We start from the raw sequence: 72,089 nt of genomic DNA on the forward strand, positions 1-72,089 counted from the left end.
AATTTGTCCAAGGTGGTGCACACAGCAAACATGTTGCGGCCCTTGGAAATTATTTTCAGCCGGCCACCAACCATTTAAGAAAAAGAAAGTGTCCCATTAACATTCAATTTTTGGAGGAAAAGGGCTGGACACGTCACGGCAAAGGGGCCCTGAGAATTAGGAGGTCACACAACCCTAGGTTGATATATTCCCTCCAGCCGCCACCTAGAGAAAACGACCACACATTATTCCTTTGATAAAAAGCACACATGAACTAAGATGGAGGGCTACGGTTGAAGGTTATTTCCAAAGAGTGAACACGTTGCTACAAAAAATTGCTTGAGAATGAAGGTGGTGTCACGGCTTGGGTGGAGAGCACACGTCTTGAAGCAGCTCACGGGATTTCATTCACCTTAGCACGTTTTCAACTTTTTATTTTTCCAGCAATGTTACGTTATCAATTAGAGAGGGGCACATGCTATGATTGATTTTTCTTTCTTTTATATAAGGCAATTTATATTTAATATATGCACACGGTGACATTCACTTTCAAAAGGGAAATGCTAATTAATTTGGAGCATGTTAGTCTAGCAGCATTGATGCATTTAGTTATTTACTTCTTGCATCTTAATTTGTCACGCACATCGATTATTTAATTTTACTTCCAAGTTGCATTGTGCATTTTACTTTTTAGCTAAGCATTGCATTGTTAATAGCTTTAATTATGTTTGGATATTTGTCTATTGGTGTGTTAGGATTAGCCTTTTCATTTATTTTAATGTTGTCTAGTATTTTTAATAGTGTTAGTTTGATTACCATGTTAGCTTTAAATTAGTTTGCATTGTAGGATTAGTTGTTTTTAATTTCTTTAATTTAGTTTTGTATTTAATTTAATTTAACTGTGTTTAGATATTTGTTTAGTCTAGTATTTGGTTTAGCATTTTCACTCTCTGGACTCGATTTTAAAAAAATAGCTGCAACCAGACCAGAGCTCCAAATGCTACATTTTATATATCAAATGAAAGATAATTGAGTCTACTTTCCAGGAAAAAAAACCTCATCTCATTTAGAGCTCTGTAGAAAAAGTTATGGTTAAAACATTGAGCAAAGGTCAGAGCTGCCTAGTTCCAGCGTGAATTTTCGTTTTTACTGTTTTAATTTCATTTTAATTTTTTCGCATCCACAAACAACATTTCAAACCCCCCAACTGTGTTAGACCTGATTCTGAACCGCAATTTGGTCCTTGAGAGACGACCTAGGGTCATTCCCTAGCTATACTGCATTTCCTATATGCTCATTAAAATTTGATGGGCCTTCTCTCTTTTTTATATATGTGCTGCACGTGATTTTTAAGATGTAGCCCATGTACCATTTTTTTAATTTTGAAATGCTTTCTCCAAGCTAGATCAGCTGCCGTGTTCATCCCATATTTTCCACATGAAGCATTTTTTAATAAGTCCAAAATAATTCAACTCATGTTCAATATTTTTGCTGCAATAAAATCAGTGTACAAGGCGAATAAATAACAAGTAGGTGGTGATAGCACCGCACTTAATCTCCAAATGTCCCAAATTACAATTCCAAAATTTTCCCTACAATTAAAAATGCAAATAATTAGCTCAGAAAATTCAAATTAATTAGAATTAGAATTTCCGATCAAATTAAGCATAATTAGGAAAAACGGGAAAATACCGGACAATTAAGCACAATTCCCTGATTAATTCTAGCACAATAAACTAAGTGATATCAATAAAATATTAACTCATCAGAAGGTGTTTTCTATCCCTTACTCATTTCATTATCTTGTAATTTGTACAACTATATTTTTAGTGAAAATAGTTAATCACTTTTTATAGTGATTAACAACTGGACCTAGAATCTTTTGATTCGAACCAGTATAAAAATCATTTGTGTGATTTTTCTCTTCCCTACACTCCTTAATCTTTTAGCACTCCAACTGTTCGATAAAAGTTTTACAAGAAATTTAAAACTGATAAAGGAACTATTTTTGTGACTGAACACGCTTTACGCTCTCTGTGTTTTAATTCCGCTGTGTTATACTCTTCGAAAATTACCCCCTCCAATATCGACAAAAACTTCTTTCGAACAGAAAAAAAATTGAGTGCAGGTTTGCTAAGCTTCAACTTCTTACCAAAAGAAAAAATGGACTCAATTTATTCAAATAAATACGAAAACACATAACCTAATTCCAACTTAGTCAATTTGTTCACCAAACATCAAAGGTTTGTTCCCTGCACTACCCCAAGTCCCTACACCTCTTTATTAATTTTTTTTATTCCAGAAATACTCTACACTTCTCCATGTTGCAACTCTAGGTTTTGAAAGCTGATAAAAGAACAATCTATGTTCACCAACCAAATGGCTTTGCTATTCCACGCAGCGAAAACAAAGTCTACAATCTTAAGAAAGTCCTTTATGGAATGAAACACTTTCCAAGGGTTTGGTATAGTAGGATTGACAATTATCTACTGCATAAAAGATTTCAATGAAGTGAAACTGAATGTAAAAAGGTCATGAAATGAAATACAACTCATTGTGCCGTTGTATTTTGATGATTTGTTGGTCATTGCAAATAGTTCAGATTCATTGAGAAAATTCAAACATGACATGGAAACTCAATTTGAAATGACTAATTTGGGAAAAATGAATTACTTTCTTCGAATGGAGATACACCAATGTGATGCGTGAAATTTTATAACAAAAAAAAAACCAGGGTTGCAACACGGGGAAGTATAAGGTATTTCTGGAATAAAAAAAAATTAATGAAGAGATGTAGGAGCTTAGGATGGTGGAGGGAGCAACACCCAACATCAAATACAAGTTCATGAACTAGCCTTGTCAAAATTTGTGACCATACAAATATATAGTTATATATTCACAAGTTTTGGTTTAATCAAGAATCTCACACCAATAATAAAATGAGTGATCTACTTTTAGAAACAATGTCTCTCAAGATCCAATGAGATGAATAAATTTAACAATTAGTTCACTACAGAAAAAACAAATCTTAAAATTCACATATTCTACAATTATTGTCTTCTTTAATTTTTTTTTAAGTTCAATATTTGAGATGAACATATTTTAAGTAAAAAAAATCATATAATCAAGACTTGGTTCACATTACATCTCATTTAACAACATACAACTATTAAAAGAATATGTTATACTCAATATTTAAGAACAAATAATTCAAAATATTTAACGCTATTATAATTTTCCAAAATACAACAACTATAATACCAAAAATATAGACATCATTTCTATACAACTAAGAGATACCACACCAAAGTAAAGAGAACCATAAAGGTCTTAGAGTAAGACCTTCTACTCTTCTCACCACTTATTTGGCCAAACCTCCAATAGTTCAACAACTATCACAAATGCCAAAACATACCAAATTTTAAATTACACTACTCTCACTAATTCAAACAATATTATCTGTGATACCAATCAAACATCATTCCCAATTTCATCATACAATTCAAGTAAACCAATTCAAAACCTAATTTTAATTCAACACCTCACACTCAATCATATAGCTCAATCATACAAGCATACAATTAACATTTACAAGGTATCAATCACATAAAAATCGTGCAATTAACTTCTCTTACTTGAAATATATAATTAATAATGACAAGTATCAATCATACAAAAATTGTTCAAGTTCCCTCACTTGAAAGACCAATGAAATTGTTATAAGGGATCCAAAATCCCTTCAAGCTCACATAATGTCCTATTTATACCTAGTAACAACATAAAAATGATCAAAGCACATCATTAGAATAATTGATCAGTAAATACTTGTATAGAAGACTCAAACACTATATGCAAATAAAAATTATTCACATACACAAGAAAAACATACATACCAAGAAAATGGACAGAAAAACTAATCAAACAAAAATGAAGAGCTCACTCCAAGAATCACTCAAACAATTCAAACATATTAACTAAAGATAAAAAAATCTAAAAAGAAGAAAAAGAACTATAAAAGAAATTTTTTAAAACAGAATGTGTCTTTTTATGTATTAAAATTCATTTATAAAAAAAATTTATTTACATTAAAAATTTTAATACTAAGTCATACACTATTTTAATCACACTATCAATTATTCATTATTTTAATCATATTATCAATTCTAAAACACAACTTTTTATACTCTTATACACAGATTTTTTTTTTCTTTTACATAATAAATAAAAATACCTATGCTTTTTAAAAAAAAGAATGTTATGTAAAAAAAAAAAAAAAAAAAAGGAAAAAGACTACTGTATATAATGCGATACCATATACAGTTATAAACAAACTATCTTACAATTTGAAAAATAATAAACACAAGTTTCATTATTTACAAAAAAAATAATCTTTAAAAGATTAAATAAAAAAATTAATCACATCAATTAAGAATAAATATATTGAAAATGTTAAAAAAATTTAGAAAAATCCGAATTTAAAATTTTCAAAGAAAAATAAAGGAAAATTTGAGAATGAAAGGAACTGTTCGTTATGCAATTAACTTTAATATTTTTAAACATAATTACCCAATAAAATTTGAAAAAATACTTTCTAAAACAACCTTGGTAAAAAAAAACGGTTTGGTACGAGAAAATGGAAAAAAAAGAAGCCATTTAGCATATTTGACTGAGCAAACTCAACAATTTAGTAAGCATTTGATAACAAATGCAAATAACAAGAAACTGTTTAATACTTTTGGGTGAAACAACCATTTCTACTGGTTAGAAGTGTAAACACATGAATGGAAATATTATACTAATTTTTCATTTTATTTTTACTTTATTTTGCATCTATTTTTTTTCTCTATTTTCTTAAATAAACATGAATGAAAATCTTTTAGAAACTAAGATTGGTTAAATTTATATTAAAGAATTAAATTGAAAATTCGAAAAAAGTTTAATAAAAAGTTATTAACCTAACTTATTTCTGTGTTTTTTTTTTTAATTCAGACCATGTTGTTATAAAAAACTTACTTATAATCATACAGATATTTTAGAAAAACTCCAAAATCCAGGAAGAGCTAAATCATCACAGACATTTTGAAAAATAAAACTTTTAGAATCACAAAATTTGCCCTGTTCTCGTGTTCCTGTTTCCTTGAGAACCTACTGAAGTCCCTCTTTCTGAAATTTTATTCCATACATGATTGACGACAAGTATCCTTCTCAGGTCAGGGTTTCAATTTTTCCCATCTCTTCAATTATTCTTTAACTTTGTTCCATGGCAATAAAGCTTCCGTCTTCGGCATGTCCTACTCGATTCCTCAGATGGGTTTATTTCTCTTCAAGCTGTATTGCAGATATTTCAGAAACCCCTGAGATTGTTAAACTCAAGGATTCATCTGAATTTGAACAAGATCTCAACTTTTTGAGAAATAAGCTAGCCCCTGACAACTTAATCCGGATCTTGGACCGTACAAATGATTTGAACTCAGCGGTTAGGATATTCAAATGGGCTTCAAGGCAAAAGAGTTTTCATCACACTTCGAACACATATTATAGGATAATTTTGAAACTGGGTATGGCTGGGAAAGTTGTGGAAATGAAGGATTTTTGTGAAAACATGGCCAAGGATAGGTGCCCTGGTACTGAAGAGGCCCTTGTGACATTGGTTCACACATTTGTGGAGCATTGTAGGATTGGAGAAGCTATTACAGTCTTAGTGAACATGAATTTGGGTGGGTATAGACTGCCCATTGGAGCTTTTAATGCTTTATTGGGTGCTCTTGTGAGTGGAAAGGATACAGAATTTCAAAAGGCGTTGTTTGTTTATAAAGAGATGGTGAAGGCATGTGTGTTACCCACAGTTGAAACTTTGAATTGTTTGATGAAGGCATTGTCTGCCACCAATCAGATTGACTTAGCTTTGGATCAATTTAGGAGAATGAAAAATAAAGGGTGCAATCCAAATAGGAAGACTTTTGAGATTCTTGTGAAGGCTCTCATTGAGAATGGTCGAGTGGATGAAGCCGCTATTATTTTAGAACAAATGTTCAAAGTTCAATGTCAACCAGATTTGAGTTTTCATACCTGCATAATACCTCTGTTTTGCAGGGAAAATAAAATAGAGGAGGCTGTGAAGTTGTTTAAAATAATGAAAGATTCTGATTTTGAGCCAGATTCTTTCATTTATGAGGTTCTAGTAAGGTGTTTTTGCAACAACTTGCAGTTGGATTCTGCTGTTGCCCTCATAAATGAGATGATGGAAAGTGGTATGCCACCAAAGCATTATGTTCTTGTTGATATAATGAATTGCTTCTGTGAATTAGGGAAAATTAAGGAGGCTATAGTGTTTTTAGAAAGTAGACAAGTTCATGAAACTGCTCCTTTCAATACATTGCTTGAAGGTTGCTGTAATGCTGGTGAAATTCTGGCAGCAAATGTTCTGCTGGAGACAATGTCTGAGAGACACATTGCAGATTGTCAATCTTGGAACATTCTCATTAGATGGTTTTGTGAGAATGAAGACATCAAGAAGGCACATATACTTCTTGGCAGGATGATCAAATCATTTGTTATTCTTGACTGTGCAACGTATTCTGCTCTTGTAGTTGGCAACTGTAGATTGGGCAAGTATGAAGAAGCAATGAAACTATTTCATCAAATTTGCGCCAGATGCTGGATTTTAGATTTTGCCTCATATTCTGAACTAGTTGGTGGTCTCTGCGACATCAAACATTCTGAAGATGCCATTGAAGTGTTTCACTATATGTCAATGAAGAGATGCTCTCTTCACTCCTTGGCCTTCTACAAATTGATAAAATGTGTATGTGACTCTGGACAGGTCAAAGAAGCCATAAGACTATGGCAATTAGCTTGCTTTTGTGCTATTTCTTGCTGTATTGCCACACACACTGCTATCATGCAGTTGTTGTTAAGATCAAGGAGGGCAGAAGATATGTTAGCATTCCTCTCACAAATGTTGATGGTGGGCAGTAATCTTGACCTGGAAGCATATTGTATTCTTATTCAAAGTATGAGTAAACAAAACAAAATAAAGGAATGTGTTTTATTTTTCAATACAATGATCAATGAAGGTCTAATACCTGATCCAGACCAACTATTTGATCAACTGTCATTCATGGCCAATCATTCTCAGTTATCTATGATTTCTAGTGCAATTGATAGAATTTCATGTGGTGACATTTTGAATTCAGCAATGTATGGCTTACTGATAACTGGCCTGTTGAAAGAGGGTAGGGAACACGAGGCCCGTCGGTTACTGGACTCAATGTTAGAAAAAGGTTGGGTTCCTGATGCAACCACTCATAATCTATTGATTGGATCTGATGTTAGAAAAGGAATGACTCAAGCAATGTTCTTTGACGATTCTGCCTCACTAGATTCTGTTAGCAATATTCTTGCAGAAGGCCTCGGGGATACATGATACTTCAGCATTGTGTAAAAAGAATCTTAATCCTGGTCAATTTCAACAGTTCAGACCACAAACTTTTGCACCACAGCAGCTAGTGAAAAGAGACATCCATAGAAGCTACCGTTCAAGACTTGAAGACACAGATTGGTCAGCTAGCTACTGCTGTGAGTGAGTTGGTGCAGCAAAAATATGGACCAATTCCTGCTCAGCCAGTGAGAAATCCAAGGATATGACAGAACCAGCAGTGGAAGACTAGTGCACTTCAGCTTCAGAGTTTTCATTCCGGTTTTACTTTTTCTTTTTCATTACCTCAGAACAATTTTCTTTCTGTATTTTATGCTTAATTCTGTACTCCCTTTGATGTTTCCAGATTGCTCCCCTTGCACATTGAGGACAATGTGTGATTTAAGTTTGGGGGGAATGGTTTCTTTTTTGCACATTGACCTGCTGCCAAAGGTCACTTAAGAGTGGGAGCTGGAAAAGACAGCAGTAACCTACACCTGCCTGGAAAAGCTGAAAATGGAACCTGGACAAGACTGTCAACGTCACTTAAGAGCTGATTGGTTGGGAGCTGAACCTGTCAAGTGAAGAAGGGCTGTACCTGGACGTGTAACCTGTCTGACCAGTGAGGGCTACTTGCTGCAGCCAGTTGGAAGTGTAGTGGGCAGATTACCTTCAACTAAAGCAACCTAGTTGAGTTTGTATTAAAGTAGAAATGAATTGCTTTATTCAAACATGAAAACTAAAATATAAGATATTTCAATTACTCTATTCAAACAAGAGAAATTAAAGGAACTTGGAAATAATTCAAATACTATGGATTTTAATTTCTTGGAATTGATGAAATCTCTCATCCAAATACAAGATTAGGATTTTGTTTATGTTGTGTTTGGAGAAGGAAAATTTATTTATTTGAAGAATTTTAAGTTATTTACACTAAAATGACTTGTTTGAATAAAGAAATTAGAAAAAAAATTCAAATTTAAGAAATTTTAGAAGGTATTTCAATTCAATAAAATAGAGAATTTTAAATACCTTAAAAATGTAAGAAATTTGAAATTTTACTTTTTTTTATTCCACTTACAAAGTCAAGTCGAGTCACTTGATGAAGGTTTAGTAAAAAATGTTGAAGGTTCACTAAAGTCAACATAGGAAGAAGGTTCAGTTCAGTCAATCCAAGATGAAAGCTTAGTCCAGTCAATCCAGGGTGAAGGTTTAGTTAAGTCATCCAGGCTAAAGGTTTAGTCAAGTTGGTTAGGACTAAAGGTCGAGTTGAGTCAACCCAAACCAAAGGTTAAGTTGGGTCGTCATGGGCCAAATGTTGACTTAGGTTGAGGTCAAACCGGATTAGCTTAGTCACGGGTCTAGTTGAGTCAGCCCAGACTACAGGTTGAGCTGAGTTGGTTCAGATCAAAAGTCAAACTAGATTTACTTGGACCGAAGATTGAACCGATTCGAGTCAGGTCAAAGATGGAGCTAGATTGAATCTCTTGGAGTAAATTCGAATTGAAAGTCAATACAAATCGTTATATATTGAAGATCAAACTAATTCAACCAGACTAAAGTATAAAGTTGAATTTGCATTAACATAAAAATTAAATTACTTTAATACAAACAAAGAAATTGAAATCTAAGATATTTTAATTAATTCATCCAAACAAATTATTATAAAAAATAAAAAAATATTAATTGTAAGTAATTTAAATCTATTTATTTTAATTTCTTGGAATTATTGATATATGTGGAAACATAAGGTTAATATCTATGCGATTAGTAGGGTTAACAATTAACATGTAAGTTCCATCCTGAGTGGTACTCCATCCATCAAGGATTGTTCATTCAGCACCTAGTCTTGCAGCAATGGAACACTGACAATTCTTTCAAGAGAAGAGAAGCATATGGATATGTAAGACGTGGAATGACTTTTGATTTTTATGACTTAAAATATTTACTATAGTTTTACAATGTGTACATGTCATGCTTTATCCATGAAGTTATTTTATGCTTCTTGCTGCAATCAAATGGTCTCAAAATGCAAGTATAGCAAATTACTAGCTAGTGACAACCTTGAGGATTAGCTTCTTTTAATTGACAGTAAAACCATGACCTTCTAATATTTATGGGGAAGCTAACCTCTCTAATTTATATGATACAGATGACTTTATGTTCCACATCCATGATAATTTGACAATGCTAGCTACCAACTGATTTATAGAAGAGGAATAATCTTCGTAGCTTGACTTTCTACTCATAGAGTAGTGTTTTCAAATTTTGAAATCCAGATTATATTTGTGATAAGTCAAATTGATTTATCAATTTACTTCATTTTTTTAATAATTTTTTTTTGTTGGATTAGTCATTTTACAAAATATCAAAAAGTAGTGTTATCAAATTTTGAACCTGATCCACTAATAATTAAACTCACCCAGATTATATTTGTGATAAGTCAAATTGATTCATCAATTTATTTAATTTTTTTAATAAATATTTGTTGTTGGATTAATCATTTTATAAAATATTGAAAAAACACTTTCATAAAATTATTTTTATATGTAATAATTAAACAACATGAAAAATTTAAAAATCTATACAAAAGATTGTGATATATGTGTAAATGAAATTTTATGTTTAATTTATCATAAATCTAATTAAAACCTTTCTTTTTATTTATATTTAGATTAAAAAATTTATTATTATTTTTAAGTTTAAATATATGTTTTAGTCCTCATATTTGTTTCCCATCCTCAATTAGGTCCTCATGTTTTTTTATGTCCCAATTGCATCCTAATATTTGTAAATTTGAGACAATTAAACCCTCTCCGTTAACTGGAACTAACGTCGTAGACCAATTGAGAGGGCTTAATTGTCTCAAATTTACAAATATTAGGATGCAATTGGAACAAAAAGGAAAGGACTTAATTGCCTCAAATTACAAATATTAGGATGCAATTGGAACAAAAAAAACATGAGGACCAAACGAAATTTTTAATTAATATAAGCTTATAATTAAGTAAATCATTAAATCAACTCTTTTAATCTCTGGTCTAAGGTGAACCAAACGAAATTTGAATATTTATCAATTCATTAATAAACAAGTCTAGTCTAGTATATGGTGAACCAAACCAAATTCATTATCCGCTTTGATGACACTATTTCATAGAATTGTTTTGCACTATGGAATAAGAAGATTGTTGAAAAGCTACTCAGTGTTCATGGCTGATTTAATAAATCTGACAATGCAATCATGTAATGTTAGAGTTTATTTTGAGTATAAAAACTTTTAAAAGAAAAAACTAAAAAAAAAAATCAAAACTAACTTTTTAGTTTAAATTAAACTTTATTTTTTTATTAACTAGAATTTAGCTTATGCATAAATTAATTCGAAATAAAAATCTATGATATATCTTATCAAAATTTCTCTCCATTTTAAATTATATATAAGCTGATTTAAAATTATCCCTATGGAAAAACAGTTTGTATTCAAAAGTTTATTAGGCATATGACCTAATCCCAGCATAATCAATATCAGGCTACAGGCTACAGGCTACGCATAAACATTAACCTGACATAAGTTGAAATACATTAAAAAATTTAAATTCCTTCTAATGCAAACATCAAGTCTAGGAAATCTCTATCCAGTTCTGAAATCTGTATAACTCACCTTGATCGAATTTGAAATTTGCTATGGCCAAATTACAAACAAAAATCTTCCACTGAAAAAGAATTCCTAAATCCAAAATTGATAGTTAATGAATCCAAGGTATCCAAAGTCATTATGAAGCAGTCAACCAATCAGCCACTAAAGAAAATAAAAAGAAAAAGAATGAAGATCAGTCTAAAGTCTGATCTTAAAGAGAGAATCATGTGCTTGAAGTAATTACAGCTTATAGCACTTAAATTGCATAATCACATTACTAAGGAAGCTTTACAAGGGTATATATATCCAATGAAAAATGAACCAATTGCTCATAATTCCACCACAACTGAAAATCAGAACACAGTCGCTAGCTTCTTCTACCTGCATTCAAACAATTCAAGCAAGGTGTTCGTATCTTATTCTACAAAACCAGCATTATTCACTGAATTAAACATAAGGGAAAAAAAAGTTATCCTCAAACTAAAAAACTCATCATTTAAGAATATAAGCCCTAGACTAAAAACACAAATTTCTGAAAAAATAATACCTTGGATAAATCTGAATGTTTTTCCAGTGCCACTTACAAAATATTGGTAGAGGCAACATCAACTATCCTAGCCTATCAACTCCTCTATCGAGTCAATAATTTGCCTTCATTATTCCCACTTTTAATGACAGGACGAGGCAAGAGCGGCACCTCAGAAGGTCCCTTAACATTAACCTTACTCTGTCCTGTGAAACTATTTAACTCCTCTTTTTTACACACAACATTATTATGATGTGTTCCCAAATTCCTGGCATTAGAAACCTCAAGAGTGCCCTCAAGGCCCAGCCGCTTAATCTTGTCAAGAATGGAGCAATGGTCCAAAGAGTCCCGTGCCCTCTTTCTCGCCAGGGCAGCCTCGCGGACAGTTCGCTCAACTCTAGTCCGGGCAAGGGCGAGAGACTTGGAAGCGGCGGCGGAGGCAACCTTACAGGCACAGAGGAGGATGAGGGCATGGCGTTTGTCCAGGGAGGAGATGGAATCGGGGAAAAAAGAGAAGTTTGGTTGAGAGCAAGGTGGACAGAGGAAAGGGGAGGAAGGCAGAGGCGAAGGGAGACAATCGAGGTGAGTGAGTGAGGAGCATTTGGTGCAGGACAGGAAGCGGTGAGCAGGGGCGGAGGTATTAGAGAGAGGGTGGTCAAAAAATTGGAAGCAATAGGGGCAGAAGGAAGACGGGTGGAGGAGGAGGACGCAGGAAGTGCAGACGCGGCGGCTCATGCCCCGAATCCAGAGGCGGTGGAAGAGACGGCTGTCCTTAGAGGCACAGTGGGCACATTCCGGATTGAGGGCAGTGTCCAGCGGCAGAAGACTTGGTTTAGTCGGAGGAAGATTCATGACAATGGCGATTGGTTTCGAAACTGGGTTTTAGGGTTTTGGACAGAGAGGATGGGAGAGAAGAAGATGAGGAAAGAGGAAAACTAATTTCATTTGATATTTTATTATCTAGGCTATGGTAACTGAACCTTTTTATTTTTTAAGAAAATGATATTTTTTACATCATTTGATTTAAGAATAAAATAGTTATTAAAAAAAATAAACTTTTATCTATCTCTTCATAATCATTTGATACATCTCAATATCAAATTTATTCTTATTACTCTATAAATATTGTATCTATTCTTTGTAATAAACTATTAAAAAAATATTTTTTTACAAATTTAATAACATTTATATTTAATAATAACTAAAATAATTTTTTTTATAATCATGTACATACATGTGCAAAAATGTACGCATTTCTATTAATATTTATAAAAACAAATAAATTAAAAAATAAAGTAATTAATTTTAAAAAGGTGTAACAAATTTTTGATGTAAAAATAATAAAAGATATACCATATTATTCTTTTCATTATATTTCTATTCTTATCCGTATTAAACTCTAATATTAACATGATATAGTTCTATAATAATAAAGACAAAATTTATATATTCCATGTTATTATTTAAACAAATTTAGACTTTTGTTTTGAAAATTTACATTTTATTAAGATTTAAACTATTTAAACGTTTTTATTTTTGTTAAGTATTTTTAATTTAGTGTACTTCTTTTAAAATTTCTCACCAATTGAGTCTCTATAATCAAATTTCATTAATATGGACTGACGTGTATAAATGCTTTCAAGAGTGTCCCACGCCATTCCCATGCCATTTTATTGCTCCTTTCATTTTTCTCTCTTTCAACCCCTTTCAACCTTCTTAAAGAAAAATTAAGATCTACATAATTAACTGACTCAAATATTAACAAATCAAGAACATATGGATAGGGAATTTCATAGCGAAAGTCAAGCTTAAGTTTGCAGTACTCTAGATATTCTGCCACAAAATTACACATATGAAGAGGGAATTTTACGGCGAAAGCTTCAAACATTAACAGATCAAGAGATAAAACCAAAATTTCAGAGAAGCCATAATCTGAAAACACCAACAGATAAAAAACATGGACACCAAAGAAATTCTCATCTCATGGTATACTTCATAACAACTACTTCAACAAAAGAGAAAAAATTGTTCATCCCCCAAACCAAAAAAAGAAAAAACAAAAAAACACGATAAACACAAACCATGATATTTTTAACAAAACAGATTTACATCTTCTGGATTGGAACCCAACCTCGCTGGCAGAGAAACTCCAAAATCCACTGCTCCACAAAATTCCCCACACTCCTCATCCAGAACAAAGACAAACAGACAAAAAACTGAATCTCTCAAATGGGCCAGAGCATAGAAATTTCAGAAACAAGAGATCCCACGCTCCCCCACAACAGGAACCTCCTTTCCTCTGCATTGATATCTGATTACTTTTTACCATCCCGTGTTCTCCTTCCTTCAAGGTAAGGCTGTTACTGGTGTCGCCGTGGATTCTTGTCTCTCGCCAACCATCAAAACTTCCTTGCAACTCCATATCACTGGTCCGTGACTAAGAAAGTTTTGGTTCTGTGTTTGGCTTTCCTTGAAGGTTTTGGTTCGAGACGAAGGTCATGGTGCGATCGCGATTTGGTGCTTTCGCAATGGAGGGGTTTCTGCGTTTTCTGATGCAGCTTCTTCACCATTGCGATTTGGAATTGGATTCTTGGTGGAGGAGAAAACAATCCTGATATTGTGATTTCTGGTTTCCTTCTGCAGGCTTGATGGATAGGGAACAAGATGAAACTTACGATTGAGAATGAAATTTGCGATTGGTGTTTTAGAGTTCTTCGTAACGAGGTTTCGTAGTTTGGGTGTTAAGTGTGAACTGGGACGATTTGAAGGTGAGGATATTGGAGGCCTAGGGAAGAAGATGAACTCGCAGCGGTGATTTGGGTTGCGCCTTCGCGAAGATGCTTCACGATGGTGGATGACGGTTCTGCGGTGGTCTCAGAGGCGTTGAAAGTGGCCAGGGACACGTTTCACTTCTAAATATGCCACGTTTCACTTTTAAATATGCGACGTTTAAGTCATTAGACACGTCAGTCCACCACTTGTGCAGCAGCTGTTAACGAAATTTGACGGCAGAGGTTCAATTAATTGAAATTAACACTTATAACGACTCAATTGGAAAAAAGAAGATAAATTGAGAATACCTAACAGAGATGCCTAAATGATTTAAACCTTTTATTAAATATATTGTATATTTCTCAAATAAAAGTTAATGAATTTGAAAATTATAAAATAGTAATAGTAATAACAAGAATAATAATTACAATATAATTATAATAATAATATCAGTTGATTTTTTTTTTCTCTAAATGTATATATATATATATATATATATATCTTTTTAATATTCTCTTTGATTCAAGCTTGGAATATTATTTTTTTTAATTCTTATTGAGATATTTTCAATTATTGATTCAATGTAACTTTTTAACTGCAAAAGATATTTATTTTTATTAGGTAAAGTTAATTACAATTTGTTTTTTTGTGTCAATATCTACTAAATAAAACTATTTTTCAAGTAATATAAGTCAAAATCATTTACCCAACATGATATCAACTATTTTCTAATTAACATTAATGTTTATGCTGTAATATAGATAGGAACTAACTTTTGTCCACTGATACCATGAGTTTTTTTTTTTTTTCTGAATATCAACCATATCATATAAATTAAAACTCGTGTGTTTTTTTCTTCTATATCTACTTGATTGCAAGATTGAAGGTTGAGTTTTGTATTTGACATTTTTATATTCATTAATCATTTAAATACTTTATAAAAAATTAAAATTATCTTATCTAAATAAAACTTTTAAAAATAATTCAAAACAAAATAACCCAAATTCAATAAATTTAAATTTCTCTAAATGTTAAATCCCTTATTTATTACTCTTAAAACTTTCACCCTTAATAGCTCACTCAACAATTCACATTGTTCATGTTTCAATAAGGGATTGAAACTAATTTAAACATTTATTTAAATTACATTCAATGATTTTAAATTAATCCAATTTTACTAAACCTAAGAACAATCATGCACTGAATTCCCCAATATACTCTTTATTGACGTTGTATTTACAATCAGTGCAATTGGATGCAGAATCTATTGGTACTAACCAGTAAATGAGCCCTTTATATTTGGCTTTCCCTAATTTTATGTCTTTCACACTTATCTCATCTATCCAGACTAAGAAGAACAAGGAGAATCTGGCCTAGATTACATCATGAATTTAAACCAGTAAACCATGAGCCAAAGAATTATACATATCATGGAACTACCATGCTTATTGTACACCTAAAACTACAGTAAATCTAGTGTCTTTTTTCAGTCCTTTCAGAAGATCAGTTAGATGCAATGTACATACCCTTGTGCTACCGATCCTTGGCTGAAACTCTGTTGATAAAATCAAAAAGAGGAAATAGATTAGTTCATTTTCAATCCAATACTGTTATTTTAAGACTAGCAAATTTAGAATTCAGCATTACAATAAATGTATTGAAGGAAGCACTTACATATGATGGTATCCAGTGCTATAGTTACTCCTTGCAAGTAGACTTGTTATGTCCAAGTCCCTTGCATCGGCTGCAATGTAGATGGCGCTTGACTACTTCATGAGGTCCAAATCGCTTTGTAGCTGGTCGACCAGGAGGTCTTTTGGTGGGAGGAGGTGTTACTGTTACCACAAGCTGAGAATCTTTTGAAGCAGACATTTCCGCATCTGAAATTGGATGCACAATCTCCGAGTATGTCAACCTGTAGCTCTCCGTTGTACAGTATCTGGAGCAATAATCATAAACACTTTGGCCAATGCCAACAATTACGGCAATGGCATGACAACATGGCACACCAGTCAGTTGCCAGGCTTTACAACTACATTCCCATCTGTCAATATCAACCACCTCAGTTGTGTCGCCACATACCTCATAGGTGCTACATGTTGATTGCAGAACTGAAAGTGAATGATTTTTTTGACTTTCTTTTTTAAGCTTATCTTCCATGGATGGACTCAACCTAGTTTCCCATTGTTCTGATGCAGTCTTTCTGGCAACTATCAACTCCATAATCTTACCCCTAATTACATCGACCATCTGCGTTATCGGCAATTCATCTGCATCAGATACCCAACTATAGAAGAGCTCCCCAAAGTTGGATGTCATGTGATTATATCTAGTACCCTGAAAAAATGAATTTGCCCAGTTCTGAGGTTCACTTTGAATAATCCAATTGTAAGCTTCTTCAGAAATCTTTTTAATGCTCTCCATTGAGTTGTGAAAACCTTCTGGTTTGGTGGCATACGCAGCAGCATATAAATCCTCAATCATGAGTCGCTTTACCTCATGAGAAAACTGCCCTTTCAAGTCTCTAAAAAGTTGCTCAGTCAAATATCGCAGGCAGTATGCATGAAATGAACCTTCAAATATCTCTGCAATTGAAGTTTTCAGCCCCTTCTCTCTGTCTGCTACAAATGTTATGGGACAAGATGTTGAAAGCACCGATTTGAGTTGAAGTAAGAACCAATGCCAGCTATCATCACATTCTGCATCATCAACAATAGCAAAGGCAACAGGATACACACCATCATCAGCATCTGCAGAAGTTGCTGCTAACAGTGTTCCTTGGTATTTTGACCTCAATGGAATGCTATCAAGGAAAATTAGTGGTCGGCAACCTTGTTGGAAGCCATGCAACAAAGCATGAAGTGATACGAAGAGACGATCGAAGCTTGAGTCTTCCTTTGTTGTGCACATGGCAAGACTACCAGGATTAGCCTCCATTAACTTTTCACAGAAGAAAGGTAACTGACTGTATGCCTCTTTATAAGAACCCTGAAGCTGCTCTTTAGCAATCTCTTTCCCACGCCATGCTTGAAAATAGTTCAGTTGAATTCCATATTCCTGTTTGATGTCATTGACAATGTCCTTAGGTTTGTAATCCGGAAAATCTTTCAACTTCTCCTTTATAATACTGGCCACCCAACTCCTAGTTGCTTGATGCCCTGTTGTTGCAAAAGCCCCATCACAGGTATGAGTTGAATTCATTTTCTTTATACATATCAACTGAGTGGTTGACAACCTTGATGCATGAATTCTCCAAGGACAACCATCTGCTTTGCATTTAACAGTTACTCGATGACTATCATTTTTCTTATATTTGAAAGCAAATTGATGGGCAATGGCATATTTACGCAAGGATTCTCGAAACTCATGTACACTACTGAACCTTTGACCCACCCCTGTTATAGTATTTTGCCACTGCTGTGCTCCCTTGGCATACTTCTCTTCGATTGAGGATTGAAGAGGAAGAGAGGGAGAAATTTCCGGCAGCATGTCCATATCCATATTTGTATCAATTTGATTGGTATCATGATCAAGCACAGTATCAACAATATGACTGTGACAAGCATTGAGTGGTGCCGGTGCTACTGTTTCAGACAATGTTGTTCTGCTTGACCTAAAAGTCCAAGAATTCCAAAATTAAGCCCTAGAATGTTCTACAAAATAACATAGATAGAGATATTATTAGCATAGAAAGAAAGATAACTACCTACTGCCAGGCATGTTTGATACCTCAAGGGCAACTACCTCTTCAAAAAGGATATAAATATCAACAGTAGAAGAACTCCCATGAAATTTAATCATCCGCTTCAGATCCTTGTCATTAGATACAGTAATGAGAGTCTTCTTATTCCCAGGAAGGAAATACTTGATAGACATGCTATCAGTTCTAATGTTAAACATTTCGGCCACTTCCACCTTGAACTCGTCAAACTTCATTTCATCATCAATGTCTATAGCATGAGCATCACCACCTTTATATGACAAACAACCGTCTTTCTCAGTCAAAAACTTGCCTCCGGACTGACATATTGCAATTAGCTTCATGGCAGCCATAACCTAACACTGAAATAGATAATTTTTATCATCAAGATGACACATATAAAGAATGTTCCAGTAACAACAGCAACACAAAATGAAAAGTGTAAAGAACTAATTAGTTCTATCTTTTTACTGATGATAGAAAAAAAAAATAACATAAAATTCAATACTTTTAGGATTGTGAATGGCTAATTCAAATATCTATAGTACTAAGATGACATCCCATTCCTTCAAGAATAAAAATATCGCATTGAGACATAGCATAGTTTCATTACCCCTAATTGGAGACCCTTAACCTGAAGAAGAACCTGCTGTTTTTCCATTTAAATTCAGAATAGGTATGATGATCAGTCAAAGTGTAACCCTAAGATCAGAGGAAACACAAATGAAGAATATTACAAATATACCTGTCTGATTACTAGAGAAGGTGAATTAGGGTTTCTAATACCAAAGGCGATGAATTACACACGGACGCTTCTCTCAAGGTCGGTGCTTGCAGCATCAGCGAGAGTGCTGTCACATTTGATTTCTCTTTGACAGTGAATGGGAAAAGAAGAAAAAAGAAAATCAAAATATGAATTTGTTGTTGTTTATTGAAAGCAATGTCATGTCCTACTCCTGCTCCCAAACAAATCTTGTGATTCAAAAAGCTTTTAGGGCTGGGCGAAACTGGGCTTGCACAGAGGTGTCCATCTATAGTATAATCTCTCATCCTTCTTTCATATCATATCATGTACTCTCTCCTTTTTACCCTTTTAGATGCATGAATGAGATGGCGTCATCCTAGATTTTTTGGTAAATTAAAAAAAAAAAAAACTTCTGACAGGTTTTACTATCTTTCCAAAACATTATATATTCAACATGTATTTTTCATACTCCGATTTAGGTCATTTATTGTATATTATTAAAAAATTATGTACTCATAATCTTATCCTATACTCTTCTACACAATTTCTAAATCTTATACAAGAGACAGGAAAAATATGTTTAGAAAGACAACTAATTTGATAAGTATCATTTATCCCACACCATAAACTATAACTATCATTATATATTCAACATGTCAACTTAACATTAAGTGTATGTAAATTTGAATTCATGATATTCTATTTAACCTATTGATTAAGTAAAATAGAATTAGAATTAAATTAAAATAAGACATTTGCAAATACAAATTTGTTTTATTCAATTGATTTAATTACAAATTATAAGGGTTGAGACTCCTGAATTGAAGAAATGTTAGGTCCAATAACTCAGTTTGTATAATTCTATGCACAATACTGAAAAAATAGTTAGAAGACAAACAGAACATATAAGAATAATTAACTCTTGAAATAGTATTAGAATATCATATTTAAGAATAATTTTTTTCATATTTAAAATCATTGAAGTAATTTATAAAATTGACATGATGAGATGAGTTATATATTATGTTTTAATTATACTAAGGTTTACAAGTAATTTTAGTATATACTTTTTTATTGATGTAAAAATCTTTTACCCTTATCTTAATAGATCAATCAGTTGCTTTTTTAGTGTTGAATTTACATTATTGAACCACAACTTGGTCATCTTTTCACTAATCTGAGATTTAGCTCGGTTGGAATGTCTGAAGAATGACTGTCATCTTTTATATTAAATTGTTCATTTCAGCATATAAGTGATATACCTTCTTTATAACATGTGATTCTTGATCCTTATAACATGTGATTCTTTTATAGTATATAACATTTCCATAATGAAAATAAATCAATTATTTCAATTTGTTATTTCAAACTCATTTATTTAGTGCTTTAAATTGACTTATATAAGATAATTTCTTATTCATTTAGAACTGACAAGGTGACTCAACATGTAGTAACTTAGTTCTATAAGTGAGTTTAATTCACAATCACATCTCTTCTTCAATCTTTTAATTTTGTAGATTATAATTTGTATAGATTTATATGAAAAATTATTATTATTAATATTTTATTAATAATTGTATTGTTATTATTAATTTATATCTGCATAAAAGTTTGTTCAGATTCTCTATAAATTTTATGTATAAACTATCAACGAATAGTATCAAAAGTAATACATAAACATATGATGCATGGCCACATCAAGACTAAGGTTCCTGATTTGGAAAACTCCATGAAGACTCAAAGGAATCTATCTTTCTCTTGTTTAATATTGACCAAGGTAATCGATGTTAGATGATTGGGTCAGCTGGTGGCAAACTAAGATCCAACTCTTGATAGGATGGTTGTGAAACAATTCACTAAATTGACTGGTAAAACAGGAAACCAAGCCAAAGCTTTCCCCTTCAAAGTGGTGGAGAAAATTATACACCATATGACATCATTCATCATAAATAATGCCATCATATTCATAAAAATTCTAATATGCTTGTCTCGGTCAATAGACCCATCATACTTGTCAAATACAGACATCCTCTAGTTGTCGAGCAAAAGAGTCTTCGTGATCCCCACAATGAATGGGAGTAGATTGGTCGTATCAACTGTCATTATGGACGGGTTATGGTCTTTGCTTACCTTGAAGTTGTTCGCTTGAATCATTCGGTTTGTCTCATCTCAGAATTGCTTTGTTGGTCCCTAAAGGGTTGGGGTGCATGACATGAGATCTTTACCATCCATCTTTTATCGAATGATTGCATTCTCAGCTCGCAGCGCCTTTATCTCTTCCTCATACTTCTTGTGCATCACATCCATGTCTTTGCATCCTCTACATAATCTCCTTGGATCCATTTGATCGTCCAAAACTTTCTTTAACACAACATTACTTTGCATGTTCCCTAGTAATTATCATGTGAGCTTAAGTAGTTTCTACTCGACCTCACAATTAACATTCATTTAAAACAATTTTTGGTTGCACACTTCAATGTGGTTCTTTCCGTGTTAGGATAATTTGTTCAGCAAGTAATCATGGAGTACCTGTTAAAAGTGTTATGATGCTAAAGATAACTCTGATTCAATCTATTAAAACAATTAATGCTATAATAAATATATATCAAAAAGTCTCAATAATAGTTTCTTTAACTTATGAACTTTTGATTATGATTAATTTGATTATGGTCAAATTTCTTTTAAACATAAATATTGATTTATTTATATTAATGAGATGTTTAACTTATTTTAATTGTAACTGATTAGTTTTTTCCATATCAAAACAATTAGTCATTATTGCTGTCCATATGTATCGATAAATACATATAATACAATTTCATTAATAATTCATTCACAAAAACAATAGCATAAAAAGACGCAAAATAATAATAAAAAAATACATCCAATTTTACCACTAAAATATTGTTGTGTGCACCAATGTATAAAACCCTGTTAATTAATAATGTTATAGATTGGTTTAAGAGATTTTAATTACATCCTTCCCAAATGTAAAGACATACATTTATAGATTAAATTGTAGGTAATGGTTGGTAAATTCAAGCGTGATTGCAGCCATAAGATATAAGCGTGATGTGATTGATCAACATGTGTTTCTTCATTCTCTTTTAACAAAGTTTGAGACCTTATCACAACAAACAAGACAAATGGCATCAATGCAATTCTTGGTGAGTTAGCCAACAATGAATTATATTGCCTATGCGGACTAAGAATTAAAAGATTCACCTCACTTCATTCTCCATCTAATTGAAAATAAAATATCATGTGAAAATGCGTCAAATACTATAACATTACATTATGGTTTCCATGTACAAAATGCAACTTCGAGTTTTGAACAAGGTCACCAAAGAGAGAAGACAGAGCAAGTATAGGCAGAAAATAAAATGGTGAGGTCAAAACAGGGTAAATGGTGAACAAGTGTTAAAATGACGAAAACAAAGAATTCAAATGATAAATCCACAGAGACTGAGATAAAATGGAAATTGGTCCTTAAATTTTGCAAATTTCCAATGAAACATGGAAAACAGAGGGAATCTGCTAAGAGAGTTTATTAACATTGCAGAAAAGAGTATTTGCACAAGGGCAAAATAAGCAGATACGCAAACTCAATATTTGCAGATATTATTATTATTCTGTGTAGAAAACTGATGTATCTGTTACTATTTGTGAGTTAATTAAAGCAAAGAGAGGATGAGAAAAAGTTCAATCGGAAAGAAGAGCACAGGTGAAGCCATCGGTGACAAGTTGATTAATTGCATCCTTAAACTTAACATAGTCCTCAAGTTTGTTGTAAACCTGGCGAGAAATTCGGGCATAGGCAGTAACAGTGGCGTCTTCTTCTCCTCCAGCGAAATAAATGGGAACTTCAACTCCAAACTCATCTCTCAAACGAGTCCTAAGTTTGAGAGCATGAGAATCACTCATAATCCCCAAACATGGAGGCAAACCTACCATCACCATGCTAGCACTCATGTCAGGAGGAGTTCCGAGATGGGTTCCCCAAGCCTCCACCAACATCTTCCCCATCTCAACCACAACATCATGATTCCTTTTTCTGATCCCTTCGATTCCTCCTTCGAACCTCTTCACGAAATCCATAACCGCAGGAACCACCAACTGTGCACTGTAGTCCCGGTTCCCGGTCCAAGAACTCTCCACCGCTAACCCATTCCCGTACTCGTGAGACACAACGGGATGGTGTAGGTCACGTGACTTCGGCGACGCACGTGCGTAGAGGAACGCCACGGAAGGGGGGCAGAAGAACCACTTATGCAAATTGCTCGTGTAGAAATCCGCGCCAATCTCTTGCATATCCACGCGCGTGCACCCAATCGCGTGCGCCGCGTCAACGAAAACCTGCTCCACCCCCTCCTCCCTGCAGAGCGTAACTAACTCCTTAACGGGAATGACCACGCTGGGCATGGAAGTCACGTGGTCGATAACCGCCAAGCGGATTCTGTTACCTCGGGACTTTCCTTTCTCGATGGCCTTGCGAAACTCCCGGACGATTTCGTCGTTGGAGGTTACCGGGAAGCGGAGGGGGACCACGACGACGGAGCCGCCGGCACGTACCACGTAGGCCTCGATGGCTTTCTTTACGGCTCCGTAGGCGTAGTGCAGCATGAGGACGACGTCGCCCTTCTGGAAGGTTCCGTCGTGGAAGGCCCAGGCGGCCTGCTGGAGGACGATGGCGGTGGCGGTGGAGGCGTTGTCGACGAGGGAGATCTCGTCCACGTGACGGGCGTTGACCAGGTCCTTGATGATGGTGCGGGAGCGGAGGAGGCCGCTCTTGAGGTGGTTGAAGTAGAATTGGTCCGGCTGGCGGAGGTTCTTGAGCTGCCAGTCGCGCTGCACGGCGAGGACGGAGGCCGGGCAGCAGCCGAAGGCGCCGTTGTTGAGGCGCGCCACGGCGGGGTCGTGGTGGGAGAATTCAGATTGGATCTCGGCGTCGGTGATGAAATTGGTGGGCTTTAACTTCTTGTGGGGATGGGAAACCGCGTCGCCGTTTTGGTGTTCGGTGGAAGCCATTGGAGACTGAGAGAGGAGAGTGGATCTAGGGAAGGAGGGGAAGAGAATGAAGACAAAGTGTGGTGATATTATCTTTCATTCGCATTAGAGTCTACTCAGCAATCCATATAGTGACATGGGAAATTTGGAATATAAAATGAGGGAGGAACAAAACCAGCCAACCAGCATAAAGGTACCCTTTTTATGGATGCTGCTGTTTTCTTATTCATATAATGCAATGCAATGTAATGCTCCAGGAAGTGCTGGTATCATTGCAATCCGTTTCCCATCTTTTCCTTTTTATGCTTGGAATTTGGTTTTCTATTGCACACCCCACTAGCACACAACTATAGGATTTGACCACTGAGTGACCTTGTTATGCTTGCTTATTTATATTCATTACTTGGAATGCTTTTCAAAGTAAAGGATGAATGAGTGTGCTTGATTCAATGAGTTTGAAACCAATGCAAAGGGGTTTTTTCTTATACTTTTTTACTTAATAAAGGGGTATGTTTACTACTCTGTTTCCTGCTTCTGCTCCCAACACAGAATTAATGTTTGTTGTCATTTGCCAAAAATTTACTGGCGATGATGAAGTGAATCCATAAAAGGTATACAACCATGGATTTCCTTTGAGTAAAAGTTTTGTTGATTTCGTGTTCCATCTAAATATTTGTGGAGAGGGGGCAATGAATTATATCATGTAAAATACCAATTTCTTGTATACATCTCAATATTGGGACAACTTCAAAGCTCTTTATATTATAACCCTCCACTTGTTATTGAAAATTATAATCAAAAGCCTTTGAAGATACCATACAACAATAGGAATTATATTCATATAATTGTTAACGACTTTTTCTTTTGGATAATACAATGTTTCAAAGTCTGTATCATCAGGTAAATATTGCATAAACCCACAGATTTCAAGTTGTTGAATGTTTACTTCCTTTTTAGAAGTATTTCATTATATCCCACTGAATCAAGAAATTTAAATCAGTAAAGCAAAGAAAAAAACAATTTTCCAATTGAAAAATATGTATTATAGGATAAGAAAAAAATATACATTAGAATTTTTTAAAAATGAATAGCTAAAGGTTGAACAACATATGTTTTTATCGGAGCATATGGAAACCAACGACACCATATTATTTAGGACTTTATATGATGATTTATATGCTTGTCGATTTTTCCACTTGATGATATTCATTTTTATTTTATAGAGTAATATGAAACAAATACACTTCGATGCAGGCTTATTTTTCTTTTTAAAAAAATAATATTTTTGTAATATGTTTTGCCACTTGACTTTGTTATTAATTAGCTTTGTTGTTTCACTTTGTTTAACTTGCACTGATTGGGTCAATAACTTGATGCTAAAACTTCAACATGTTACTTGAAGTATTCGAACTAAGTTTTGTCTTTTCTGTCCTTCAGTGGACCTTTGTCCTATCTTCTTGTTATGTTAATGTGATATGCAGGGGTTCATTATATTCTTGTTCATGGAAAAATTATTTTCTTCGTGTTAACAGTATAATTCATCTTTGATGCAATTACAATTTAATGAAGATTTAAAGATAGATGCTAAAAGTTATCAGAAATAAATAGTTATTATATTTTGTTTGTGATTATTAGGAGTGTTGTTTATGAATTCTATTCCATACATTAGAAATAAATATTAGAATTTAGTAATATATATATATATATATATATATATATATTTTTTTTTTTTTTTCCTCTTAGAGAGGGTGCTTTTTTAGTTGGTACACTTTAACATAGTATATCAAATTTTAGTTAACAAAAATATCATCATATATTATGGATTCTAAGTTTTAAGGTTAATGGTATTTGAATAATTTCAATTTTTAAAACTAAAAAAAATAAGAAACTCTCAAATCCTTACTCACCTATCTCTCTCTGATTCCTTATTCCTCTCAAACTTTTCTCTTTTATCCATCTCACTCCCACATTCCTTCTGTCATCCCTACACTAGTCCTAACTCGTCGATTGTCGTCTCTTAGCCAACAACAGCCTTACCGTTGGTTAGACAACCAACCCAACGCCTAACAACAACCAACAATCACGACAATAGTCGCGACTCGCTAGCAGCTCGCTCACCAGCATCCTAACAACGACCTGCCACCATGACCCACGAGCACCCCACCAACGTTCCGGTGACAACCAACGAGCAACCCACCATGACAGCATTAGGCAACCACCATCTTACCAATCAATCCCATCATTGATAGTAAGCACAAAAGGTGTTTGTGAAAATGCTTGTGAGAAAAAACCAATTGCATGTTTTTTTTTTTTTTAATTTTGTTATGTCTTTTATGATGTCAATTGTCTTTGTTGTATTAGTTCAATTTTCTCTTGCCAATATTGCTTGCTCCTTTGCTGATATTTCTAATATTGATTGAACGTTTGATGATGCTTTTTTTAAGGGATGTTTCCTCGTATGGTTCAGCTTCAAAGAAGTTAAAGCTACTGAAGAAAAAATAGAGGAAGAAAATTGAAATTAGACTTGTTATCTAGTATATACAATCCCATTTAGAATGCAAATTGAAATTATTGAAATTTGTTGTCCATTTAGTTTATTGAAATTATTGTGGGCTTATTGATTCACTTAAGTATGGGTAATTCTTGACAAAAAATACATGTGATTCAAGTATATATCATCTAATACTTTCACAATTTTGGGCTTGTTGTTAATTTTTCCCATGTAAAGAGGGAGTGTAATAAAGCAGCGACTACAAATTTGGCTTTTAGCGGTAAAAGATTAGTAGGAAACAATCATAAAAAAAATGAGTGTCTTCTAAAATTTTTTACATTTTTAGCAAATCATTTAACATTTATGTACTTTAATTTTACTTGAGAGTGGATGATTAATAACAAAATAAATGTTATCAATAATGTATTGATAACAACATCCATAGGTAATGCCTCATCCATTTCCTCAATAATCATTATACCTTAGAGTAATGTTTGCTAAAGTTTCCAAATTCTAAAAGAAAAAAAAAATCTTCCAACCAATACATGTCACTTTGAACCAATCACCTACATATTACAAATTAATGAAACTTTAAATACAACAAAATCATGCATTACTTATGAGGAGATGATTGAGATGTTAATAATAAGTCTTTCTTTCTTTTGATTGGACAATTTCGTGAGTCATGTCATGATTGATTCCACCACAATTAGGATAATGAAAACAACGCGACTTCTTTGCAACTTCAACTCCTCCTTTTGCCCTTGATCCTCTTGATCGACCTTTTGTTTTAGAAGTGGTAGGATTTTCAACATCACACTCACCAATATTTAGAACACCATGTTCTAGATCAATTGAACTTTCTTGAACTTTAGGCATGCCTTTTAAATAGTGAATGACTTTCTTTAACTCTTTAGTAGCTACTTCAACTCGATCTTTGGTCTTTAAAGATTCAACCTCTAAACATTGCACAAGTGATCGAAACTCAACAGAGGAGTTATCATTAGAGTTGATTATGTGTCTTGATTGTGGGATCAATGAGCCTTCTCTTCTTCATCAAGAAAGAATATATTCTTCTGGAATGCTAAAATAGTCGTTTTTCAACAACACTCGAATAACATGTCCACATAGTATCTGTCGCAACCGGAATCGCGACGGTTGACGCTCCAAAAAAAAAACAAGTTTTGAAAAATGTTTTGGGGTCGCCACCATAGTTTATTCTGGAAAACTACGGAAAAACCATAAAATGATAAAACACGGTCCACGAAAACCAAAGAATGAGTTCGGGAGTCGGTTACGTGTAGGAAAGGTATCAGCACCCCACAACGCCTGCCCGAAGGCAGTACCTATAATTAAATATGCGACTTTGATGTGGTTTTAAAAATGTTTAATTATCCCCAAAAAAGACGTTATAAAGAAACAAAATATATTTTTTAGTTTTTTAGGAAATTGCTCAGAGAATTTGTATGGAAAAGATTTGGATTTTTTGGAAGTGAACCTGACAAGGACTGGCCTTGCTCTTACATATCTCCACTTTGGATGGAGAATCAAGGATCACGTAGTTCTGGCCAAGATTGTTTGTTGTTTGGAAAAGGTTCTTAGCACGAGGACGATGCGTGCGATCACGCACATGGTTAAACCTTTAAAACATATCTGATAATTTTATGAAAGGGGAAAAGGTCTTAGTACGAGGACGATGCGTGCGATCACACACGTGCTTAAACCTTTAAAACATACCTGATAATTTTNCTGATAATTTTATGAAAGGGGAAAAGGTCTTAGTACGAGGACGATGCGTGCGATCACACACGTGCTTAAACCTTTAAAACATACCTGATAATTTTATGAAAGGGGAAAAGGTCTTAGTACGAGGACGATGCGTGCGATCACACACGTGCTTAAACCTTTAAAACATATTTTTTTAATTTTTTCAAGATAGAAAAGGTCTTAGCACGAGGACGATGCGTGCGATCACACACCTGCTTAAACCCTTAAAACGTTTTTGATAGTTTATTAAAGGGAAGAAAGGTCTTAGTACGAGGACGATGCGTGCGATCACACATGTGCTTAAACCTTTAAAACATATTTTTTAATTTTTATAAAAGAAGAAAAGGTATTAGCACGAGGACGATGCGTGCGATCACACACGTGTTTAAACCTTTAAAATATATTTTTTAATTTTATAAAGAGAGAAAAGGTCTTAGCACGAGGACGATGCGTGCAATCATACACGTGCTTAAACCCTTAAAGCATTTTTGATAATTTATTAAAAGGAGAAAGGGTCTTTGCACGAGGACGATGCGTGCGATGGCACACCTGCTTAAACCTTTAAAACATATTTATTATTTTTATAAAAAAGGAGAAAAGGTTTTCTAGCACAAGGACGATGTGTGCGATCACACATGTGCTAGAAACCTTAAAATATATTTTTTTTTAATTTTGTGAAAAATAAAAGGGTTTTCTAACACAAGGACGATGCGTGCGATCACACATGTGCTTAAACCCTTAAAACATTTTTAATTATTTTTATGAAAAGGAAGGAAGGGTTTTTTAGCACAAGGACTATGCGTGCGATCACACATGTGCTTAAACCCTTAAAACATTTTTAATTATTTTTATGAAAAGGAAGGAAGGGTTTTTTAGCACAAGGACNATGCGTGCGATCACACATGTGCTTAAACCCTTAAAACATTTTTTATTATTTTTATACATTTACCTTTTTGGTTTTTTATTTTTTTATTTTATATTTTATCTTTTTATGTAATTTTATTATACGAAAATGATATTTAAAACTGTATTATTGAAATAAACAACAAAATTATTTATGTAACCATTTTTTAGAAAAGTTAACAAATAAATTAAAGCAGTATTTACTAAATGTTAAAAGCACGCTAAGGTTATTTTTACCATTTACAATTTATTTATTTTACTTAAAAACCAATATTTAAAAAGAGAGATGCTAAACGTTATAACAATTTTTGTGGTTTTAATATTTTATATGTTTTTTATTTTTGCTTTTTCATTTTTGTTTATTTACTTTCTATGATTCTTATATTTTGTATTTTTATATAAAATCGAGTACAGCAAACCATCAATAATAAAACAATATACCAAAACTAAAGAAATAAAGGCAAATAAAATAAAATGAAAACAAAAAAGTTCAATAAGAATGGGAAAGGAAATGTAACCAGGAAATTGATCTCCACCCTTCTGAAGTTGCCTTAAAGGTCCTCCACTGCACCATAAAAAGCTTCCACAGAAAGTTGTTCATTCATCTGTGCACATGCCTCTTTGTCCCACTTCTTTTTTTTTTGTTCCCTTATGTTGTCTTCTCAAAATTGGATTTTTCTCCTCCCCTCCTTTTCTCTTCAAAGTGCGTATTTATATACACAGATTGTAATATTATTGTGATCTTGCCTTAATGATGAATTAATTGACAATTAACATAACAGGGAAAAAATGGTCTAATAAATCAAATTATAATAATTGTCAAAAAATTATCCATTAAAAGGAAATCATATTTTTTCTTTTTAGGAAGAAACTCAATGCAGCAATCAATATATTATTTTTAATTATTGCTTAGAATTATTGGCATAATGTTGATTCAAATTATTACCAAATAAAACAAAATTCCAAAAAAAAATTCTAAAGTGATCTATCATGCATTAATATTAATTGCTTATGGGCATTTTTCCAAGGAAATCAAATCCAATTCATCAGGTGCAACACCTCTCCCATTCTATTCACATGCACCCCCTTTTTTTTCTTTTTTTTTCTTCTTCCTTTTGTTTTTCTTTTTCGTTTTTTTTTCTTCTTCTTTTCCTTTTTTTTTCTTTTTTTTTAAAAGACTAAACAAAATAGTAAAATAAAATAAAATAAGATAAAAGTAAAAAAACAAGTTCTATTATTTAGCCACCCGGACGAAATTGGGTGTTGACAGTATCCCAGAAAATTCAAATTCTTTACAAGAATTGGACTTTTTTCCTTTACCCAAGTTACAAAACGACCTCCATCAAGTTTGGTATGATGTCGCACTAGTCATTGTCAATCACAGTTGTTGTATATTTTGTAGATAACTCAATCTCATGTTGAAGCAACTCAAAGGCATATGGTGTGAGTATAGATGCAACATGTTCCTCGATTGGAAAACTCATTTTCATTAGAGGATTATGATACTTTTGATGCATTCTCGCCTCTTCTCCAGCTTGATTTCTAATGTTCACTGCATCTCCAACCTTAAAAAAAGGAAATATGAAAAACTTATATAAAAAAGGAAGAAAAAAAAACTTGTAGCACCAAACAATAATATATATTCTTACTTCATTCACAAAGTCCATCAAACTCGTTTTAACATCCAAGAATCTTTTAATATATGAATTTATAGATTTTGAACCTCTAGTCGTCGTCATCCCAATGAAAAAGAATTCTTTCAAATTGGCTAAGGCCCAAAATTGACGATGAGAATACAATGCTTGAAAGGGGGTGTGTTATTACTTACATGAAAGCATCCAACCATCAAATCCCATTGTTGTTCAAAATCACTTGCACATTCTAAATGATATAGCCTGTAAAACTCAGTTTTGAAGTCGTCATATTTTGTACCTAAAAGGAAAGAAAACCAAGTTGGCAACTTTGTCGCAATATGCCATATGCAAAAAGCATGCTTTGTATTTGGCTATTCCATTGAAACATCTTCTTTAAATGCATGGTCTTGATCAGTTATAATTATTTGTGGACACTTCCCTTTGACAAAATGTACAAAACTCTAAAAATATAACAAATAATAAAAATGAAGAAAATACAAAAGTTAATATTTAAGAAACAAAAATAACAACAAATAATTATAACTCACCTTTAAAGCTCGTGTGAAGGAAGGTATCTTCTCATCCCTTAATAGAACACAGCCAAAAAAAAATGGAATTTCCATGATTATCAACTTCAACCCATAGTCCAAGAGGGATATCATAATGATTAATCCCATACGTAGTATCAAAGACAACCACATCCCCAAAAGCTTCATCGTATCGAATCACCAAATACCCAAATAATATGTTCCAAATTGTTACTTTCATCCAATGTAAAATCATATTGGAAAACATCATCTCTGTCTTTCAAACTTTTGCATAATTTGAGAACATCTGAAGTGTCGTCAACATTTTCGCCTTCAGGAAAAAAGTTCATTCAAGATCTTTTCAATTTCATCATCATCCTCACAAACCTCTCTAATTTCATAATCTTCGAATGTTGAATCATCATCTTTAAAAAGCACTCCAAGCCAATTACCAATTCCTTCGGATGTCATTATACTTATGAGAATTTAGAGAAAAGTCCATCAATAATTATTTTTCACATCAGTAATGATTCCTCACCTTACAAATCAAGATGATTTTAACTCAAAGCATATTAATTATTTCGTTATTCAAATGTTAAGCAAAATAAATAAAGGAAGCCACCAAACAAGGAGGTCACATAATACTCAAAAGTATGTGCCTCTAAAATTTAAAAACAAAATTTAATAACAATCAAAAGGAAAAGATATAACATAACCCTTCAATAAAAAATCAGCATCAACATTATCAATTATTTTGTTATTAAAGTGGCAAACAAATAAACTAATAGAACAAGAGTGGGTTGTTGAGTGTGGATCATAGAGAGGATGAACATGAGAGAGAAACAAATTAGATAAGTGAGAAAGATGGGTTACGGTTAGGTAGGTAGGTTATTAGGTGAACGTTTCTGATTTTTATTTTTTTTATGAATATATCTTTCTTTTACAATGTCTTTTTTTTATGAATGATGATTTTTTTTTAGGTTAAATACCTTTTTTGGTCCCAGTTTTGGTTGGTAACATTCAAAATGGTCCCTGTTTGTTTTTTCTGTTCAATTTAGTCCTAAAAAACGTAATTTGTGTTCAATTTAGTCCTTTTTACAAACTACGTTTAAATGGTTAACGACGAGATGTCCAAATGTGCAAGTCCATTATGAAATGTCATTTATTGGCTGACGTGGAGTCCTTTGTGGCATTGTCAGTTGGAATTATTATTTTTGAAATTGTATTTATGTTATTAGGGTTATTATTTTGGGAATAAATTAAAGGTAATCATTTGTGAACTTTTTATCGTGGTTTGGGAGGGAAACTTGCGAGATTGACAAGAACAACTTTGAGAGGAAACACCAGTGACGTGCTGTTCCAATTAGAAGCATTCATATTTGGGAAATAAGGTTTGTGTTCGTAATCCTTGCTTTGTGGCATTAGTATCTAGCATTTTTGTTGAACACTATAAAACCTGAAAAATTTTTCGTTTATGAGTGTTAGATTTTGGAAAAGTAACAAATTTTGTAACAATTGTTGAAATTTATTTAGGGCATTGTTGTGTGACGTATTATAATTGGTTTTGTGAAGGTCATTGTGGGTTTTTTGACTTTGATTTTGGTTTCCCATACCTGTTAGCACGTACTTTTAGTGTTTATATAGTGGTTTACATGCCCATAAAGTTTATTTTATAGGCTTACATTTGGGATGTCTGAGGAGAGGTTTAATATTGTGGTCCACCATGGTGGGACCCTAGTACATGATTTTCCTTTTAAATATGTTGGTGGGATAACGACATATTGGAGTGTGGACCCTGACAAATGGAGTTATTTTGAAGTGGTAGATGTTGTTAAGGAATTGGGGTATATTAAAGTGACTGACATATTTTATTGCATTGAAAATATTCTACATAAGTTGGTTGATGACAGAGGTGCAATGAACATGGTAGACGTTGCCAAGTATTTAGGGGAAGTTCACCTGTTTGTGGTTCACGGTGTGGATGATGAGCTAGAGTTGGTTGAAAATGAAGCAAGTGAAGAAGAACAAGAACAAGCTCTTTTGCTCTGTCATGGAAATTAGAGAGTAGAGGAGACAACCATGTAGGTGGGGAGGGTTTGAATGAAGTGAGGTTGCATGGTTTGGATGATGAAGGGGAGGAGGAGGAGGAAGTAGAGTTGGAGGGTGAACAACAGGTGCAGGTGGATGTGGATGAACAACATGTGCATGTGGAGGAAGAAGTACACGTTGAAGATTGTACTTCAAGTGTGTCTGATCATGCACAACGGGATGTTGATGAAGGACAAGGGGATGAAAGACTAGTGGATGTTGATGTAAATGTTGATGAAGTACTTTTGGACAATATAGAAGGGGCTGTATCAGTGGAAGTTATTGAAACTAAAGAAAGTGGAAGTGAGGATTCATATGATATTGCACATAGCCAGAAGAACCCATATGACAGAGGGTTGTCTGATGATGAGCGAGAGTCACAATCTTTGGCAGTCCAGATGAAAGTGGAAGTGAGGATAGTGGTCATGAAAAGCAAAGTTGTGGTCCATTTGGGACATTTGTTATGCAAAAGAGTATGTCTGAATACAAGTGGGAAGTGGGAACAAAATTTAGGGATAAAAATGAGTTTATGGATGCTGTTAGAAGTTATGCAGCCCACGATGGGAGAAATTTGAAGTTTATTAAGAATGATAACAGAAGGGTAAGAGTGATATGTTTGGGTGCCCAAAAAAGTTGTCCATGGATGACTTATTGTGGCTAAATGGAAGGATGTAGGACATGACAATTGAGAAAAATATTGGATAATCATACTTGCAGTAGGCAATTCAACATTAAAATGATGAATGCTAAGTGGTTGAGTGAGACATTAGATAATTCACTACAAGAAAATCTGAATTTGAAGATAAATGACATGCGCTTAAAATCTTTGAGGAAATGGAATACCAATGTCACTTTCTAAAGCTCGTAGGGCAAAGATAATTGCATCTTCAAAACTTGAAGATATTTTTAAAAATCAGTTCAAAAGAATACATGACTATGCACATGAATTATTGAAATGTAACCCTGGATCAACTGTAAAAGTTAAAGTGGATAGTGACAGTGGTGAGTCAATTTTTCTGAGGTTCTATGTTTGTTTGAAAGCTTGCAAAGTTAGTTTCGTCTCTTGTAGGCCATTTATTGGTTTAAATGGATGTTTTCTGAAAGGACTGTATAAGGGAGAGTTATTAATAGTTATTGGGAGAGATCCTAATGACCAGATGTTACCTCTGGCATATGCAATTGTGGAAGTAGAGAACAAAGATAGTTGGACATGGTTTTGGAGTTGTTGATAGAAGATTTTGGGGGTGCTAAAGTATGCAATGCATGCACTTTTATGTCTGATCAACAAAAGGTAAATGCACTTCTCTAATTTGTTTTGTAAGAATAATTGTATTAGTCATATTATAGTTGGTCACCAATTTCGTTTAAAATGTTCAAATTGGTCGCAATTTTTTTTTTAAAATGTTCCATTTGGTCCCTTTTCCAAACAGGGTTTGGTGCCAGCTATTGAAGAACTTTTACCTAAGGCAGAGCATAGATTTTGCATGCGACACTTGTATGCAAATTTTAGGAAAAAGTTTTCTGGGCAAAAGTTGAAGAATCTAATGTGGAAAGCTGCTTCAAGTACTTATCCCCAAGCTTGGGAAAAAGAGATGTTAAAATAAAGGAAGTGAATGAAGAGGCTTACAAATATCTAATTGTTATCCCGCCAAGGTATTCTTTGTTCCTTAACAATACATTGATGACATGTATAGTGGATATAAAATTCATTTTTATTTCTTGTAACAGGTATTGGTCTAGATCTAGATTTACAGGTCGAGCAGTTTGTGATACACTAACAGATAACATGAGTGAAGCTTTTAATAATGTGATTGTTCAGGCACGAGGAAAGCCCATTATAACCATGCTCGAAGAAATTAGAGTTTACCTCAAGAAAAGATGGGTAACCAATAGATTAAAAATGTGTAATATGGACTTTGATATTTGCCCCAAGATTAGAAACAGACTTACAAAAGAGTCCAATTTATCCAAAAATTGGATCCCAAGGTATGCATTTCCTTTCCCATTATTAGTTGATGGTAGTTGGATTGTGATTAAAATAGCGTTATTGATCACTTAATTCTTAACTTGTGTTCATTTATGGCTTCATGGCAGTTGGTTTGCAGAAAAAATCTTTCAACTTAGGCATTTTGCACACATTACAAACAAGTTTGTAGTTAACCTGAACAATCAAGATTGTACGTGCAGGAAATGGCTTATTACTGGGATCCTTTGCTGCCATGCAATTGCAGCCAGGAAGTTCTTAAATTTAGATCCAGAAGATTATCTACCCATTTGGTTTAGACGGTCAACGTATGATGAAGCATATGCCTCTATCATATTTCCAGTCAATGGGCACCTGTTATGGGAAAGAACACCCTACCTAGACGTCCTCCCACCATTGAGGAGAAAATTACCTGGCAGACCAAAGAAAAAAAGAAGGTTGGAGCAATGGGAGCTAAAGAGGGATGAGACCCAGATGACCAAAGGTGGCCACTGCAAAAAAATGTAGTATTTGTCGTCAACTAGGACATAAGAGAAATAATTGTCATTTATGTCCTTAAGATGAAGCAGACCTACCAAAAGCATTTTAATCACCACCCCCAACAACCAACTGAGGAAATGACACAACAATCTGAGGCACCACCACAACCATATCAGGAATCTAGAGAAGAACCAATCAGAAGGAACAAGTTACCAATTAGAAGACCACATGCTTTATAATGTTATAATGTTGTTGTACTTTTGTTTTGTTGGAATTGGTCACTTGTGTGGTAAATATTAGGCATTGGATATGTTTCGGATATACTTTAAATTTGTTTTGCTGGAATTGGTCACTTGTGTGGTAAACATTAGGCACTGGATATGTTTTGGATGTACTTTAAGCGACCAATATCATGTTTTGTTTATGCATGTAATCATTACCTTGGTTCTGTTTATGCAAAATTATCATTTTAATATTTTACACAATTGGAAAGATATTGTGCCTTATTACTTTATGAACACATCAGTCATCAACATAGGGACCACATTTACAAATAATTAACAAAAATTGGGAATAAATTGAACAATTACTTACTAATTAATCAAATTCATTCCTTCATTTAGTACAAAAGACATAGGCACAACTTTAACATCACAGCAGTTCAACTCCATTGACCTTAAATCACTACGCTCAACCACATTTGGACCACCTCAAAAAACATCATCACTTCAACGAAAATACACAAAACATAACTATGTTAACTACACTAAGAAAACCAGCCACTGCTACTAATAATTGGATCTTTTTCTTCAAAGCTTTGACTGTGTTTTCCAGATCATAATTCTTCCCCCTTTGCCTCCCAATAATAACATCCCTTTCATCAACATTTTCTTTATTGCACCACTTGAAATAGTTGCAACACATCGCACTACCAGCTTCACTCTATTATTCACCAAGAACAAAAACTTCAAACACAATGTTAATTACTAACACATAAAGAACATAGGTTTATATTCAGATTTCCTTGTAGTTTCGACAACCCCAAAAATATCTTCCTGCGTTCTTTGAAGTTCTAGCCATTTTTACTACTGCAATCTCATCACAATTGCAAATGGGGATTATCCCTAGCCCCATTGAACCACCCCTAGGTGAATAATGACAACAACGATGGCCCAAGCTATTGCAAGTGGAAGAAGAAGATTGGGAAGCAGACATGGCTCATTAACCAACAAGGTTGGGAAGAAGATGGGGAAGATGATTACTTAACCTTCAACGTCACTATGGCTTTCACATAACAAAAATAAAGACCATAATTTGAGAATCCACCCTTTTTTCACCTCTTATAAGGGTAATAACAAAAATACAATTTCAAAAATAATAATTCCAACTGACAATGCCACAAAGGACTCCACGTTAGCCAATAAATGACATTTCACAATGGACTTGCACATTTGGATATCTCGCCGTTAACCATTTAAACGGAATTTGTAAAAAAAACTAAATTGAACACAAATTACGTTTTTTAGGACTAAATGGAACAGAAAAAACAAATGGAGACCATTTTGAATGTTACCAACATAAACTGGAACCAAAAAAAGTATTTAACCTTTTTTTATACTAAAAAATAGTACATTTTGCTAAAATATACCAAACTGAAAAAAAAAACTTACACAGATTAATAAATCTTTTATATATATATATATATATATATATATATATATATATATATATATATGAAATGTTTCCAAATATCTAACATGTCCAGATTTCTTTTGAATTTTTTGGAATTATTTTTAACAGAACATTAAAAACACATTGATGATAATATATTAAAATTATTTTTAATATATTTTAAACGTTAAAATAAGTATTTTTTAGTATATTTTTAAAACACAAAAGAACAGTAAAAATAACCAGTAAAGAATCGTGATCAAAGAATTCATTAGGATAATGTAAGATTTTAACAATATATTTAGTTGCATTGATCAGTTATTAATTCGAATTCTTTTATACACTTTTCTCCAAAGATTTATTATAATATGTGTGAATTGACTATTTTTGTATCAAAAGAATGATATTTTTTTATTTTTTTTACATATTATTATGTATCTTATTATTTGAAAACTAAGTATGCGTAACAATATCATTATCAAATAGAGAAATACTTATGTTATACTTGTAGTTATTTTATTTACATTATTATTATTTATTAATTTGAGAGAGAAATATGTATTTTATGTTATGATTATTATTTTTTTATTAATTTGAGCATCAAAGAGATTTATCTTAACTGATTTTTTATTTAGTATTCAAACTATTTCATTCAAAAGTTCTTTTTCTTTAACCATTCTTAATTTTTAGTAGCACTCATATGAAAGTAGTAAAAAAAATAGCTATACGAATTCCTAAAAATTATATATTTGTTACCACAATACTTGGTAAGATCACAAGTGTGACCATACAGCCTGAGAATTACATAAAACCGATGCTTTTACATACCATACCAGCCTGTGCAAATTCATGTTAAAATCACACTCATTACACACTTTTAACATAAAAGATAAAAAGATTATTGTCATTATACAAATATTATATTAGATACTTAATACCAAATACTTAATACCGATAAAATATTAATATATATATATATATTTAATATAAATATGTGATATAAAAATTAAAGTACTAATACATTATACCTTGTAACTCTAATTTCCAAAATTACATTTATTTCATTCATGCCTTTCATTTCCAACTTATATCATAAAATTAGTTTTATTCTTGAAACATTAAAAATTTACACTTATTTCCATAAAAAAAGTTACATTACAATAAACTTTTTCAGTAAATTTAATGGTTTAATTAAGTCCCAAGTTAATTTTTTTTGGTTTATGAGTGTTCAAAATTTTAAACTTTTTTAATCAAATCTTTATCATTAGATTTTTCTATAAATTATACAATGTGACAAATATTGAATGACAATTAAGTTTTTTAAAATTTTAAAAAACTCAATAACCACAAAATTTGATAAACATTCAATTAAAAATTCTCAAATTTATGAAATTCAAAACTTAATTAAACCATATTTAAATCCTTAAATGTTATGTTTATAAATGCATAAAAAAGTTTAAAAAAATATAAAATAACAAAATTTATAACAAAAATGTTACCATATAATATCATTAATTTTATAAATTGACACTATGTCTAAATTATAAGTTGTATTAGACATAAAAAAAACAGTTTATATTTATTTGCTAACAATTTTATTATTAATTGGATAGAGATTAATTACATTATTATGTTTTTTTAAAAAATGAGACTTAATTCAACATTATATTAATAGTTAGATCAAATAAAAGAAAGTAATCATGTAACTGAAAAGGTAATTATACCGAAAATCTTTAAAAATGTAGTCCGTAAATTTATTGTGAGGTCCTTGAGGAAAAGTTGGTTTGCATAGATGGCTGACTTCATTCTCAGCCCTAACCAGTCCCCTACTAAGAAAAATGGGAACAAACTAATCCCAAAACCTGAATCCACCATTAGCAAATAGCCAAAGTTATCAAGGATATTTTGCTCAGTATCTATGTTACCTTCCATTTATTCCAGAGAGACTCTTGGAAGTTTATTTTATACACTGACAAATTTCATTCCAAAATTTTTCGGCGGACAAATTAGAGAATTGAAATGTTCCACCCTTTCTAATAGCAATTGATAGTGAGAATAATTAGCCTAATTTTCCCAATGTGATGCCACAACCATACCATAAAACTTACATCTGCAAGATATTTGCAACCTAGCTAATCAAGTATATTATAATGTTACAAGAGTGATGTAATTTCAGTATGTTGGTCCATTTCCTGGGGAGAAAAGGTTCTCAAAAACCCATAATTTTCAATTTCTTATATTAACTAACAGTGAAAAGGAAAGGGCAGACAATATCAGTGTTACTTTTTATTGTCGTAAGCAGCTATATTCTGGGGCTCACATTCAGGACTAAATAAACGAACCAGTAAAGCTGTGCTTGAGCTTACAGTTACAGCTCCACATGCTGCCCAACGAAGGCTCCTAGGATTTGTAATTCGAGGACCTGCATGACCAACAAAGATTGAGAGAGAGTCTAGAAGGATGAGTTACAATGTCACAATTTTTGATATTCAAGCGATACAAAAAATTCAAACTGTTCAGAATTTAATCATCATCCACAGGAAAACAATATTATGAGCAATTCAGTTGCAAAGTTCTGCTAGAACAAGAAGGAAGCAAGATTAAAAGGTAGAAGAACAAACCATAATGCAGTCGACAAAGGATCCAAAATCCTAATGCGCCCCCAACACTATAGATTCCAGCCGTGTGCCTCATTAGCCGAGAACAAGGTTTTGCATCAGACCTCATAACCTCACCATCAGAAAAGCCTAAGAAACGCCTCAGCGACATTGTGTTAGTTACCTACAGAAAGACAACCCCGGGTAGTTAAGAGTTATTACTCAACATACTGGACAATTGTGATAAGAAAGATGTCTGATAGAATACCTCCAACTTCAATATAACAGTAAGCATATCACAAAGTCACTATTCATTAGCGTGCTTGTGATTGCAATGCAAGCAGAATTCACTCTTAACAGTTAGACGGCACATGAAAAATGTCAATATTAAACTTAAAAGTGGTTGATGTAAAATGAAAATCAAATAGAATAAAACAAATATTCGTTGTAAGCACAGAAAACTATAAAGTTGATGCTACTGATATTAAAGGATGTGAAAACTAGTTTTATTTTATTAGAACTTCGCCTGTAATAACTTTAAATTTAGTAATAAACTAAAAAAATAACCACCCAATATATGAGACTAGTTTGCTATACAATGTTATGCACTTCAACCATAAAAATTAACAAATAGTAGCTTCATTACACAAATATAATGCAGCAACAGAAACTTTAGCTGTAGCAGATCATATTGATAGTGCAGCATTTGCAGGGTGAGGCCAGTTAGTTACAAATGTTATCCGATAGAATTTATAAAAGAGAAATTTGTCTCATGTTCCCTGTGAAATAGCTTTATAGTGTTCTTTAAAGAGTCAAATTCAAAAGTCCAATTTCAGACTACCCTGGAGGTATTATCTCATAATAAGAATTAGAATTGATGTCCCGTTTGAATATTTTTTCTTTCGTAAAAAAATTATAGAAGAAAAGAAAAATGCAAAACGAATTAGTTTCTTTTATAAGTTAAACCAGTTATCACAGAAGAAGCTCAATTAATTCACCTTTTATTTTTTGTGTCTCCTATAGGCGTCATAGAAGAATTTGTCGAATTGGATGTTATTCCCCAAAAGACAGTAAATTGCATACCGATTATGCTTTTATAGACCCTTTATCCAAACAAAGTAGAAAAACGAAAAGTGCGAAGACTTCTCAATAATAGAACAATATGAGAAGCCTCTATATTATTGAGATTCCCAGTTTTCTACACTAATTATTCTTTAACCAAGAGTAGAAGCTACCAATATATTATGTCTCAACCAAAGTGGTGTGAACTCCCTTGAGGTCATTTTATCAAACACCTAAAATGCAAGGTCATACACTAATCAAACTAAGGACAAAACCAGATTCCAAAATTTCAGCAGAAACAGGATTGCAAGAACATGTTACATTATGGCATTGACGAAGGTGAAGTTGAATTAAAGCTTCAGTTCAAACTGATAAAGAAAATTACCTCAAAATACAAAGCCACCGAAGTCAGAGAGAAGGTCACTTTGCTGCCTAATCACTGCAAGGAAGAAGGCGCCTCTATGNGAATTGTGCCTTGAAGAGCTACTGGGNCNGACTGAAATGGGCCGGGGTTAGTTAAGAGATAGCCCACCCTTTAGCCCATTAAATACTTGTTTTTTGAACTGTTTTCTAACTCTAAAATAAAGCATGAAAAACCATGTTCTAGTTCACGCACACATGCACCAGATATATACACATTATATTTTAACATACATACATTCAAATTAATTTGAAAAAGTTCTTCAGTGACTTATATAAATTTTTACTTTTTAATGTATATATAAAATAATCTTAACTCATTAAAAAAATCGTCTTTATTTTTCTTTAAAGTCCCAATAAAAACTTTTCAAACATGCCTTTTATTTTGATCTTCAGGTAGCATACAGGAAAACATAAAAACAACAGTAGTTACATAACTTGAATGTGAACCAAGTCGAACTTTCATATACGAGATTTTACATGCTGTTAACAACTTTATATTTGAAAGATTATTTGGATCTGTTATCTTTATTTTCTTCCTCCCAACTTTTTATTTGAACGAGACAGAATTAAAAAAATCCACTGTTTATTTTTCATTTAGACATAAAGAGGTCGATGTTTATGAATTAAATGTGAAATAAAAATAAAAGAAAAATAAAATAAAAAATAAACTATATGTTGGTTTATAAATGGTATCAATAGTAGCAAATAAACCCATAGAATAGTTCTAAATTTTCTAAAGCGTACTTAAAGCATTCATCGTTGGTAACAATTAATAATCAACTTTTAATTGACATCTTAGGTTCTCTGTGTATGTATTTTTTCTTTTAATAAAATGAAGAGAAAGAAATAAGAATAATGAACATGCTCATAGATGAGATTATAACCCCTTTATTAAATATTTGTCGATTACTTTTTCTCGAGCTTCGATGATTTTAATTTGACTGCTTCAACAAATTAAAATTATCACACAATATGCTTTTCATAACATATATATGTCTTTAATCATATTTATTTAATTAGATCATTTTATAAAATTGGCTAATAAAATATAACGGTTCTAACACATTTATTTATTTTATTACAAATATACAAATGTGTCACAATATATATATATATATATATATATATATATATATATATATATATATAAATCCTTACAAATGCGTTAGACTTCATGAACTCAAATTGTCATTATATACCTTAAGCATATCCAAAAAAATCTCATTCATTGAATATATTCGCATGTAGAACCAAAGCAGTTTTCATTGCACCAATCGCAATCAAACCTGACAATGACATTAATGCTAACATAACCAAATGACACAGATTCATCATGAAATGTGTAACATGAAAATTATGTGAAGGTGACTTATTCACCTCTATTTTCAACTAACCATTACTTTATCTCAATGAGATCATACAAAAACCTTAATGTACAAAATGTAATTTTAGAATAATAAACCATATTTTATTAAACCAAAAGTTGTCCATAAGAATGTATATGCATACATGTAATTCAATCATAGAACAAAAAACCACAAAATGACTAACTCTCACTAAACCAAAGATTCCTCAAAAATTTAAGCAATCATATGACCAACATGCTTATGAAAGACCTTGGGTGTAAGTCACTTAGTAAGAGGATTTGCTATCATGGAGTTTGTCCCTAAGGGTTCTATGAAAATCTGTCCACTTTGTACCCTTTCTTGAACAACTAGGAACTTGATATCAATGTGTTTTGACTTGCATGAGTTCCTATTGTTGTTAGAATACAATATAGCTTATTTGTTGTTAGAATATAACTTTAGTGTTCTTTTAATTCTTTCCATAATAGCCTTGTGACAAAGTTCCTCAGTCATGTTCCTTGATTTGATGTTTCATAGCATGCTACAAATTCTACAATTATAGTGGATGAAGTCATAAGCGGGACGCTTTTGGTTGGCAGAAGGGAGGCGTGACGCTGCTAGGCTGCCGTGAATGGAGGTGGAGGAGGAGGCTGGTTTCCTCTGCTTGGTTTGGATCTGTTCTTCCTTGTGCAGTGATGGCGTTGAATTGACCTGCATGGAGAGACGAGGATACATGTTGCAACTTTGGAATACCACCTTAGTGTTTCTAAATATGAAATCTACGGTGTCGTAGATGTCACATTCCCTATTGCCTCAATGAATGTACAATGTGTCTTGGTACCCCTTGAAGTTGCAGCTGTAAAACATGGACAAATTTGCTCCGTTTCGAAGGGCCACCGCTTGGTGCTTCACAGCTCCGACAGTGTTTTGGTGACTTGGAAATTAGTTTGGCTCAATGAATTTATAGGTGGAGAGGAGAAACTCTTTTAACGAGACAGAGACCTCTCATGGTTATTGTGGAAGCCAACACGGTCTCTTTCACAATCAATATTTTCTTCCAAGATACACCACACGTGTTTGAATCACTAGATAAATCATCTAAGCATAAGATTTTGCGATTAAAAAATTAATCTAGTGCAATTATATAATGTAGTAGTGTTATTTAATAATAATGATATTTTTTTTTTTAAATTTGGCATAAATTTGGAATAATTTATTAGTTGAATATGGTTGCAGCATATATTTCAAACAAGTAAATGCATTTACATTTATTGTGAAAAAATAAGGAAAAAAAAAAGTTGTATAAGAGGTTCTGAAATTCCAAACTAGAATAGTCTTTGGTCTCTCTGCCTCAGTGGCCATCAGAGTACTCTAAAAAATCTCATATGCATTCTTACTCCTTCGTTCTTTGATCGCAAAGCAACCTAAAACTGAAACCAGAAACTAATCGATCCTCCCAATTATTGATTGCACCAAACACCATTCTCGAGCCTCACTGTTTCCTCCCAATTATTCAAAGGAAGAAGTTGGGTGGTGGAATGAGAAAAGAGAGAAGAGATAAAAGAGAGAAGAAAGATAAGAGAGAGAAGAGAGAACAGAGAAAAAACTGGTTGTTACAGAAAATGCAGAAGAGAAAGGGAACAAAGTGTTCCACGTTAGAAGAAATTAACGTTGTTGTTAATTTAAGGGAAGGGATCGAATTTTACAAAAATTCGTAATAAGGGAACAAAATAGTTTTATTTTTAAAACTGGATACAAAACAAAAATCCAATCCTTGGGAACGGAATAAGTATTTAAGCCTACCAGCAAATAATTAAAATAGAAAACCCAAAATTTGACAAATACAACTCTAAGTTTCATAAACAGGATTTCTCATTCAATTACGAAGATTTGAATAGAGTTGAGGCCAATTAAACATAAACTAACATGCTTTGGTACCAATTGTTGGTTTATAATTAAATGTGTATCAATAATAAACAATAAACCTTTACAATTGAGCAATTCCCAATTCTCTTTAGAACAGAAAACATAAGCCTAACCAAAGCATTAACCATTGTAAAATAATACAACTCTAAGTTTCATAAATAGGATTTCTCATTCAATTAAGAAGATTTGAATAGAGTTGAGGCCAATTAAACATAAACTAACATGCTTTGGTACCAATTGTTGGTTTATAATTACATGTGTATCAATAATAAGCAATAAACCTTTACAATTGAGCAATTCCCAATTCTCTTTAGAACAGAAAACATAAGCGTAACCAAAGAATTAACCATTGTAAAATAATAGTAATCAACCTTTATTTGGTCTTTGATATTCCTTTTGTATAACACCTTAGGTTCCCTCTGTATTTTCTCTTATGACGAGGAGGAAGAAAAAGAAACAAGAAGAATGAGCATGCTTCCAGATGGGACCATGATTCCTTTAACTCATGTGGATTTCTTTTCCTAAGTTTCAATAATTTTAATTTGACTCTTTTAACAAATTAAAATTATTGTTGATCTCTATCCAATATATTTTTCAATATATATATATATATATATATATATATATATATATATATAGATATATATGAATATTTCAAATTGATATCATTGGATAAATGGATAACAATGGATTGACAATTTCCTTTTACTAGATAAAGAATACAGTATACACAAATAATTTATAACCATATTCAAACGTTTTTTTACACTACTTTTTGATAAAATATTTGTTTTTTATGTAAAAATATTAAACTTTTGTAAAAGGTAAAACAGAAAGTTAAATTTCATCAAAATTTTCCAAAGTTAACGTTTTTATACAAAAAAACAAATACTTCCACTCCATTTATCTTCACGTAAAGAATAGAAATTTACTATATTTTCTCCATCCTTATTGCATTGAAAGTGCGTTAGACAGAAAATAAGAAGAAAGAAAGAAGGTAAATTAAACAAAAGAAGAGATAAGAAATATAATAGAAATAAGTAAAATTTAATAAACACTTTTGTTTTTTTATAATAACATCAACTTTATATATAAAGTGGATGTTATTATTAAAAGCAAAAGTATTTATTAAATTGTGATAAATAACATTCACATTTATATTAGGACTCGTTGGACGGCTTGGAAGTTGGGTCCCAAGGATGCAGAGAACTGATCATTCGTTGTGATTGAGCCTTAATTAGAACCACTCTACTCCTAAGTCTATGGTCATCACTATATATAGAAGTCAAAGGTATGAGATAAGTAGATTCATTTATTGCGTATTTAATACTATGCCTTGATTACTAAACGAAAAAATTAATTGACTTTGGCATCGGAGGACCTTTGACAGAGGTACCCTCCCGGATGGACTTGGAGAAAGATAGAGAAGACAGACGGTCAAGAAGAGAAATTATAAAGAGATTAGATGATTCGATCTCACATCGGAACAACATTGATATTCATTATTTTATTTTTTATTAAAATACATTTTTACTATTTTTTAATCTTAATATTTTAAATCTTTAGTTTTTCTAATTTTTTTTTAATTTTAGATGATAAAATATTTTAAAGAAAACAAGACAACTGATTATTACTTTACAAAAAGTATGATAAATAAGTATCTTTTTCTTAAAATGTAAAAAAAAATATTTATATAACATTTAATTTAAAATATTTATTAACATTAATTTGTTGCTTTTATTTATTATTACTTACATAATTATTTATTTCATTTTACATATTATATTTTACATGTGATTTTTTTTCTAGTTTCGAATTAAAATTTGATATATTTTTATCTCAAAACTTAAAACAAATAAATAAATACAGTGATTTTAATTTAATTATATTATTTATTTTACATATTAAGAAAAATAAAATATATCAAAATTTTTAACAAATTTTAATTTTATGTTAAAATTTATGAATTGAAAGTATATTTATTTTTTTTTCAATTTAACAAATTCTTTAAATATTTATGAACTTTACAGGATATTATTAAATTTGTGGAGAACTATCAATTAGCAGTATTATATTAAACCAAAAATTTTAAATTATATATAATAAAAATTGAATTGTACATTATAGTTCAGTTTTAATTATAGTTTAGTTAATTACATATTAACTTAGAACTAATTTGTTTTATATTTTTTACTTGAAGTTTGCATCCTGGTATTTCTGTAAATAGAAGAGCATTGAGTCCATCCCTTAATGATCCCAACGAGCAGGAAACTCCACAAACAAGAAATCTCATGTTCACATCATCATCATATATCTTTACAGCAGATATAGTCTCAGGTGAACTTTCCTCTTCCTCTTCCTTCATGTCTGCTACACTTTGACTGGTATCAATGTTGNGAGGAACNCCAAAAATTTGTGGNCCAAACTTACCNGCACCNTTATGGCTGTTAGAAGGTAAGACATTGTTTTGTATACAGTATAGTCTAAACGATGCCAGAGCAAGCTGGAAAGCATCCCATGTATGGCTGGATGTACTCTGTGCTACAGAGAAAAAAAGAATGACGAAAATGTGAAACTGCATACTTTCAAAAATCATTTTTCCAATAGATAGTGTATGGAACTCCCTTATTACGGAGTGCCTCCGCCAATTTCTCTCCCGTAGGAGTTTCTAAATAAATGGTATTAGGTAATTTGGAACTTAATAAGGTCAAAATCCTCCCATACAAGGGTCCCAATTTCTCTCCTATCTTCTAGCAGCTGACCTTGCAGGTAAACAAAATCCGGCTGCAGTTGTTCAAGAGCCCGACCGAGTTCATCGGTATTAGGTTTGATCAACAACTTGACCTCAAGACTGCCAGAATAAGCAAGCTCTGGAAAGGAATAAGGAGGATGATCCTCAGAAGCAGCACTCTGCTTCTGCTTCTGTTTAATGTCACGAGATTTACCACTATAGAACAGCAAGGAGACTACAATGTCTTGACACACCCTAAGAATGGAACATCATGTGTAACCAAACTCTTCCAAATACATGTACAGAAAAAAGAGACCAGCACTTGTCACAACTAACAAAACACTACTACAAAAGCTTCTAGTGTAGCCACCCCCAATGCCTCCTAACGGTTCTATAAGATAGCAAAATCCAACCCGGAAAGAAGATAGGAATGAAGGTTTTAGCTCTGTCCCGTAGGAATTGGGAACAGCAACACAACTCTGAGATTGAAGAAAAGGGAACGACCCAGATCATAAAGAGGCGAGAATCAGCAATCCAATTGGTCAAATAACTTGGCGAAGAATTCAGGACAAAAATCCACACCCAAAATCGAATCAATAAGTCAAGAAAGAAAGTAAATTGGGAACCCTACAAATAAATCTCCTGTACAAGTTGAACAGGACTGGTGCTCCACCACCACCTCCGCAGACTGATTCGATCGAATTGGGTCACTTTTTGGCACGGGCCAAAGTAGTCGATGTTGTATGTTGTGTTTGGACTAACTTAATCGAGTTTGAGTCGTGTTTTACTAGTTAAATTTAACTAATTTTTGGTTAGGGTTGATTGAGGTGAATTCAATCAATTTTCGAATGTGATTGGCTTAGTCGAATTTCACTCATTTTCAACCAGTTCTAATTGAATCAAATTTAACTAATTTTGATTGGGATTGAGTCAACTAAATTTTAGTAATAATTGTCCTATATAAATTCTATAGATTTTTTATAGGAGGTAACTTGAGCTAAATTCAATCGATTTTTAGTTAGAAATAAATTGAGTTTTGATCAGGGTTGTTCTAACCGAATTTAACTGATTTTTGATTGGAATTGACTCAATCAAATTTTGATAAAGATCGGCTTGATTGAGTTTTGTTTGTAATTTTCATGACCTAATTCAGTTGATTTTAGATTGGGACTGATTCGACTAAGTTTTGTTTATACCTAATCGAATTTAATTAAGTTTTGATTCCGATATGTTATGACATTTTATCCTACTTGATCCCTCTCAATTTTTTATTTGACCTTCCTCCTTTCACCTTTTTATTTATATTGTTTAGAAAAAAAACAATATTATGAATAAAGTGAGTAAATAATACATTTTTAACTTTTTAATTAACAAATATTACAGTTGAATTTAAAATTATTATAGTTTATTTAAAAAATAGTGCATTTTAGTTCAAAATTAAAATTAAAATTAATGCAGTTTAAAAACAGGTAGTTCAATTTATATTACAATTTTATGCAATTTCATGCAATTTAATACAATACAATTTGATAAAAGAAAAAAAAATTAGTTAAATTGGTTTGAACTAATTTTTCAGTTCACAAACTAATTTTTAGTTAAATATATTTATCCTTACAATTTATTTTGCCAATCTCTAATCACATTAGTCTTTAATTTATCAGTTTAAATTTGTTTCTTAAATTTTATAATCAACAGAACATTGTTATATTTCTTTTCCTATATTTTTGTGAATAGTGAACCATTTATATGAGTCCATCAATTAAAATAATGTGTAAGTTATGCGAAATCTCTTTTACCTATGCATACCAATATTCAATTCGAATAAATAAATAAATAAATAAATAAATAAATAAATAAATAAATAAATAAATAAATAAATAAATAAATAAATAAATAAATAAATAAATAAATAAATAAATNATAAATAAATAAATAAATAAATAAATAAATAAATAAATAAATAAATAAATAAATAAATAAATAAATAAATAAATAAATAAATAAATAAATAAATAGAAACGTAAGGATAACGTGCTCCACCTAATATAATAAAATACTTTGGTGGAGCATGGGAAGAGAAGATTTTTGTTTGAGAGTGTAAGAAAAAAGCCAAGCTCCACTAAATAATTACATAAATATTCAGATAATAGGATAAAGCATGACCTTGTTGATGTCATTCTAGATATGTTTTTTTAGCAATTAACTAATTAACTGAAATATATTGTTTCTAAATATATAATTATCACCCAAAAGATTCCAATCTTCTCCTCCTAGAGACCTTCCTCTCAGTGTAGGTAACTTGCTCTTTCATCAACTCCTCTCTCTACTCTGCTTTGAACGGTAGTCAAGTACCACGATAGTTGCCTGCAGTAGCTAAAAAGGTTTCATTTTTCTGACTCTTAGCTTTAATCACATGTAACCCCTTAAAAAAAAAATTAAAACTTCAATCATACAATCATCTCACTGAGTTCAAGCAGCTTGGTTTCTTCTAATTTCCACTAGATTTTAGTTGTCTCAGTTTTTCTCTGGTTACAGGTTTGATTTTGAATAACTTTTTTTCCCTTTGTTTATGGTATCATGATCTTATGTTGAGTTGACTTTTTCTGGTGATATCTTATCCTCAGTTTTCCACTTGTTTTGATCTGTCTTCATGCTACTATATAAACATGTTTCATCTCACTTCTATTTATCCTTTCCTTTTCTTTTTGATGCATCTGTTCGAATATTCTGCCAGTGGATTTGGGGACTGGCTGTTATTGTTACCAGAAAAAAAAAAAGTTTTCTTTTCATGTATGGGTAAAACGATTGTATAAATAGATAAATCAACTGAGAAAAATCATTAGAATGAGATAAGATGAAGAAGACATGTGTTGGCTTCTTAAAGTTCCACCTGAGGTTTGGGATTCATTGTAATAATTCCATTAATACCGTTTATTATAAATTTTGTTGATGAGATTTTACTTTTGCCGACGATTTTGTTAAGATAACTTTTTCTACAAGATCCGGTAGAAAAAGAGAAGAAAGAAAAACAAGATAAGCATTTTTTTAATGGTTAAAATTAGCTCAGCATACGTTAAATAAACTTCTGGGGAAGATAACATGTGAGCTATTTTATTTCTGTGTAAGTTCATTTTAGCGTTTGGAAAAAGTTTATTTAATTTTTTCTTACGGTTTTTTTTTTTTTTTTTTTCAAGTTTACTAGTGTTGTTTTGAGAAAGGAATTTCAAACATGGGTATCCTTGGATGACCTTCTTCGTAAGCTCTTTAGGGAAGAAAAAATGAATTTGACTTATACTAAAATTCGTTTATGTAGAAGCTGAAGTTCTTGAGAGAGGTTTTACGAATTAGTTCATGCATAAGCTAGTTCATGTTACTGTTTTGAATGTGTATCTGGGACTATATATCTGACTTAACGTTACATTACCTTGTATGGCAGATTCTCCTTGAAGATGGGGAACACGTATTTTATGTTAACCTTTTGTTTGTGGGCTTTGACATGCTCACTTCTTCCTTCTTTCTCGTGTGGACTTATGAGAATTGGTTTGAAGAAGAGAGATGTAGATCTTGATAGTATCAGAACAGCTAGAATGCTACGAGGAAAACTAAGATTAGGCAGACCTGTGTTGGGTGCATATGATCAGTATGTTGGCAAACCAACCGATGAGGGCATAGTACCTTTGAAGAATTATTTGGATGCACAATATTATGGAGAGATTGGAATTGGCACACCTCCGCAGAAATTTAATGTCATATTTGATACTGGTAGTTCCAACCTATGGGTTCCATCATCAAAGTGCTATTTTTCTGTGAGTTCAACTTAACTTCTGTACATTCAATCTTTGCCAATATGTACTATCATTGAGTCTTGTTGATTAATCTTCTCTTACAGCTTGCCTGCTATACCCATAAATGGTACAAGCCAAAGAAGTCCAAAACGTATATAAAAAATGGTAATGCCAGTTTCTTATTATGCAGAATCATCATAGTGGTAGATGCAATAATGTAACCACAACAGTAAACGATAGTGCATTCTATGCTGATGCTATTCAACATGTTTCAATTCACCATTTTACTTGTCAACCAGGAACATCATGTAAAATAGCCTACGGATCTGGATCAATATCTGGTTTTTTCAGTACAGATAATGTTAAAGTTGGTGATATTGTTGTCAAGAAACAGGTGAGTACCTCTTTATACATTAGCTCCCACATCTAGAATGTGCAGTTTTGCTGCAATACTTTATAGATTTTATCGTTATATTATTCTTTTTAACTGTAGGATTTCATTGAGGCAACTCGAGAAGGAAGTCTTTCCTTTCTGTTAGCGAAGTTTGATGGATTACTTGGGCTTGGGTTTCAGGAGATCTCTGTTGGAAGTGCTGTGCCAGTATGGTATGTTTCATCATGTACTTTTGTTAGTTCATTTGCAGCTGGTGTCCATGTCCGAAGGCCAATTGGTATGCCTACATCTTTTCATTTACTGATCCATTATAAATTGCAGGTACAATATAGTGCAGCAAAATCTTGTAAGTGAGCAGGTGTTCTCTTTTTGGCTCAATGGCGATCCAAATTCAAAAGAGGGTGGAGAACTAGTTTTTGGAGGTGTTGATCCAAAACACTTCAAGGGAAATCACACTTATGTCCCAGTCACCACAAAAGGCTACTGGCAGGTGAGCAAAACAATTTAGTTTGATCAGGAATGTGTGCTTTATTTTTGAAGGGCTCACAAGAGTATTTTCCTTTTCAGATTGAAATGGGAGATTTTTTAATCGGAGGTCTCTCAACAGGTGACTACATTTCATTCATCTTCAATGCTATATAGATAGTTTCTTTTGTCTTTTGGGGAGTTATTTGCGAATAAGTAGTGAGCGATTGAGTGGTTGAAAGGTACACTGAGTACTCAAACGTACTGCAGTGTGTTTTTAAAGACTTTGATGAGTACTCAGTGTATCTTTTTTTCGTAGCCATAATCTTTGATTATGAAATGTATCTAATCCTGTATATCGATGCTATTTTCAGGTGTCTGTGAGGGTGGCTGTGCTGCTATTGTGGATTCAGGAACATCTTTGCTTGNTGGTCCAACTGTGAGTCCTTCCGCTTCTTTGAAGACTTCATATTTGTAACTTTCTGTTTTTAATTTTTATGANGCTGTTAATTTCAGGCTGTTGTAACTGAAATCAATCATGCAATTGGAGCCGAAGGAGTTCTAAGCGTAGAATGTAAGGAAGTTGTTTCTGAATATGGAGAAATTTTATGGGATCTCTTGATATCAGGAGTAAGTTCTCTTGCCTAACCTTGAAGTTTTCCTTTCACCTTGATNTGCTGCCTTTGCTCTTTCCCTTCACTAGTTTTCTCTCCTCAGACCTAAGCGTGTTTGGTCTTGATTTGCAGGTACGACCTGATGATGTGTGCTCACAGGTTGGTTTATGTTTTGCCCAAAAAGGTCAATCAGAGAGGTCAGTTAGTTTGTTTAAATATACAATAAGCAATTTTATATATCAGTGTTTTTTATGCCCTTTNAACATATTTGATTCAGTGCACTTAAATTAAGTAATGTTTTGAAGATGTTGGAGGGATGGTTAATATTCTGACTGTGAGCTTATCAACCAATTTCTCAGGGCTTGATACCCTTGATTACAACTACTGGTTTATAAATTTCTTNTTTTGCCACTGGGAGAATTTAGGTTCTATTCATACTCTTTAATGCCATCAGATTTAGGCTAAAACAGGCACCAAAATTTGTTCATTGGTTACAATTACTGGTTTATGTATTTCTTGTTTTTTCAACTGAGGGAGTTTAAGTTCTATTCTTACAATTATATCAGATTTTGGTTGAAACAGACTCCTAAATTTTCTTCGAATCCTTATACTGTGCAGTAATGGAATTGAGATGGTGACTGAAAAGGAACAGAGAGAGTTGTCAGCTAAAGATACTGCTCTGTGTGCTCCCTGTCAGATGCTTGTGATTTGGATTCAGAATCAACTAAAACAACAGAAGACAAAGGACACAGTTTTCAACTATGTAAATCAGGTAGGCCTTTTGAACCATCATTTTCAGAAACCCTTGATGTTGGTTACCTTTATATCACTACATATATGTCGTGTGATGTCTTTCCCTTGATCATTGGCAGCTGTGCGAGAGCTTGCCAAGTCCAAATGGAGAGTCAGTAGTTAACTGTAATGGCATTTCTGGATTACCAAACATCACATTTACTGTTGGAGACAAACCTTTCACCCTCACTCCTGAGCAGGTTAGCTTTACAAAATTGTGATAAATGAAATTACAAAGCAGTTTTGGCAGATGATTACACTCCATAAATCTAATGCTTGCCTCCGTGGGAAGTACTGAATATTTTTTACTTTTTAGTGGAAATATTGAACTACAAATTGTGGCATTACATATCTATCTACATCTCAAGGCTAACTCTTTAGAGCTTTTTTATTTATTTTATTCTGGTTCTGAAAATACTGTGTAATTTCAGTATATTCTGAAAACTGGAGAAGGCATTGCAGAAGTTTGCCTTAGTGGGTTTATTGCTTTTGACATTCCTCCTCCACGGGGTCCTCTTTGGTATGTTACCCTTCTAATGTTAATCAATTTAAATTATTTATGCATACACTTGCATAGCACAGAACAAATATGCATGGAATGATTCACCACTATTGTTCTAACAAGATTTTCCTTTGATATTGCCTTGACTATTTACCTGAAGGATTCTTGGAGATGTTTTCATGAGGGTGTATCACACTGTCTTTGACTATGGCAATCTTCGAGTTGGTTTCGCCAAAGCTGCATAAAAAGACATGTAGGATATTATGTTTCAGGACATCTTTTAATGAACTTGTTTATGTGTTGTAAATAATCCTCAGTAACTAATATGGCACAGGTTCACGTTATAGATTTCATGAATGTACACACTAGTGAAACTACGCGCTTTCAAGTATTGTGTATTTGTACTTGAAGGGATCATTTTCATTAAACACCACGTTGAACACTGGATTATATATTGTACCCTTATTTTACTGTGCAATGAAGATAGCAATGGATTCTGTAGCCAAACAAACAACATGAATACAAAACAAGAATGTTTTTTCATTTACCTCAATTGTCCAATAATGCATTGTTTACTTTGCCCAAAATTATATGCTCCGTATTTTCCGTGCATTGAATATGATGTTTAAGCATCCGATTCTTAAAAAGCTAAACCATGACTGGTGTCTATACATTCATAGAACTTGTCTACTATTCTCTGTTTTTTTTTTTTTAACAAATGATCTTGGGCTAAAGTCTACAGTGAATAAAAGGAAGCATTTGCTATTATGGATTAACATGTTCACTTTCAACTAGTTAAATAAATATCTTTGATACGAAAAACATTATACTGTTTAGTAACATTAATTGAAAAGAATAAATCATTTGAAACTAAGCTGAATCTGTAACAATTTAAATAAGAATTGAACTTCAATTCAAAAACTAATTCAATCATTTGATCGACATAACAATTAATTGCAGGCTAGTTAAGTTGGGTTGGTTTGTGAATATAGAATATTTCATGTGACATTTTGAATGAACATAGTATATAATAGGCTTAATTGCATTTTTAATTTCCTCTACTTTTTAATGTGCTTAGTTTTATAGTTCATCAAGTTTCTTGAATTAAAAGATTATTTAATTTTTCTTTTAAAATGAAGCAATTTACTTTTCCACTCAAACCATCGATTTCTCCTTCTACTCAAAATCTTTTTATATTTTAAATTGATTAAATTGTCTTCTATCTAAAACTCATGAATCGTAAATCAAATGTCATCCAAATGAAATTGTCTCATAAAATAGGTCAAATTTCATTAACTTGCAACTAAATTTCTTACTTTTAGTTTTAAAATTGCTGTACATCTCAAATTCCTAAAAAAACCCTAAAATATATGGATATAAATGTAATTCGAGGATTTTAAGTATAAGAAAAACCATGAAGATCAAATTTTATTCATTTGGAAAATAGATATACTTAATTAATTAAAAAAAAAACCAAAGACCAAAATCTTAAACAATTTGAATTAGAGAAATACAAACATAATTAGGCTTCTTAGATCTTTTTATTTTTTTTAAATATTAAGCCTTTAAAATATTATATATTTTCAAGTTTTGTAATTTACTGCTACTGAACATGTACAAATTTTAAGAAAAAATTTATAAATATATATTTTTTTACATAATATCAAATAACAATGAAAAAGACTTAAAGTAATTGCAAATTAATTATAAGTGTTCAACCATATTATTACAAATGGTTAGAAAAGTAGTACTTCCGTTCTTCAGTACTAACATATAATTTTGATATAAAATAACCTACTAACATTTATTATTGAATAAAATTAATTAGATCTCCAGACAAACTTTTTACTCAAACCACCTGTCATTCCATCAAATAAAATATATTACAGTCAATTAAATTTCAAAACATACTTTAACTTTAACGAATTAAATGTTAACACATCTTTAGTGAAATCTTCTTTACCAACATATTTCCTACTGTTTAAGATTACATCGTATCAACCTAAATAATTAGCCTATATGAGATACTTTTCTAAAAACTATGTCGTTTTTCTTATATTCCAAGTCCATGTATAGTTTATAGTAAGTGTATAATTTTTTATTAAAGATAAACTCATTAAAATTATTTATAAATCAACCTCTTTAAAGTATACATTCAAATAAAATCATACAATAGACATGTCTATATTTAGAAAAAAAAATTAAAATAAATGTATATTAATTGGTAGTGCGCACTGGTGGTAGTTTGATGTTTTCTATGACTTGCTTAAAAACATGAAAAAAAAAAAATTCCATTTAAATTCTTCATAGAATAGATATTTGTGAGTACATTTTTTTAATAATCCCGCATGTGCTCACCAGTATTCATAATTCCTACTATATCATTTTAAATTATTTTTATACTAAGGTTTGTCTTATAAAAGTAATTATTGAGATTTATCCATTTAGATTTAATTGAGCTTTATCTCCATTAGCATTATCTCTAATCCGAATAGATATGTATACAGTAAAAGAATGAATAATGGATAACCATGTAATTAAGGCCTTTTGTTAATTTTGTTTAGATTTCAGTGTGTATATTAAATATTCGAGAGTCACTTTTAATTATAAAATAGTAATATTAAAGAATTAAGAGTATTTTGCAGAGACTTTTTTTTTTTTTTTTGTAAGGATGGAAATTTGTTTATGAAAATATTTTCTAAACATCTTTCGATTTTGACGAGGAATTACTATATATGATATATATTTAATATTTTTATTATCTTCTATCATTGTTTATCTTTATCAATTGTTAATCGATACTTTTATTTTTTATTTAATAGTCATACAATTAAAATTTATTTCCTAACATTTAACTTTGGAAAATAAACGTACATTTTAACATTAAATACATGATAATATCATGTTTTTTTTTGTAAAATTTATTTAATTAATATTTAGTAAGAGTAGATACACAAAGACATAATACCCACATGGATGTGGATACAATAATAAAGATTATTCTTTACTTTCAAAATGACAAGAAATACATTTGTCACTCAATTGCCATTTCTATAATTTCTTGAGGAAATAACCAATAAACCATCATTAAGTATAGATAAAAGAGGTAAGAAAAGATAACAATTTTGAATGTTGTTATTAGGATGGTGAAAATAATTTTAAATGTTTAGTTAGGAGAGATTCCTTAATATAGATTATCCAAATTCAACCTAAGTTGAATTCTTTTTAGAAATTTCAAGCCAACTCAATTAAAAGAACAATAATAATAAAAAAAAGCACTACTTTGAATGAGATTAGTTTGAGTTACAGGGTTGGTAGTTGGTTTAGGTTTAACTTTGAATGGGATTTGGCCGTGTTCATCCTTTTTCCCTTTTCGTTTCGATGAAGCAAAATAAAATGAAAAAGAGAATAAACCGCAATCTTCTTTGAAAAAGCAGCTACTAATCCAACTTTATAAACAACTCCATCATCTTTAACACATTTATATTATATAAGATGCGAATACTTTCAAGGTTAAATCAAAAGATCCGTACAATTTTTGATAATGATATGCATCGGATAGGTGAATTACAAAAAGAACACAATTATTTACAACATTCAAAACAACCTTTATCCAAGTTAGTCTCTTTTTCTTTGTTGTTTGGCTTCAATTCTTAAAATGTTTGAAATAGAAGTAACAGTAAGGGTAAAAAGTGTCATATTAAATAAAAATAAGATCGATTTAAAATATATAATTTAAAAAAACGAGTGATTTCGATGTTTTGAATTGTTATTAAACATGTCACAATGTATGACGAAAAAGAAAGCAAATCCATACCTTCAAAAGGCATTAAGAGCGCGTATGAACTCTGATGGAAGCATCGTTGATGACATGATGGTTGTTTGGTCGAGACAATCAAAATCATATGATCGTCAGTTGAAACTAAAACTCCTGTAATAACAACGACAGACGATGGTACCGTCGACAGCGATAGATAACACCATCGCCGACAGCGATGAGTGTAATAATAAAAATAATAAGAATTTTTTTCTCAAAAGAACTTTAGACTCTACAAACTTCATCTTATAAATGAGTTTTATATGACTAAGTTAAATTTAAAATATACTTTTTAATATTTAAACAATTAAATGTATTTTTTTAAACTTATTTTATTAACTTCTCATAAACATTAAACATTGAAATTTTAAGTTAAAGATATGTGGTATGAAATTTTTTATATGCTTTAGCGCTGCTGAATCTTCCTCTTCTATAATCATGATGACAAAAAGTTTCTTAACATAGACATGTATATTTTTAGTTTAGGACTATATATTCGTGTAAATCTAAGATGAACTTTGATATAATATATATCATGAATAGAATTTTAATAACAATTATTCCCGAGAATTCTCCCATGACAAACAAGTTAAAGAATTTAAATAGGTCCTGTATGTATAAAACTGCTATCACATAATTAGGTGGCAGTATGTATAATAACAATTATGTTGAAGGAAGTTAATAAATTGAAGAAGATGATTAATTTCTGAGGAAGTTTTCTGATATTGATTTTGCTTTTCCATTTATTTAGGCAGTGACAGAATAGTTGCGGAAAATGAAATAGAATTTGATTAATTTTTTGAATGGTGGAAGGTTAAAGAGTGGAGAATATGATAAGATGTATCCATCATACAAAAGTGTCTCAGGTCTCAGTAGTAAGACTCACTGCTTTCATCGAATCCTGCTTTCATTATTGCCTTCTACCAAGAGATTGAATATTTCTATTTTCAACAACATAAAATTAATAAACATAAAAGTAATATTTATTTTGAATCCAAATGAATAATTAAAATGAGGTAAATTCAAATATTTTCATCATCTCTAAATATATTCCATCCAACTCTATTACCATTTTCCAAAACTAAGTACTTGGTTGAGGGTATTAATTATTTACTATTATTGTTCTAGAAATATGCAAAGCTTGTGATTTAAGTATGAAGCAGAAAACAAAACGTTATTCTTCTGTTGTACGTAGCTTTTGAAGCTTAAATGTGATTACAGCAAAGGAGCATAATCATAATGGCTTAAAATAACAGTTCTAATTAAAAAAAAAAGAATATAAATATAATATTTAGAGATCCGTGTCTAAGAGTGCAAATTGGGTATACCAAACTCTGGCCTTTAACAAATATTTAAAACCAGATATTTTTTTTTAGATTCCCAAACTTGGCAACTTGCAAGAAGCAGTGAAATGAAGTTACTGCTTCTTTTGGGTTTTGGTTTTCCACAAGTAAAAACTTGTAACAGTTGTAGTTTAGTAAATGCACATCAATATATTTATGAGCCTTTTCTGCAGGTGGCAGCCACTGAGGACTTTTCCTGGAGAAGAGAATAACTTAGAAGAAAAGGAGAGGCAACTTTTGTTCTATTTTTTTTTTTTTAAATAACCTTTATCTGTTTCTTTAAAAATTTCAAAAACTCCTAAACCATACTATCCTGTGATATGCATGAACCATATCAATAAAGCAGTTTTTTGACCACCTTTCTTCATTCTTCGTTTAGTTAACAACCCATTAATCTTATTCTTCACACTAAATTAATATTGTTTTCTTTAGCCTTCTCTATTTTAATGCCAAATGCATCTCACTGTTCATTTTATCCTAGCAGTGCCATCATGAACAGTCACCATGCAGTTTTGTAAGAGTGTTACAACTTTTAACAAATATTTATTATGCAATATGCTCTTTACCTAGCTGTGAGAATGTTCTCCTTCGGCTATAATTAAACTTAGATTTAGTTCCTCAGTGTGACTGATTATAGGTGTAGAGTATAAAGTGTAATTTATAACCATTGATTAAAAAATCAATGGAATAGGTTTGAACACTTTGAAGAAAGTGATAATAATGTTGAATGATTTTAGTCCATGTAGGAGATTACTGAACTAAATCCGGTAAAAAGAAAAACAAAACCAATCACATGAGTTCGGGTCAAGCAAGAAAACAAAGCACTGGAGCACAGAAGATGTGCCCTGGGAAACGTTAAATAATTGTTTACTGTCCCATGTGAGGATGTTTGGACCCCTGGTTTGAATCAGATTCCCTTGCCTTAGCTTAAGAAAGGACGTCTAGTAGTACTATATAAATAGAGACCCTTAGCCTGCAAGTTGCTACACAAGACAATTCTTCAATTCTTTCTCACTCACTAGCCATGGGTGGCAACAGGCAAAGGAAGTCTTCCTCCTTCAAATCTGTCTTCAACATCTTCAAATCTAGCAGTAGGCAAAGAGGAGGGCATTATGATGCTTACGATGATGGACCAAAACAATGGACCAGAGTCTGGCCAAGTGACGAGGACAGAGGTCGTTGGGGGGTGGCTGATCCTGTCATTGACATGCGAGCCACAGCTTTCATTGCTCAATACAAGAAACGAGTTTCTGAGTCAGAAGTTCACTGCCAAGCTCAAGTTCAGCAGTAGAAACCAAAATCTCATTTAAATAATTTCTTTCTGCCTCTACTGTAATTAGCTATTGATTATCATACGTGAATTCCACGATATCAATCTTGTTATCAATAAACTTCCACTTCGTTAATTCAGACTTTGCCTTTCTTCCATATATATATATATACTGTCTCATACTATTATTACTCATCTCCTCCTCTAACTTTAATTTTTTCTTCACGTCTTCTGCATCTAACATAGTTCTGCAACCTGAATACACACATATATAATCAGTTTCAGTTCACTTTCAGAAGGCTCAAGAGCAACAACTGCCAAAACACCAAAAATGTTGATTGGTGAATATTAATTTTTCTTCCAACGTAAAATATTCAGATAAATTGTTTCTTTTGTTACTGTTTTATTTGAGAACTGCAATGAAGAGAAGGTCTTTATCAAGGTAGATAACGGTTGAGACATCCTCAGATCAGTGTAACATTATTCACTTGATCCCTTGCCCATACCCTTAATATGTTTAGACAAAACTCTGGTACGTGTGATTAAGTAGTTATAGTGTTAGGATTTCGAAAGAGAGAAAGTTGGTGGTGTAATATCTGTTTTCATGGTAAAATTTTATGACTGAAATTCGTTAACTTTTAATTGAACTAACTACGTTATTTTTTGGTGTAATGTTTTTCCTTCCTCTACCTTCTAGTTGCTTCTTTTGCTGATTTCTCTGTTATTGTTTGTGGTAGACATTTGCTGTGAATTTGTTTGAGTTATTCCATACCGTATCGATTACAAGATGTGAAACACAATGAGTATTAATGTAAACACGAATAACCTTTGCAAATCGAACTTGAAGGTTTGTGTCTGTCCATTGCAGCACATACGTGATATAGACTTTCAAATTCATAAGCGTTAGCTTTTTCCACTATTCAAGAGGCGCTTGTTCAAACCACTATAGTACTCATCAATCGTGTTGTGTGCTAACCACACTAAGAGCTTCCGAAACACCAAATAATGACTTCATTGTGAATGAAGTTTTTCTTCCAACATAACAGAACCAAATATTCAGAGAAAATTGTTTTTATATTGTACTAAGTTTCCTTCCTTCCAATGTACCTAGTATTCTGAGAAACTACGTTACCATTGTCGAATTACTCGTTTGACTGTCCCTTTTAGAAGCTAAGAACAATTAAAACTTTCTCAGAGTAGCATCACATTCACTTGTTTTGATCCTTCAAATATAATGCACAACCTTCTTGATGTAAATATAATTGTTCATTTATTTATCTCTTTATTTTTTGTTAGGTTGATGTATATATTTATGTTGTAGTGACATGACATTTGGTACATCTGCATTTAAAAATTCTTTATTAATTGTATGGCAATAACATATTAACGACCAATATTCGTGAAGAGTAAAGTGAATGCCAGCTCTTGGAATCCTACATAATATAGTACAGACTTCCATGAAGTGAGTGTTTCTGGTTTCTTCTAAGTTACAATGCCTACCTCTCACATCTTTCTTCTTAACCTCTTTATTTCATGTTAATCACAGTTTCCATGTTTTCCTTTCCTCTCCCTTCTTTTAGGCCCTACTTTTATATTATTCCCTTACTAGTACTATAATATATTCTGCTAGTATACATTACTTCTATATTTTTAGAAAAGAATGATGTTGAATGAATATTTTATAAAATTTACTAGAATGTACGAGAAGAAAAATAGTGGGTAAAGTGTGTGTTGTAATAATGATTATATTATTGTAAAAGAAAATGTTGGATTACAACTTTCAAAACTTTAATTGTCAATAATGTGCTCCAAGGATAATATTCCAACAGCCAAACTTTTAAGTGTTACAACGGTCAAATTATTTATTGGTTTTAATTTCTTTTATTCTTTCCTAGCTCTATAGATAGAGAGTTCTTCTCTCATTCCAAGGCATCAATTAAAATTCTATATGGTGAAAGAATGTTATTTAACCAAAGTTTTTAATGATTTTCATATCCGTTAGGGGTGGTGTATGATTTGCAGCATACACTTGATGAAATCACCTATATGAGTGTCAAGTGGGGCCGCTTGCATGAGATCTTGGCATGATCTCTAGAGCACTCATGAATACCGGGCACGCACATGGCCTATTTAGCGCAACACAGCGATAACAACAAGAATTGTGGGGGTGTATTGTGATTGATAAACCTCTAACACACGTCAAGTGTCTTTGGTTTATATAGCTTGCTATACCAACTACACTGTGTGTTAAGTTTTTTGGTCTAAGACCAGTTCATATAGCTAGCTCTGATGCATTACATCCGACGAGACCGAGGATAAAATTTTTTCTTCTTTTCTCTCAATTTTCTTTTGCAATAAGTGGGGGATTGTTGTAATAATGATTATATTATTGCAAAATAAAACGTTGGATTACAACTTTCAAAACTTTAATTGCCAATAATGTGCTCCAATGCTAATATTCCAACAGCCAAATTTTCAAGTGTTGCAACGGTCAAATTATTTATTGGTTTTAATTTCTTTTATTTATTTTATTCTTTCCTAGCTCTATAAATAAATAGCTCTTCCCCCATTCCAAGACATCAATTTTTTCATTCTTTTCTCTTCTTCTCTTCTAAAATTGTCCTGGGTATAAACTCTTTATAGAATTTCTTGCTAGTTCTGTAATCCTTGAATACATCGAGAAGTTCATGTTGTATCTTAGGAGACTTGCGCAACACACCGCGGATAAGTCCTTAAGGATAGTGACTCCACACGCCTTAGAAAATTTTGTTCGTGATTCTGTCAGCTTTTTACAACAGCGTGCTATTTGGATTCATGTTTTAGATAAGCTAAGCGCTAATGCTTTTCATCTTTGAAGTTGAGACCTTTTACTGTAGTTCTTAAATTTATTGAAATAAAAAACTGCTTTTTAAGTGTGTTTACCATCTATTATGTATGTCTAGTTGTTAAACCTCCTCTATCAACTTTTAGCAAATAATCAAAATGATATAACATTTGGAAGAGGGTGAAACAGATAAAACACTCGTTTTAAATAAAATGATATATTTTTTTCATACTAATATTATTTTATTAATCTAATTATAAAATTATGTTTAAGAAAAACAATATACTTTTTTAATACTAATGTATCTCTATTAAATTAAATATAAAATTGTGTTTTAGAAAAAAAAGTGTCTCCAACATGTTTTAGTATTAATATACTCTATTAAATTAATCATAACTTTATATATGAGGATAAAATTTAATTAAATTATTCTTGCGTCTGTCAATTTTTATTGGTATTAAAATGATATTTAATGAATTAAAACATTTTTCAATAAATTATAATTTTTTTAGGAAAGAGATAATATTAGTTATCTTTATTCTATTCTATCATAATCAATTTTGATTTTTATTTTCTTCTTTTCTTTATCTTTATGTGACTTTTTATCTATTAATTTCGCTTATTGTGTTTTATATTAGAGTTTAAAAGATTTTAAAAGATTTCATTTCTTAAAGGGATAAATATGTTTTTGGTCTCTTAACTTTCAGTGAAAATTGGAATTAGTTATTCTTCAAAACTTTGGCATAATTTAGTCTCCCAACTTTAGAAATGTATGAAGTTTATTTGATGTTTCAAGCATGTTTCATGATAACATTTAGGTTGTTTACTCTGTTTGACACATTTTTGCTTCAATATTAATTAAGAAACGCGTTTGAAACATCAAATAAAGTTAACAAAATTTGGTTAAAAGAACTAAATTCATACATTTCTAAAGTTGAAAAACTAAATTAGGCCAAAGTTTCGAAGAATTTAATCCTTTCTTAAATTTCATTAGTTGGTGTGTATCAATTTTTTTTCCCTCATTTTTTGTTAGTATGTTTTTCTTTCTATCTGTGTTGATATTGTTTTTATTCTACTTTATTGAATTTGAATTATGAATATAAATATTTGGGTACTTTTCAATTTATGAATTTTTAAAGTATTTATATATATATATATATATATATATATATATATATATATATATATATTTTGATGAAAAATTGAATTTTTGTTTAGATTAAATACAGAATTATTAACTAAGTTATAATTTTTTCTTTTAGTAGATAATGAAAATGAAATCTCTAATTAAATAAGCAAAACACAAATTAAAATTGAAAAATAGTCTTAACGTTAAAAAAAAAAATTACGACCATTTAATAAATATTTGTATATAAAAAAAACTTGAAAAATAAATTTTAAATAAAAGTTCTCATTTTTAAGTTTCTTTTAAACCTCCCAAAACTTAAGTTATATATACATAACATGACATGCCACTGTAATCTACACATGAAGAATATCGTAAATTTCTTAATTAGTTTATGAATTTGGCATCTACTGTGACATTAGATTTTTGGTTCCAGGAAATTAAATATATCACAGATTTTTGGTTCCAGGAAATTAAATATATCACAGTAGTTCAAATATGAAATTTTACTAGTAAAAAATAGGTTTTTCAAACGTATAAAAATATAGTGGCATTTTTGTAGATACGGTAACATTATATGTCTTGGTTAAGGGTGTTGCTTCCTTCACCACCACCCCTTCTCATTCCACTCTCCATTTTTTTTATCTCTCTCTATACTTTTTTACCCTTTACTACAATTTTATTTTTAGGGTTAATATTTTTTAACTTCTACCCACTCCAGTCTCATGCATGAATGCGATGGTCTGATTTATGCTTAACCAAAGAGCATTTGTTATTGACAGTCACGTTGTTTCTTTCTCTCTTCGATCTCATCACCCAAACAACACAACCATTTTAATGGTGGACCCATGTTTTTATGTTTCATTTTCTTCTGTCTCTCCTTGTTTTTTATGCTTCTTTCAATTGTTGTATCTTTTGAACTTTTTGATTGTCTATCTTACCCATACCAACGCACGAAGAGTTAAGCAATCTCACATAAAAAAACTGTTGATACATGAGGAAGAAATATATGTCGCAATGTATCAGAAAAAAAAAATATTGTGGAGGAAAGTTAATTTTATAAAAAGGTTGAAACATTTTATATAATCATTTAAATAAAAAAAAAATATTGAAATTTTAAAACTTTAAGACAAGAATTTGATTATTTAAATTTAGAAAATTTTAAATTATAATTAAATAGTAAGAATTTTGAACTTTTGAAATTTTTTAATTAATTCATGTATACATATTTCATTTTTTATCAATGTCAATGAAATTATTTTTTTATGATGTTAGTCATAAAACATTCATTATTGTTAGTCATAAAATATTCATTATCATTTGGAACCGTTGCACCGTCGAATGACCACTGCAGACGCCCTGCACTGCCGCACCATGAAAAGCAACACCACTGCACCACGAAACCAAACGAATATAAAGAGAGGAATATGGTAAAGAACCAAACATATATGGAGAAGAGAAGTAAGAGTTGAGAGATGAGAAGAAACGAATCTGGTGAGAGTTGGAGGGGGTGGAAATCTGGAAAGAGAAAAAGTGAGACTTGGGAGAATGAGGGGTGGGACTGCGCGAGTAAGAATGGGTGAATGAAAATAGGTGAGTAAAAATAGGTAGGAATTTAGGATTTTAGAATAAAGTAAATAAATAGGGTTAAAAGTAAAAAATGCTACTTTTGTAATTAAAATATTTTTGTAGAGGGTTGGGGGAGGTGGAGTGAGAAGGGGTGGTGGTGGAGGGAGCAACACCCCTTGGTTAATTAGGAACTGATGTCTAAAGGGTCTACTGCTTCGGTTAAATAAGCTACCGAGGCATAAATCTCAGCGCCAACCACCTGTCTAATCTCCAAATCAGACTTTTCGTCTGATAGAATTTTTTGAAAAACGCTTCTGCTTCGGTTCCCAGACCAACCGAGGCAGAAAATTGTACCACATCTCTTTGCAAACAATGCTTTCCACTGACAAATCTTAGAACATGCCTCGATTAAGTGGGCAACCAAGGCATAAAGCCTTATGCTTTTCGTCTGACAAACTTTTTTTGGAAAAAGCTTCTGCCTCGGTTGTTGCTCAGAACCGAGGCAATATCTCATGCCAGAACCAGACATCCTCTGAAACAGAACATTCTAATTCATTTTGTTCATTATTTTTAACTAAGTCCACCTTAAGTACCTTGTGTTTGTAAGAAAAAAAACTCAAGATTTTATATCTTTATATTGGTCACATACTTTACACAACTTATGTTTCAAGATTTATTAGAAAAGTTTAAATTACACACAAGGAAAATAAATCATTTAAAAATTATTTAACACGCTATGAGGACTATGTTTGTCTTCCTTTCTATCTATAGTTTTTACTAGTTTCAAATTGGTGAGTACGCACAACTTGATCGTAATCCTAATGATTTATAATAAAATATTCAAAGTCTACATATGAAAAACAAAAATGTCTAGAGTCAAAATAATAACAAACACTCAAATCTTTATGAGTTGGTATCAAGTCAAGATAGAGAGGGATTAAGTTAAATATAAAATGACTTGATTCAACCTCTGATCTAAATCACATCAATTTGATTTTGGTCTATAATTGCTTAGCTTGACTTTTGATCTGTGTTGACTCAGTTTAACCTTCAACTCATACCGATTTAGCTTGACCTTCAATTCGAACTCAACTCAAAGTCTAAGTTATCTTGGCTCGATTTTCAAGCTGGGTCTACTTAACTCAATATTAAGTTAGAACAAATTTATCTCGACTTTTCGATCATAATCGACTTAGCTCGACTTTCAGTTCGAATTGACTTGACTTGTTTCTGAACTTGAATCGATTTGTCTTAACTTTTGATTTAAGTCAAATAAATTTGACCTTTCAACTCAGATCGACCTAGAGCTGAGATTTTTAAAGAACTTATAATTTTTATTTTTTTGAAATGAATAAATAATAAATTATAAAAATATAGGTTTAAATTTCTAAAAGTATTTATTCATGCTCATCCTACTACTATATTGGAATGTTTTTAAATTTTTCTTTTTTTCGTCCTTCAGCTCATTTTTTTTCTAATATCATCATGGTGTGATAATGTATATCATAATACAAACAATAAAGGTAACTTAATTGCATATTTGTCCTTGACATTCAATATTAATGAAGATACCCAACTTGAAAAATATAATATCGGGTACTAAAAGAATTAAAAAGACAGAACATTCGAAACTTTAAATATTCTTTTTAATTTTAAAAATTTAAAAATGTGTTAAAGAAATAATTCTGATATATATTAATGCATGAACTAATATTAAAAAATTACATTTATTTTATTCTTAAAATTATAAACAAATTGTATATTTTTTTAAAATTAATACCTTGATTCAAATATTTTAAAAGAAAAGCACTTGGAGAATAAGGACATAATTTGTAATACATTAAATATCATTATTGATAAATAGGGTTTTAAACACACTCGTAAGTAAGAAGATAAAATTTCGGAAATCTTCACTGAAATACTAGAAAAAAGGTTCTATAAAACAAATAAATAAATCAGACTCCATCTTTATTTATATACTGAAAGTCATATATAGCAGGCCAACAAAAAGTTAATTCCACCTGGACAATTTCTATTCCTAGCAATTCCACTCTTTGCAGATAAAACTTGCTTCATGACATTAACCCTTAACGTATGATGCAAGATGTTATATAGATACACAAGTTTGCTTGGTTTTATTGTGAATTCACTGTATGAGATTTCTGAATAAATTTTACTGATGGTCTTTTTTCAATAGAGAGAATCTCCCCAGCTGTCTGTCGCATACTACTAAAGTGTGATTATATAATAAAAGCTTCGGTAAAAGAATATGGCTATAGAAGGAATGAGAGGGTGTTCAGTGGTCCATGCAAAATCACAGTTATCTATGTAAATCATTTTATCCCATTTGTTTAAACACCTAACACACCATATTAATCATGTCAGAATAAACAGATGCATTCAAGTTGGTAAACTATTACAAGTACAATGGAGCACTTAGTTAGGTGCTTAGATTAGTAGTGAAAAAGTACCAATAATAACGTGAATCTTCATAAGAGAAAAAAAAGTACAAAAAGCAGAGCCAACAATCGTGCGTTATCATGGAACTTTCCACAAAGCTTGTTTAAGTCAAGTACAAACTAGCGGAGCACAACAAAAGTGCCTCGACAAGGATGTTACAAAACAAAATGTCATATTATTACATTGCCAAATCAGCACCATTTGAACCCTTTATCATATTCTTTCACTATTCACAAGTCATGGATCTGAAGCCTCCCTTTGGTATAAATGAGTTGTGTTACCTCTGCATTGAAAACCAAGACAAAATAAGAGTTCTCCAAAAAGTTCATTGTCTTCACAGTGATTATTGCAGTCATTGTTATCCAAAACAACACCACAGTGATGGCAGGTAATAGGCAGAAGAAGCCTTCTTCCAATTTCTTCTCTATTTTCAACGTCTTCTCATCTAAGAAGCCCAGAGGAAGGTACTATGATGCTCCTGATTCCAGCCGCAGGGTATGGCCTAGTGATTATGATAAAGGTAACTGGGGTGTTGCTGAGCCCAATATTGACATGAAAGCCGAAGCTTTCATTGCCAAGTACAAGAAACGTGTTTCAGAATCTGCACTCTATCAACTTGACCCTGCTGCTGATAATGCATAATTTCAAACCATATGTATATTTCTTTAATTCTCTAGATTGTAGTTTATAGATTAATATTGCTTTGAACTGATTGAATATATGTTAATAAATAATAACGATGTATGATTAACTTATTCTATTCAACTACTGGTTTAGTTGTTCATATTGATTTCCCAAGATATATTTTTCCTTGCTATTATATGCTTTCACTCTGGTTAATAGCCATAAGCTCTTTCACAAGGTTAATTACAGTTAATATAACCCTTTGATGAAGATTAATAAAGCCAAGAATGTATTGGAGAAGTTTAATTATTCTTAATTAGGTGAATAAACTCCTTCATTTCCTCCACAAGTGGGGATTATTTCTCTGAAACGTTACAGTTTGAACATTAAAATATCTCTCAAACTTTTGATTTTACTTATGGAGACTCGCCCAAAACTATTACATGACACCTATTTCAATAATATAATAACACATATTGGTGTTTTAATTTTAACAAATAAAAGAAATCTAATTATAATATGTATTTTTTCAAATTATGAAGTATATGTTTCTATTTACTTTAGGAATGTAAAAGATATCATCCCCTCTGATATATTAATCAGTCATATATAAATTTGGAATAAAATATTGTTTTAAATATGTATCAGCATTACGAAGATATCTGAAGAACTTCCATGTGCTGCTACTGTCACAACTTTCCCATTTTCTTTAACAGCCTTCAATGTTCTATCAATCTCACTCTGCCTTGATTTTAGAATCAATCATACACAAGTTTTCAATAATGTTATTATAGAAAATCTGATACAAATACAATCATTTATACAATATTATATTTGGTCTATCTGTATATTGTATATTGTTGCAGCATATTAATTGTACACAACAAAAATATAGGTTCAGAGTTTCAATATCTTATCTCACCTACTGTCTCGTACACTACATCAAACTTTTCTTCCAGCTCTTCAAGCAGCCCCTTTGTGTAATCAATGGCTAAGTCTGCTCCCAAGTTCCTTAACAAGTCCAGTTTCCCAGTACTGCTGTGGCTGCAACCTTTGATGCCCCAAAAACGTGCTTCGCTAGCTGCATCATCAAACACATACACAACAAATCATTTGGCATGTTCTGAATCGATTTATGTCGATAATGAGAAAATTTTCAATTTTAGAAGTATTTAAGAGTGCTCCATAAACACATTATCTTAAAGGCAGTTCTGTAATAAACACATTAATGACAGTGCTATTAATTCTCTTACTTATACATACTTGTAAATCTTATTTAGAAAATCTTATTCTTGAATCAATCTTAAAGTGTTGAATCGGTACTCATCACATCCGAGTCTATTGATTACATATATTGTTTCGTGTCCAATTTCATATGCCCATGTAATGCTAAAGTTTTTGCTATTCGCCACACCACTGTGTTTTAGAACCACTTTCTGAACTATCTAAGAAGGGAAAGATATGAACATAACCACCCCTTGGAAACCTCACTATATTTGTTTGAATTTGATCTGTTATACTGGTTGCTATATGCAAATTAATATATGAATGGGGATGAAGTACAGATGCAATGGTTCAAAAAGTCTACAATATTAAGATAAGACTAGAAATGCAATGCAAGATTTAAAACTAAGTTGTGTTAGGATTTAATATTTAATATCCTTCTTTTTAGGTTTTAAGATTTTGTTTGTTATTATTTCTGTTTGTTATTATTTTGTGCATATAGCTGATAGATTAGATAGAATTATAATTAATTCTATTATAATCTTGATGTATAAATATTTGTATCTGCATTATGCAGAATTAAGATAATACACAGATCATTTTTTGCTTTTGTGGTTTTTCTCTCAGCATGATTCTCATTATTTAAGATGGTATCAGAGCTCTTCAATTGAAGAGTTCTGCTGTGCCTCTGATCTTCATTCGATGCTTTCTCTTTCTTGATTTTTTTGTGTTTTTACCAAACCAACTCATGGCTGTCATTTTGATCATTACCACACGGCTAAAAATTGTTACAAAAGGAATGACTATCCATCAGGATCTTCAGGATTCTCCTACAACAAAGGGATAAGAGGAGGTCAAGGTTATTCATCAAATAAAGGAGGCTTTGGCAGAAGATCAAATTCAAGTTCATGCAACTCAAAGGTTTGCACTTTTTGCAATATCACTGGACACACGGTTAATGAATGCTTTAAGAAGCATGGTTACCCTCTTGGGCATAAACTGCACAAACCTGTTATCACTCCTCAACAATATCAACATTTGATAGCCCTCCTTTAACAGCAAACACAATTGGGACCCTCTACAATAACAAATACTTCTTTTATAGGCAATGTGCTACCAATTTCTCATGCTACAGACCATGCCATGTGGATTATAGATTCAGGAGCCAATGATCACGTAACTTCTTCCTTACATCTATATTCATCCTATAAGGCTATTGATCCCATCACAGTAAAACTACCAAATGGACAACAAACCGTAGCCTCATATTCTGGAACAGTAAAGATTAATGATTCTCTGTCTATTTCTAATGTCCTATATCTTCCACAATTTAATTTCAATCTTATATCTGTTTCCAAGCTTACCACAGCCCATAATTGTCAACTAATATTTCTTGACAATCAATGTTTTATACAGGACAGACACACCAAGAGGATGATTGGTATAGTTGATGCTCAAGATGGGTTATATACACTCAAGACTTCTTTTAGCTCCATCAACACCACAATTTGTAATAAGGAAGCCATTGATATTTGGCATTACAGACTAGGCCACCCCTCCCATGAGAGATTACGTGTAATGCAACAGTTATATCCTGTGATTAACTTTGATCACTCTTTTATTTGTACTCCTTGTCATATGGCTAAACAAAGAAAACCCTTTTTTCCTCATGATACTTCTCAAGCTTCTTCTATTTTTTCTTTATTACATGTTGATATTTGGGGCCCTTGTGCTGCTACTTCCATTCATGGTCATAAATATTTTTTAACCATTGTTGATGATTTTTCTAGATATGTATGGGTGTTTCCTTTAATCTCAAAAGCTGAAACTCAGTCACATTTACAATCTTTCATTTCCTATGCTGAAAGAC

The 72,089-nt window shown here is 31.9% G+C and overlaps 6 protein-coding genes across 12 annotated transcripts; 2 read left to right on the forward strand and 4 right to left on the reverse strand.

The window, feature by feature from the left end:
* Positions 1-5,008: 5,008 nt before the first annotated feature.
* LOC106769695 (putative pentatricopeptide repeat-containing protein At3g16710, mitochondrial) lies at positions 5,009-8,258 on the forward strand. Of its 2 annotated transcripts, none has more exons than XM_014655418.2 (2): positions 5,009-7,678; positions 7,764-8,258. In XM_014655418.2, the coding sequence occupies exon 1, from the start codon at positions 5,240-5,242 to the stop codon at positions 7,403-7,405; it is 2,166 nt and encodes a 721-aa protein (XP_014510904.1). In that variant the 5' UTR covers positions 5,009-5,239; the 3' UTR covers positions 7,406-7,678; positions 7,764-8,258. The 2 variants fall into 2 exon arrangements, with proteins under 2 accessions (XP_014510904.1, XP_022640838.1); XM_022785117.1 differs by having other exon boundaries at positions 5,009-5,188; positions 5,319-7,784.
* Positions 8,259-11,261: 3,003 nt separating this feature from the next.
* Positions 11,262-12,512, reverse strand: LOC106771369. The gene is made up of 2 exons (XM_014657339.2): positions 11,578-12,512; positions 11,262-11,411 (listed from the first exon to the last, which is right to left on the reverse strand). The coding sequence occupies exon 1, from the start codon at positions 12,406-12,408 to the stop codon at positions 11,662-11,664; it is 747 nt and encodes a 248-aa protein (XP_014512825.1). The 5' UTR covers positions 12,409-12,512; the 3' UTR covers positions 11,262-11,411; positions 11,578-11,661.
* A 3,017-nt stretch (positions 12,513-15,529) lies between these two features.
* On the reverse strand, positions 15,530-19,100 carry LOC106772824. Of its 3 annotated transcripts, none has more exons than XM_014659426.2 (5): positions 18,774-19,100; positions 18,642-18,674; positions 18,035-18,390; positions 16,003-17,941; positions 15,530-15,883 (listed from the first exon to the last, which is right to left on the reverse strand). In XM_014659426.2, the coding sequence occupies exons 3-4, from the start codon at positions 18,379-18,381 to the stop codon at positions 16,027-16,029; spliced, it is 2,262 nt and encodes a 753-aa protein (XP_014514912.1). In that variant the 5' UTR covers positions 18,382-18,390; positions 18,642-18,674; positions 18,774-19,100; the 3' UTR covers positions 15,530-15,883; positions 16,003-16,026. The 3 variants fall into 3 exon arrangements, with proteins under 3 accessions (XP_014514912.1, XP_014514914.1, XP_014514915.1); XM_014659428.2 differs by having other exon boundaries at positions 18,642-18,677; XM_014659429.2 differs by lacking the exon at positions 18,642-18,674.
* A 3,115-nt stretch (positions 19,101-22,215) lies between these two features.
* Positions 22,216-24,233, reverse strand: LOC106769802 (probable L-cysteine desulfhydrase, chloroplastic). The gene has a single exon (XM_014655565.2). The coding sequence runs from the start codon at positions 23,799-23,801 to the stop codon at positions 22,476-22,478; it is 1,326 nt and encodes a 441-aa protein (XP_014511051.1). The 5' UTR covers positions 23,802-24,233; the 3' UTR covers positions 22,216-22,475.
* A 15,054-nt stretch (positions 24,234-39,287) lies between these two features.
* Positions 39,288-41,504, reverse strand: LOC106771310. Of its 2 annotated transcripts, none has more exons than XM_014657266.2 (3): positions 41,370-41,504; positions 39,947-40,106; positions 39,288-39,747 (listed from the first exon to the last, which is right to left on the reverse strand). In XM_014657266.2, the coding sequence occupies exons 2-3, from the start codon at positions 40,092-40,094 to the stop codon at positions 39,605-39,607; spliced, it is 291 nt and encodes a 96-aa protein (XP_014512752.1). In that variant the 5' UTR covers positions 40,095-40,106; positions 41,370-41,504; the 3' UTR covers positions 39,288-39,604. The 2 variants fall into 2 exon arrangements, with proteins under 2 accessions (XP_014512752.1, XP_022641016.1); XM_022785295.1 differs by lacking the exon at positions 41,370-41,504 and adding an exon at positions 41,158-41,217.
* Positions 41,505-49,580: 8,076 nt separating this feature from the next.
* On the forward strand, positions 49,581-54,509 carry LOC106772254 (cyprosin). 3 transcript variants are annotated; one of them, XM_014658530.2, is made up of 14 exons: positions 49,581-49,704; positions 50,847-51,216; positions 51,300-51,360; positions 51,495-51,589; positions 51,689-51,801; positions 51,911-52,079; positions 52,157-52,196; positions 52,429-52,493; positions 52,571-52,684; positions 52,801-52,865; positions 53,287-53,440; positions 53,541-53,660; positions 53,892-53,980; positions 54,123-54,509. In XM_014658530.2, the coding sequence occupies exons 2-14, from the start codon at positions 50,860-50,862 to the stop codon at positions 54,205-54,207; spliced, it is 1,527 nt and encodes a 508-aa protein (XP_014514016.1). In that variant the 5' UTR covers positions 49,581-49,704; positions 50,847-50,859; the 3' UTR covers positions 54,208-54,509. The 3 variants fall into 3 exon arrangements, with proteins under 3 accessions (XP_014514016.1, XP_014514015.1, XP_014514017.1); XM_014658529.2 differs by having other exon boundaries at positions 49,641-49,791; XM_014658531.2 differs by lacking the exon at positions 49,581-49,704 and adding an exon at positions 49,821-49,945.
* The last annotated feature ends 17,580 nt before the right edge of the window (positions 54,510-72,089 follow it).

This window comes from Vigna radiata, chromosome 8 (genome assembly GCF_000741045.1).
Source record: "Vigna radiata var. radiata cultivar VC1973A chromosome 8, Vradiata_ver6, whole genome shotgun sequence".
NCBI lineage: Eukaryota > Viridiplantae > Streptophyta > Magnoliopsida > Fabales > Fabaceae > Vigna > Vigna radiata.

Coding starts and splice junctions, on each gene's coding strand:
- LOC106772824 (XM_014659429.2), bottom strand. CDS start 18,381: ATGGCTGCCATGAAGCTAATTGCAATATGTCAGTCCGGAGGCAAGTTT. Junction 17,942..18,034: donor TCAAACATGCCTGGCAGTAG/GTAGTTATCTTT, acceptor TTGGACTTTTAG/GTCAAGCAGAACAACATTGT.
- LOC106771369 (XM_014657339.2), bottom strand. CDS start 12,408: ATGAATCTTCCTCCGACTAAACCAAGTCTTCTGCCGCTGGACACTGCC.
- LOC106769695 (XM_014655418.2), top strand. CDS start 5,240: ATGGCAATAAAGCTTCCGTCTTCGGCATGTCCTACTCGATTCCTCAGA.
- LOC106769802 (XM_014655565.2), bottom strand. CDS start 23,801: ATGGCTTCCACCGAACACCAAAACGGCGACGCGGTTTCCCATCCCCAC.
- LOC106771310 (XM_022785295.1), bottom strand. CDS start 41,205: ATGACCTCAAGGGAGTTCACACCACTTTGGTTGAGACATAATATATTG. Junction 40,107..41,157: donor GGTTGAGACATAATATATTG/GTAGCTTCTACT, acceptor GTCTTTCTGTAG/GTAACTAACACAATGTCGCT. Junction 39,748..39,946: donor CCTTTGTCGACTGCATTATG/GTTTGTTCTTCT, acceptor TTGGTCATGCAG/GTCCTCGAATTACAAATCCT.